We start from the raw sequence: 72,089 nt of genomic DNA on the forward strand, positions 1-72,089 counted from the left end.
GTGGTTGAACTGGCTCGGGTACGGACGGCTCGGCCTCGGCTTCAACTACTAGCCGTGCAGGGCGCTGCGGTTGAGGTTGCGGTGTACGACGACGTCGGGGTATCGGCTCCGGCGTGATGGAGGAGGGCGGCGGTTGATGGGTGGAATGGGGTGGCGGACGGAGGACGCCGGGGTTTCGCCGCTGGTGGAGAGGTAGTTTTTGCGCCCACGGAGTACGAATGGGGAATGGGACGGGTGGGCGGGGGGGAGAACCATGTTTCGGTCTAGGATGCGCTTGTTTTTGGCTTTTTTTAATAGAAGATGGGACGCGCTTGTTTGAAATTTGGGGAAAGTACAAACTTTGCCCCCCTCTTAAATTATGGACCTACTACGGGTCGGGGGTAGGATGGTAATCCCAGGTGTCCCAAATAGTGGGCGGGAGCAATTTCGGCCGCGCGCATGTGTGCTTAGGTGGCCATTGTATATGAATGTTTTTCGGAGGCGGTTGTGTGGCGTCTAGATGAAGCTACAAACCTACCCCGGTTTAGACCTTTGGACGTCGGGCCGGTAGGTTTCACGGGTCGGAGTTATTAGAAAAGTAATTTCCTTGTACTACCAAACATTCATCTCACGCGGTTTCGGGCGAGTAGATGCTCTTTTGGCGCTTCGTTCGAAATTTTGAAACACAAGCATTCACGTTTAGAGTATTCTTGAACTTTAAGGATTGACCTAAATAGACAACGTTAAATTTGACCTTGTATGTTTGAAAACCTCATTAAATTATCCGCTTCTTTTTGAAATTTTGACACTTGAAAATCCTATAACTACGATTATTTTGGAATGGAGGAGCTAAATTAGAATCTATTTTGTACACGACTACATATGCTATTATGTACAAAATGAGAGCAAAGATTGGTGTCCCCATAATTTAGGTATGATTTACAAATGCCATGATATCAAATTCAAATAATTGAATGGACTTCATGTTGAATTTGATTTTTTTAAACCACCTTAAGTTGAATTCAAATGTATGCTAGTTCATAGGTAGATATTTATAATGTTCATTGTGTAACTTTCGTATGTATAATGTGCTTTACACACACAACATGAACTATACTCACGTTAATATTCGATTGCTAAAGCGATGCATTGTATGGAGTTTAAAATACTAATTATGTGGATCAATTGTGTCGAATAATAATATAGACATGCTCAAATTTGATAGAATCTAGATGTATGATGGATCAATAACCGTTCCTTACGCGAATTGCAAATATCATGATCCCATCCTAATATTTGGATACAATTTATATCTTTAATCAATGTGTACATGCAAAACAGACTTTAAGTAACACAATCATGTAACAGATTAAAAAATGTGTGACAAGGAAAATTACTGCAACACAACATTTTGTGTCGAACGACAGGCAGTAACACATACTATATAAGGCCTCAAAATGTGTTACTGGGATATTGTAATAGTAACATATAATTATGTGTTGGTCGAGTGTGTTACATAAATCTTGACGTCGTAACATATGAATATGTGTTACCGAAATGTGTTACGTAGTTTAACAACGATAGTAACATATAATCATGGTTAATACATAGTGTTACAAGCTCTATTATAGGGGAACTAGAAAAACTAAAATCAATTGCATGCATAGATCACAAATACCTTGACACATAGGGCCCATGTGTCAACATGATAATACGTTTTGTTTTGGTAAATAGTGTTTTCATTCTTTAATAATATGGTATGAAAAACAATACAGTTTGGTTGGTAAATACTAAACTATTTTTGCTATGGTTGTAGTGAATATCATATTAACCATATTTTCACGCGAATTCTAGGATAACTCAACGACCATAAATGTGAAATGCACACTTTGAATGATCATATCAAACTAAGTATTTGACGTGAATACTCACAAAGGAGTGGAAGACCAACAGCAAACGAGAGCTTAAATTTGAAGATAGTTTTAAGAATCGGACCGGCAGTTCAACCGGAGAAAAGGGAACCAAGGCCTCGTCCAGGTTTTTAAGGTGTGCCGGTCTTTTAGCAAAAAAAACTAGTGAATTATCATAACAAAATCATGTGAAACTAGGAATCAGGAGCATTGACCATGAGCTGCCGCATGCCCAACGACCTAATACTAACTGGGCTTGCAATTTAAATACATTATAACTAAGCATTTTTCCTGCTCTCTCAGACCATTAGCATTTTTAACCGTTGGATCGTCCCTTTTAGGATTCCTTGACCGTCAGATTTGCTCTTAATCGCACGCAAATTGCGTCCACAGCTTCGTGACGAGGGCTAAACTTCACGGGCCGCTGCTCCGGTGGGTTTTTTAGGCATCCGAGATTCAATTGGGCCTACTGAGCCTGTCCGAGGATCCCGTCCAACACAAAACTGGAGAACCCTAAAACACTGTACGCTTGCGACCTGGTTTCTTTCGTTCGCAGCCTCGCGTGGCGGCGCCTCGCCATGGTTGGATTGGAACGGCGACTGCGCTGGGTTTGCACTGACGCGAGGGACAGCGCCTCCATGGTCTGTTCGGTTGCACGAACGCGATGGACAGCGCCCCCTCTTTCCATTCGGTTGCATGGACGCGAGCGGCGCGGCCGGATGAGGTGTGGCGGCGAACAACTCTGAAGTTCAGCCTGGCTTGCGAGGGGATCAAGCGCCAGCGAAGCCAGCCGTCGATCCAGCGCTAGGGGAGACCGGGAGAAGATACAGCAAGCGGGAAGCCGATCCAGCCGACGAGGAGATCTATCGGCCGTGCAGGATGCGGATGAATGGGCGGGCAACCAATCCACCCGATCGCGGTCGAACCGCCTGCATGGAAAGGGTGGGACGCTGACGATAATGGCCGGCGCATCATCACGACTTCTGATTTTTCTCATATTTTTACATGGGAACAGGGGAGCTTTGGACCTTGTGTCTAACTACAATCTAACCATCAAAATAGGCAGCAGCTTCATCCGCGTAACACGTAAGCTATCTCCTTCCCTGTACCTTCTTTGGATTTGCATTGTTTTTAGATGCTTTATGTTTCTTGTGGATGCCATCTTGCTGAACCACGTGACTAGCACTAAATCGCTGAATCAAAGGTGTGTAGCAAACAACGATTGCTACTGTATGGTGTATGCCATGGTTGCTGACCCCTTTGTCTGTAGTTTCCAATTTTGTGCACAGATAGTTCAGCAAAATCAAAAGTGTGTAGATGCTAATGTTATCTGTTTGCTCCACAAAAGATAGAAAGGGGAGATGGGAAGGGATGCTTAGTCATGGCCTCATGGATCATTGTTTCTTAGGGATCATGCATATATATAAGACTGATATGAATTCCTAAATTAATTGATGGCCATGGTTTTATGGGCAGCCAAGGTTTTATGTGTTCTTAATCTACTCTTTGATCAATCTCCATGGATCCTATTGTTATTTGTTTTCCAGTGTTGAAATTACCTGCTCTGTATAATAACTCATGTGTCTCGTTGCCTACACAAGCTAATGAGCAAGAATTAGTCTATCATTCATGTTGTTTCATCTGTACCGTGGTAATACCGAAAGATGGACATCTGACACTGCTTGTAGCTATAGTGAAGTACTCCTGGACCATGATCCATCCCTTGCGAAAATGTTTGGCCAATCAAAATGTGACTCCTCTGATAACTGCGGTGATTAGAGGCCACCTCAAGGTAGTGAACCTTCTGCTGGAGCAAGTTTCTGGGTTGATTGAACTACCAAAGGCGAACAGAACAACAATTGCACATACCCTTTATTTTCCTGGTACAGGGAGTCTCCAGACACGACAAAGTATGTATCTACATCTGAAAATTTTCTTAGCTTTTCCAGAAATATGATTTTGGTTTATCTATTAGCACTACCCCAATTTAAATTGGATTTGTGTGCACATTTCTAAAAGTAAGGTTGCATGGTCCATTTTTGTAAGGTCATATTTTCTGATCATAACTTATTGGCAATCACAGTTCTAATTTTATTGTTTAATTCAACAATTCTATTAGCGGTTAGTTTTGTTTATTTCACCTCACTGCATTAAACTCCATAGTTTGATTTTTTTAAAATCTACGGATCCTACTTATGCCATTTCGTGTTCCTCCTCTTCTGGCCTTCTCCATCCGTGACCAAGACTACTATCCGTATGCAAATAATGTAAGTTCACAAGCTCTAATCCAAATTATGTAGTCGCCATGGTGAGAACTAACAACTGTATTCCTTCTAATTTGGGAAAAATGTTGTTGGCCAATTTTCTTAAAATTTACAAGAACTGAGTAGCCGTCACTTGCTTGCATAAAATAGACAGTTTAATTTATGGTATGCTTCGGTTTTTTGTCATACATGTTAATTTGGTAAGAAAATTTGTGTGCAGTTTTAAATTAACTCAATCTGGGAGCTAGCCAATGGATATTTCCTTTGTTCATTGTCAGTTTTGATTTGAGCAATATATATAGAGAGAGACAGAGAGCTAATATGGTTTGAAGTTTCTTATTGTTTGACCCCCCATTCCGTTCAACTAGATCTTCTACAGACAATAGTATAATTATTTTTCTCTTCCTCTACATGCCCTATATAGGCATTTGTTATTTTGCGCTACAGAGTAAAGATAAATATTTAACTCTGATTCCATTACCCACTTCGCCATGCTTCTATGTTGGTAGTTTTGCTACACTATAGTAGTAATAATCCTTGTGTGACAATTATTCTACTGATTACATCATAGATTACATCGTAGCACAGGGATGACTTGAGGGGCTTTCAAACTGCAGTTCAAGAGACAATCTGTTTGTTCTATGGAGGTGTGCTCAATGGACTTCTTTTTTTGCTACACTATTCTTCAAAAAAAAAAAAAAATTATCTTCACATTTTCTTCCAAGCGATTTTTTCTTTTCTTATAACTTTGTACCATCTAATTTCACTTAGTAATATTTGTGTTAATTCTCTCTCCTTAGCTGGCCAAAGTTTAGGTAAGCCTAAATTCCAAAGTTGTTTGGTGGAACTTAGCATCAGAATGGCTTGGCTTTCTAAAACAGAAAAGACGGCAGTCTTTTTTTTGTCATACTGTGCATGTTCGGAAACAAGAAGTAAGTGCTTTGTAGTTTTTTTTTCAAAAAATAATATAACTAGAATGAATGAAATATGTGAGGGTTGAGCTCCTGAGTTGTGTTATTGTTTTAATATTATCTTTTTGTTCTTTTTGATGTTCTTGTTAAAAAGTTGGATAATGGAGACAAAGCTGTTGGTGAGAAGACCCGGATCATGTATGCTTCTGTATCAAAGGATTTTTCTCGTAGCCATCCCAAGTTGAGCAGTTCTACATACATACATACATACATACATACATACATACATACAATATTATCAAGAAACATTCTTGTGGCAGGAAGCTCAACAAAATTCGTACAAATTCTCAAGTCAATCATGCATGCTATGTATATTGTAGGTCGGGCTTTGTTCACATATATCCCCACAAACATGTTCTTAAGTTGAATGTTTGCCCTAAATAAGAAGCTTAGGATAATTCTTGTGTTACAAATTTATAATTTATGGCTTTCATGTTTTATGCCTAACAAGTAATAAGATTCTGCAAGTCATGCCACCTATTATTTCCATCATATTGTGTATTTATTATTTTGTTGCTATAGTTATGTGTTTGACAATGATCTTGTAATTTGTATGAACAAAACATAGAAGTCTACAATTAACAAGGCTATATATTTTTTGTTGCTTAGTTAAGAGCTAAAAGTTAGTTTTTTGGACTGAGTATGGAAGCAATCTATGTTAAGCGATTATAGTAGTACTCTTACTTTAAACCTTGTGGACAATACCTACCTTTCTATTACAAATATGGATGGGCGCGGCAACACGCCATCAATGATCTAGTTTGTTATCAGGAGGCAGCAAACTAGAAAGAGTCACACGATTTTTTTAAAAGAGTGACGAGACCCACCAAACACCTCAGCGATGGCATCTGGCCGTGCAAGGCCTTGCTCTCCTCGTGGTGTCACGTGTGATCGAGCCAGAGGACATCACCAGGTCGAGAGAAGGTTGCCTAAAAAACAGATTTGAACAAAGGGATCGAAGGGGAGAGGAGAGCATCAGATCAGGGGGAGCCACCTGTTCAGAGAAGGAAGGGAATGTCAAGCGCCCTCCACCAGACAAGGCAGCCATGCTGTATGGTGATCTGCGTGAGGCCCCGCTACCCTTCTGCCATCAATTCTGCTATAGTGCATCCCCAAGGTTACTTTGCTACTCCCTCCGTTACAAAATAGATGATTCAACTTTATACTAATGTTAGTACAAAGTTGAGTCATCTATTTTGGAACGGAGGGAGTACTATTTTTCTCGAGCACCTCAACCTCTGCTGCTCAATCTGCTGCTTTTCTTTGAGCGTCTCTGTTGTAGTGCGTCCCCATGGCTCCTCTGCTACTGGCCATTGCATCAACAGTTCAGATGCATGCATTTTTGTCATGCTCATGGTGACCATCAAAAACTTGATCAAACTAAGAAGGAATAAAAAAAACTACCAGTCACGGCGTTAAGGATTAACATAAATATTTCTTTTAGGTATCAACTGCAGGCAAGTGAACCAACATTCACTCAACAGGCAAATGGTACATCAGAGTACTAACAAAAAACCCAGTCAAAACAAAATCAAGAGGCATAATACCAGCTTAGGACTATACTAGGGGTCTAGCTAAATCTGCAGATCACCTTGCATATCATCAATAGTTAGGCACCCGATCAGAGCGGCAAGATGGCTAGCAACCAGCTGCAAGTGTAAGCAACAGGCACAACAGCTAGCAACTAGCTGCAAGTGCAAGCAACATTAGTAACACGTGCAATGGCTGGTTCACAACAACAAAGGAAATATTGAATCAGGTTTTGACAGCAAACCAGCATCCCACATAAATCAAAACGCCAATTTCAAACAGACATAAACTAAGTTTACAAGATGGTAAATCTAACATAATACTTCTTCGACAAAAGTGTATCTATTTCCAATGACAATCTGTCATACATGAAGCTTAACTTTAGTAACAATTTTCTGAATTTTTCCAAGCTTCATGTTTGAAGTGCAAAAACTATGCAAACATATAAAAGCCCGCTAAAAGAACACATTGCTTCATCCATCAGTTTAGAACAATCCTTCTAATCTTCACTTGCAAAATTTCCTGAAAAAGAAGATTTACTGAAGCGCACGAGAAAAAGTTCATAACAAATCAAAAAGAATCAAGTTAAAATCAATGCATATAGGGATACTTAGGCCTTGTACAATGCAGGTGCTTAGGCGGACGCTTCAACCAAAAAAACAGGTTGTTTTTCAAGATCGCTGAGCACAGGTGCATAAGAGGAGGGACGAAAGCAAAGTCTTGCTTCTGGTGCTAGCAGGTGCTTGACCTTCAGTAAAACCGTAGTAAGCCTTGCTCTGCGTTAATTAAAGTAGTTTAAGCACCTGTAGGAAGCACTCACCATTGCGGGGCAAAAATATTTTAAGATGCCACGCTACTCTCGCTCTTTGAGATTACTTCAGGACAGTAAGGGTGAAGTACTAACAGTTATCACAATCCACAATGGCAGCATCAACGGAAAATAGGACGAGAAACTGAAAAGCAATAAAGAAAAAAAATGGCTTTATATGTTGAGTGGAAGACCTCATTCCTTCGAATTTTCTGAAGGGTGTAAGCTCAGCCAACAATCTGCAAGAACATAAAATGGTTATTAATGTCCTGCAAACTCAGCTTTGACTTTAGCTAAAACTACAGTGTATATATAATCATGAAAATGTTGCTCGAACAGAGAAATACCTTTATATGATGTACCATCACTGTTCTTCATCGATCAAAGCATTATCATTAGCACCGACAATTGTTCCCTCAATATCGGATCTTACCCAATGTTGATATTTCCTTTTCTTTTTAAACATATCCGTGAGGTGAGAAACATGGAATGGCTCAGCTTCTACGTCTCGTGTGCATTCATCAGTTCCAGTGTCACATCTATCTCTAGGTAGTTTATTCTGCATCACCACTGACCAACCTGGGTTCAGTTCGTCTTCTAGGTAAAACACTTGATCGGCTCCTATTCCAAACCTCATGTTCCGGGAGTTTGATGCGATGTGTTTATACTTGGAATCAATGGCCTTCCAAGCCTCTGAATCAGCTAAATGATGCAATGCTCCATCCTTTGTGCGTTCTTGGTCATGCCATCTTAAAGCTGTAGCTGTATCTTTATGCATGAAAAGCCTCTTAAGCCTTGGCTTAATTGGAAAGTACCGTAACACCTTCCTTGGGATTGCCTTCCTTCTTTCCTTCTTATAGTCAAAGTAGTTTTATCTGGTATGTTCTTCCACCTTGAAGTTCCACACACTGAACAAAAATCATCACTCGCTTTCTCTTTTCGATAAAGCTGGCAGTTATTTTCACAAGAATGAATTCTCATATAACTAAGCCCAAGCTTTCCAACGATCTTCTTCGCGTCAGAAAATGTACTAGGTAAGTTCTTACCATTAGAATTGCTTTCTGCAGAACTGCTAGCAAATCATTTAAAGATTTATTGCTCCACTTGTTAGTGGCTTTTATGTGGAAGAGAATAACAACAAGAGAAAGTATGGATAGTTCACAGCCTGGCCATAAAGGTTGATCTGCATCTCTCAAAAGGTCATAGAAAGATTGGGATTCAGGGTCTGGTCCTGGTTTAGATGGATTTTGGGTTTCAGGTTCTATCATTGGAGGTCCACAGAAAACATCTTCCACTAACTGACGCATATTAGATTTTGTTCCTTCAAACTGTGATCGTGACCTTTTGTTACTTCTCATGTGTGTTGGAGTTTCACCTTGTTTGTTAGCAGAGATGAATGATGTTGTTTCCCCATGGCAACCCCAAACAGTATATCCAAGTGATCATACACGTCCTCCCGCTTCTGTAACGATCCATTGACACATATGACGCATGGGCCAAGGATCTTGGCATCAGAACTTTTCCCGATGTATGCAAAGTCAAGAAAACCGACTACACCAGCCAAGTATTCCTCACTTGGTCTAGGAGAAAGCAATAGCTCCTTTATAGATTATAAATCCATCGATACACTGTAACAAAAAGAAATGTAGTTACTGCACTGAGTGACAAGGAAAAAAGTAACATAAACATGTCTTCCTATAATTCCTTAAACAGACATGGTCTTTATTGCAACAACAGAAGATAGATGGGTCGGATGGTCTAGCAGTAGTAGTTTACTTCTACAAGGGTCCTATTTAGAACTTAAAAGAGAAGCACATCAGCAAGCCATGAAGCTGCCACTCTCAAACCTGTTCTGGCTCCAGTTACAAGGGTCTCAAGACGTTGAAGAAGCCGGTTCAATGTCCAGTTTTTTAAGCCATATTACTAATAAACACTCCAATCAATAGATAAACAAATTGTAATAAAATACTACAAAGTAACCAGCAACTACAAATATACTAGCAATTAGCAAGCACAGGATCCAGATGTATGCAACTAGCAAAGAGCAGCTCCAATCGGACAATCAAGACATTGTGAACAGCAGCAGCATTTATCATATACACTAATAATCTCTAGTTCCTTTCCCTAATATCTCTAATTCTAGTAGTTCACAAACTTCACAAGTTGACATATGACATAAAGATGCTTCTGTAGAATAGTAGGATTGGTAAATAGAGAGAAGAAGAGAGAGTTCATATTACCAGCGTCCTGGTCAGGACTAGAGGGAGGCGACCGCCGGTCGCCCTGTCTGGAGTGTGGAGAGGAGGGAGGCAACCAGAGGGACGGCTGGAGTAGCTGGATGCTGGAGACCAGGCGGCGGCGATGGCGTCCCCTGGACGGCTGGGGTTGCTGGACCAGCACGCAGTAGCGCTGGCGCGTTCGTACGGGGAGGCCCCAGCCCGCCGGTCCTGGGCTCCTGGTGGAGCGGGGCGGCGTCGCCGCACCGGGGAAGGGCGGCGGCGGAAGGGGCAGTTGCGCCCAATGTTGGAAGCGGCGGCAGCGGCGGAAGGGGGATAGTTGATGGATTTCAACCGATTCGGGACAAACCCTACCTTATTCACATGAAAAAAAATATGCGGCCACTTAAAATGATGGGCTTTTCTGAAGACACCGATTGAACGGCTTTTACAAGAACACCTGGTTCAACCGTCTTTTTTTTCGATTGCATGGATAGTCGATGGAGCTAACCAACTACCAAGATCATCCATTCTGATTTTTCTCAGTCCAACCGCCAGTTCGGGTCCTTAAAAAAACTATTATCTCTATTTCTAATGGACGAGTTGGTTGAATAGTCCCGGTTTATTTTCGTCCGGTTTATTTTCGTCTCACCTCTCACCACCCCTCCCATGCTAAAACTGAATCGCGTCTGATACTCCTTTCATTTATTCGTAATGTATTTATGTGAAAAAATCAATTATGATTAATCTCTAATCAATCTCTGAAAAATCAAATCTAAATTAATCAACTATACCATAAATTACTCAATCACATTAATTAATATTTCCATACGTCTCAAAAATTACTTTAATTAACGTTTCCATACCTTGCCCAAAATATTAATTAATGTGATTGAGGAACTTATGGTATAGTTGATTAATTTAGATTTGATTTTTCAGAGATTGATTAGAGATTCTTCGATACACACGTAAAAAGGGAAGAAAAAAAGGAAAACAAACCAGGAAAAGGAAATATATGCATGGACGTCAATCCCCTTCATCTCCCGCTCTCTTTCCTTTCCTAGGATGTAGCCGCCGATTTTCTCCCTTGCTCATGTTCTCCTTAAAGAGGTGGACATTGAGAGGCAACGAGCATGGTAGGCCTCAGATCACGGATCCTCCTGACCTTGCAGTCCTTCTCCGATGTCGTCCCTGCATAATCCAACGCCCTCCTCCTCCCAGTGCCGTACCTGCGTCATTGGAGGTTGTGTGCGAGCTGGCCGCCGTCCCCGAGTATCTTCAACAGGTTGTCTGCTGCTCCCAGATAACACAATTCGTGGAAGAGTTACAGAGAAGTGAGGGTTTGGGAGAACCGACGTCGCGCCGTCGCCGATCTACTGGATGACATGCACCATGGCCATGCCATCGAGCCACCATCGCCGCTCCTTCCAGTAGGCAATGAGGATTGGTTGAGGGCAGGAGTAACAGTTGTGCGTGCTTGCTTGTTGTTATTCTCGAGGTGGATAGGTCATGCCTGAGCCCTCCTCCACGCATGGCGCAGCTTCCTTCGATCTTGCCCGTCCTCGAATCCCTACTGGCAGGTGATGCTACTTCCTTACCTCAACGAGTCAAAACTGAAGGCATCCACTTCTTGTGGTAAGAACCGATCTCATGTACTGCCACTTTTTATAAGTTTCTTGATGCAAATCATAGCAAGAATATTGTGTTCTTCCTATTTGTTTGATTAGTTCCAAAACAGAAGCAATTCTATCGTGACGATTTCAAATGTTTCTTGTAGAAATTTAGCATAGTACTAAAGCAACTGAATTATCATTTTATCACAACCGCGGGCTAATTCTGAAATAAAAGCAATGGTGAATTTTTTCGTTAAACTGTAATCCATAAAACGCCATTTTGTATATTATTCAACTATTGGGTATGCTAATCTTTGGGTTCATTGGATGTGAATAATGGACCTGGTATGATTGGTGCTTGTACAATTACGTAATAGGAGTAGCAGCATTATACATCTTTTGAGTTACGGTATGTTTACCAGTGGGAATTGCGGCTATGGATGTTTCACAATTGTGTGTACTGCAGGTGTACGTGGATTAGGAGAACAGTGTGAGCCAATGGATTTTTCCATGTCTTCCTCTACGGCAAGCCCTTGAGTGTATTTTATCTATATCTCAAGAACATGACAGTTTCAAGAATATATATGAGTCAGCTATCTTGTGCCCTTTTGTCCATTTTTACTTAAATACTATGAGGCGACTACTTATTGTTATTCTTGCCATTGAAGATCTAGGTAAAAAGTGTTGGGGAACGTAGCATAAATTCAAAATTTTCCTACGTGTCACCAAGATCTATCTATGGAGTCATCTAGCAACGAGGAAGGAGTGGATCTACATACCCTTGTAGATCGCGCGCGGAAGCGTTCAAGAGAACGGGGTTGATGGAGTCGTACTCGTCGTGATCCAAATCACCGATGATCCTAGCGCCGAACGGACGGCACCTCCGCGTTCAACACACGTACGGAGCAGCGACGTCTCCTCCTTCTTGATCCAGCAAGGGGGAAGGAGAGGTTGATGGAGATCCAGCAGCACGACGGCATGGTGGTGGAAGCAGCGGGATTCCAACAGGGCTTCGTCAAGCGCTGCGGGAGGAGGGAGATGTGTCATGGGAGGGAGAGGGAGGCGCCAGGGCTTAGGTTTTGGTTGCCCTCCCTTCCCCCCACTATATATAGGGCCAAGGGAGAGGGGGAGGGCGCAGCCTTGCCCCTTCCTCCAAGGAAGGGTGCGGCCAAGGGGGGGAGGAGTCTATCCTCCCCAAGGCACCTCGGAGGTGCCTTCCCCCTTTAGGACTCTCCCCTCCTCTTGTCCCTTTGGCGCATGGGCCTCTAGGGGCTGGTGCCCTTGGCCCATGTAGGCCAAGGCGCACCCCCTACAGCCCATGTGGCCCCCGGGGCAGGTGGCCCCACCCGGTGGACCCCCGGGACCCTTCCGGTGGTCCCGGTACAATACCGGTGACCCCGAAACTTGTCCCGATGGCCGAAATAGCACTTCCTATATATAATTATTTACCTCCGGACCATTCCGGAACTCCTCGTGACGTCCGGGATCTCATCCGGGACTCCGAACAACTTTCGGGTTACTGCATACTAATATCTCTATAACCCTAGCGTCACCGAACCTTAAGTGTGTAGACCCTACGGGTTCGGGAGACATGCAGACATGACCGAGATGACTCTCCGGTCAATAACCAACAGCGGGATCTGGATACCCATGTTGGCTCCCACATGTTCCACGATGATCTCATCGGATGAACCACGATGTCAAGGACTTAATCAATCCCGTATACAATTCCCTTTGTCTAGCGGTACGATACTTACCCGAGACTCGATCGTCGGTATCCCAATACCTTGTTCAATCTCGTTACCGGCAAGTCTATTTACTCGTTCCGTAACACATCATCCCGTGATCAACTCCTTGATCACATTGTGCACATTATGATGATGTCCTACCGAGTGGGCCCAGAGATACCTCCCCGTTTACACGGAGTGACAAATCCCAGTCTCGATTCGTGCCAACCCAACAGACACTTTCGGAGATACCTGTAATGTACCTTTATAGCCACCCAGTTACGTTGTGACGTTTGGCACACCCAAAGCACTCCTACGGTATCCGGGAGTTGCACAATCTCATGGTCTAAGGAAATGATACTTGACATTAGAAAAGCTTTAGCATACGAACTACACGATCTAGTGCTATGCTTAGGATTGGGTCTTGTCCATCACATCATTCTACTAATGATGTGATCCCGTTATCAATGACATCCAATGTCCATGGTCAGGAAACCGTAACCATCTATTGATCAACGAGCTAGTCAACTAGAGGCTTACTAGGGACATGGTGTTGTCTATGTATCCACACATGTATCTGAGTTTCCTATCAATACAATTCTAGCATGGATAATAAACGATTATCATGAACAAGGAAATATAATAATAACTAATTTATTATTGCCTCTAGGGCATATTTCCAACAGTCTCCCACTTGCACTAGAGTCAATAATCTAGTTCACATCGCCATGTGATTAACACTCAAGGTCACATCCCCATGTGACTAACACCCAAAGAGTTCTGGGTTTGATCATGTTATGCTTGTGAGAGATGTTATAGTCAACGGGTCTGAACCTTTCAGATCCGTGTGTGGTTTACAAATCTCTATGTCATCTCCTAGATGCAGCTACCACGTTCTATTTGGAGCCATTCCAAATAACTGTTCTACTTGGAGCTATTCTAAATTGTTGCTCCATTATACGTATCCGGTATCTCTACTCAGAGCTATCCGGATAGGTGTTAAGCTTGCATCGACGTAACCCTTTACGACGAACTCTTTTGCCACCTCCATAATCGAGAAAATTCCTTAGTCCACTAGTTACTAAGGATAACTTTGACCGCTGTCCTGTGATCCATTCTTGGATCACTCTTGTACCCCTTGACTGACTCATGGCAAGGCACACTTCAGGTGCGTACACAGCATAGCATACTGTAGAGCCTACGTCTTAAGCATAGGGGACGACCTTCGTCCTTTCTCTCTATTCTGCCGTGGTCGAGCTTTAAGTCTTAACTTCATACCTTACAACTCAGTCAAGAACTCCTTCTTTGACTGATCCATCTTGAACACCTTCAAGATCATGTCAAGGTATGTGCTCATTTGAAAGTACCATTAAGCATTTTGATCTATCCTTATACATCTTGATGCTCAATGTTCAAGTAGCTTAATCCAGGCTTTCCATTGAAAAACACTTTCCAAATAACCATATATGCTTTCCAGAAATTCTACGTCATTTCTGATCAACAACATGTCAACAACATATACTTATCAGGAATTCTATAGTGCTCCCACTCACTTCTTTGGAAATACAAGTTTCTCATAAACTTTGTATACACCCAAAACTTTGATCATCTCATCAAAGCATACATTCCAACTCCGAGATGCTTACTCCAGTCCTTAGAAGGATTGCTGGAGCTTTGCATACTTATTAGCATCTTTCAGGATTGACAAAACCTTCCGGTTTGTATCACATACAACCTTTCCTCAAGAAAATCGTCGAGGAAACAATGTTTTGACATCCTATCTGCAAGATTTCATAAATAATGCAGTAATCGCTAATATAATTCCAACAGACTCTTAGCATCGCTACGAGTGAGAAAGTCTCACCGTAGTCAACTCCTTGAACTTGTCGGGAAACATCTTAACGACAAGTCGAGCTTTCTTAATGGTGACATTTACCATCATTGTCCGTCTTCCTTTTAAAATCCATCTGCACTCAATAGCCTTACGACCATCGAGCCGTTCTGCCAAAGTCTACACTTTGTTTTCATATATGGATCCTCTCTCGGATTATATGGCCTCGAGCCATTTATCGGAATCCAGGCCCACCACCGCTTCTCCATAGCTCGTAGGTTCATTGTTGTCTAGCAACATGACTTCCAAGACAGGATTACGTACCACTCTGAAGTAGTATGCATCCTTGTCATCCCACGAGGTTTGGTAGTGACTTGATCTGAAGTTTCATGATCACTATCATAAGCTTCCACTTCAATTGGTGTAGGTGCCACAGGAACAACTCCCTGTGCTCTGCCACACACTAGTTGAAGAGACGGTTCAATAACCTCATCAAGTCTCCACCATCCTCCCACTCAATTCTTTCGAGAGAAACTTTTCCTCGTGAAAGGACCCGATTCTAGAAACAATCCCTTATTGCTTTCGGATCTGAGACAGGAGGTATACCCAACTGTTTTGGGTGTCCTATGAAGATGCATTTATCCGCTTTGGGTTCGAGCTTATCAGCCTGAAACTTTTTCACATAAGCGTCGCAGCCCCAAACTTTTAAGAAATGACAGCTTAGGTTTCTCTAAACCATAGTTCATACAGTGTCATCTCATCGGAATTACGTGGTGCCCTATTTAAAGTGAATGTGGTTGTCTCTAATGCCTAACCCATAAACTATTGTGGTAATTCGATAAGAGACATCATGGTATGCATCATATCCAATAGGGTGCAGTTATGATGTTCGGACACACCATCACACTATGGTGTTCCAGGCTATATTAGTTGTGAAACAATTTCCACAATGTCTTAATTCTGTGCCAAACTCGTAATTCAGATATTCATCTCTATGATCATATCATAGATCTTTTATCCTCTTGTCACGACGATCTTTCAACTTCACCCTGAAATTACTTGAACCTTTCAATAATTCAGACTCGTGATTCATCAAGTGAATATACTCAACATCTACTCAAATCATCTGTGAAGTAAGAACATAACGATATCCACTACACGCCTCAGCACTCATTGGACTGCACACATCAAAATGTATTACTTCCAACAAGTTGCTTTCTAGTTCCATTTTACTGAAAACGAGGCTTTCAGTCATCTTGCCCATGTGGTATGATTTGCATGTCTCAAGTGATTCAAAATCAAGTGAGTCCAAACGGTCCATTTGCATGGAGTTTCTTCATGCATATACACCAATAGACATGGTTCGCATGTCTCAAACCTTTCAAAAACGAGTGAGCCCAAAGATCCATCAACATGGAGCTTCTTCATGCGTTTTATACCGATATGACTTACGTGGCAGTGCCACAAGTAGGTGGTACTATCATTACTATCTTATATCTTTTGACATGAACATGTGTATCACTACGATCGAGATTCAATAAACCATTCATTTTAGGTGTAAGACCATTGAAGGTATTATTCAAATAAACAGAGTAACCATTATTCTCCTTAAATGAATAACCGTATTACGATAAACATAATCCAATCATGTCTATGCTCAATGCAAACACCAATCTCGATGGTAGAGGGAGCGTGCGATGCTTGATCATATCAACATTGGAAACACCTCCAACACATATCGTCAGCTCACCTTTAGCTAGTCCCCGTTTATTCCATAGCTTTTATTTCGAGTTACTAACACTTAGCAACCGAACCGGTATCTAATACCCTGGTGCTACTAGGAGTACTAGTAAAGTACACATTAACATAATACATCCAATATACTTCTATTGACCTTGCCAGCCTTCTTATCTACCAAGTATCTAGGGTAATTCTGCTCCAGTGGCTGTTCCCCTTATTACAGAAGCACTTAGTCTCGGGTTTGGGTTCAACCTTGGGTTTCTTCACTAGAGCAGCAGCTGAATTGTCGTTTCATGAAGTATCCCTTCGTGCCCTTGCCCTCCTTGAAACTAGTGGTTTCACAAACCATCAACAATTGATGCTCCTTTTTGATTTCTACTTTTGTGGTGTCAAACATCGCGAATATCTCAAGGATCATCATATATGTCCCCGATACATTATAGTTCATCACGAAGCTCTAGCAACTTGGTGGTAATGACTTCGGAGAAACATCACTATCTCATTTGGAAGATCAACTCCCACTTGATTCAAATGATTGTTGTACTCAGACAATCTGAGCACAAGCTCAACAATTGAGCTTTTCTCCTTAGTTTGCAGGCTAAGAAAATCGTCGGAGATCTCATACCTCTTGACGTGGGCACGAGCCTGAAATCCCAATTTCAGCCCTTGAAACATCTCATATGTTTCGCGATGTTTCAAAAACGTCTTTGGTGCCTCAATTCTAAACCATTCAACTGAACTATCATGTAGTTAGCAAAATGTGTATGTCAGATGTTCGCAACATCCACAGACGACGTTCGAGGTTCAGCACACTGAGCGGTGCATTAAGGACATAAGCCTTCTATGAAGCAATGAGGACAATCCTCGGTTTACGGACCTTGTCCGCATAATTGCTACTATCAACTTTCAACTAAATTTTCTCTAGGAACATAACTAAACAGTAGAACTGAAGCGCGAGCTACGACATAATTTGCAAAGATCTTTTGACTATGTTCAGGATAATTAAGTTCATCTTATGAACTCCCACTCAGATAGACATCCCTCTAGTCATCTAAGTGATTACATGATCCGAGTCAACTAGGCCGTGTCCGATCATCACGTGAGACGGACTAGTCATCATCGGTGAACATCTTCATGTTGATCGTATCTACCATACGACTCATGCTCGACCTTTCAGTCTCTTGTGTTCCGAGGCCATGTCTGTACATGCTAGGCTCGTCAAGTTAACCCTAAGTGTTTTGCATGTGTAAAACTGTCTTACACCCGTTGTATGTGAACGTAAGGATCTATCACACCCGATCATCACGTGGTGCTTCGAAACGACGAACTTTAGCAACGGTGCACAGTTAGGGGAGAACACATTCTTGAAATTGTAATGAGGGATCATCTTATTTACTACCGTCGTTCTAAGCAAATAAGATGTATAAACATGATAAACATCACATGCAATCAAATAATAGTGACATGATATGGCCATCATCACTTTGCTCCTCTTGATCTCCATCTTCGGGGCTCCATGATCATCATCGTCACCGGCATGACACCATGATCTCCATCATCATGATCTCCATCATCATGTCTTCATGAAGTTGTCTCGCCAACTATTACTTCTACTACTACAGCTAACGGTTAGCAATAAAGTAAAGTAATTACATGACGTTTATGTTGACACGCAGGTCATAAATAAATAAAGACAACTCCTATGGCTCCTGCCGGTTGTCATACTCATCGACATGCAAGTCATGATTCCTATTACAAGAACATGATCAATCTCATATATCACATATATCATTCATCACATCCTTTTGGCCATATCACATCACATAGCACACCCTGCAAAAACAAGTTAGACATCCTCTAATTGTTGTTTGCATGTTTTACGTGGCTGCTATGGGTTTCTAGCAAGAACGTTTCTTACCTACGCAAAACCACAACGTGATATGCCAATTGCTATTTACCCTTCATAAGGACCCTTTTCATCGAATCCGATCCGACTAAAGTGGGAGAGACAGACACCCGCTAGCCACCTTATGCAACTAGTGCATGTCAGTCGGTGGAACCAGTCTCACGTAAGAGTACGTGTAAGGTTGGTCCGGGCCGCTTCATCCCACGATGCCGCCGAATCAAGATAAGACTAGTAACGGCAAGTAAATTGACAAAATCAACGCCCACAACTACTTTGTGTTCTACTCGTGCATAGAAACTACGCATAGACCTAGCTCATGATGCCATTGTTGGGGAACATAGCATAAATTCAAAATTTTCCTACGTGTCACCAAGATCTATCTATGGAGTCATCTAGCAACGAGGGAGGAGTGGATCTACATACCCTTGTAGATCGCGCGCGGAAGCGTTCAAGAGAACGGGGTTGATGGAGTCGTACTCGTCGTGATCCAAATCACCGATGATCCTAGCGCCGAACGGACGGCACCTCCGCGTTCAACACACGTACGGAGCAGCGACGTCTCCTCCTTCTTGATCCAGCAAGGGGGAAGGAGAGGTTGATGGAGATCCAGCAGCACGACGGCATGGTGGTGGAAGCAGCGGGATTCCAACAGGGCTTCGCCAAGCGCTGCGGGAGGAGGGAGATGTGTCATGGGAGGGAGAGGGAGGCGCCAGGGCTTAGGTTTTGGTTGCCCTCCCTTCCCCCCACTATATATAGGGCCAAGGGAGAGGGGGAGGGCGCAGCCTTGCCCCTTCCTCTAAGGAAGGGTGCGGCCAAGGGGGGAGGAGTCTATCCTCCCCAAGGCACCTCGGAGGTGCCTTCCCCCTTTAGGACTCTCCCCTCCTCTTGTCCCTTTGGCGCATGGGCCTCTAGGGGCTGGTGCCCTTGGCCCATGTAGGCCAAGGCGCACCCCCTACAGCCCATGTGGCCCCCGGGGCAGGTGGCCCCACCCGGTGGACCCCCGGGACCCTTCCGGTGGTCCCGGTACAATACCGGTGACCCCGAAACTTGTCCCGATGGCCGAAATAGCACTTCCTATATATAATTCTTTACCTCCGGACCATTCCGGAACTCCTCGTGACGTCCGGGATCTCATCCGGGACTCCGAACAACTTTCGGGTTACCGCATACTAATATCTCTATAACCCTAGCGTCACCGAACCTTAAGTGTGTAGACCCTACGGGTTCGGGAGACATGCAGACATGACCGAGATGACTCTCCGGTCAATAACCAACAGCGGGATCTGGATACCCATGTTGGCTCCCACATGTTCCACGATGATCTCATCGGATGAACCACGATGTCAAGAACTTAATCAATCCCGTATACAATTCCCTTTGTCTAGCGGTACGATACTTACCCGAGACTCGATCGTCGGTATCCCAATACCTTGTTCAATCTCGTTACCGGCAAGTCTCTTTACTCGTTCCGTAACACATCATCCCGTGATCAACTCCTTGATCACATTGTGCACATTATGATGATTTCCTACCGAGTGGGCCCAGAGATACCTCCACGTTTACACGGAGTGACAAATCCCAATCTCGATTCGTGCCAACCCAACAGACACTTTCGGAGATACCTGTAATGTACCTTTATAGCCACCCAGTTACGTTGTGACGTTTGGCACACCCAAAGCACTCCTACGGTATCCGGGAGTTGCACAATCTCATGGTCTAAGGAAATGATACTTGACATTAGAAAAGCTTTAGCATACGAACTACACGATCTAGTGCTATGCTTAGGATTGGGTCTTGTCCATCACATCATTCTCCTAATGATGTGATCCCGTTATCAATGACATCCAATGTCCATGGTCAGGAAACCGTAACCATCTATTGATCAACGAGCTAGTCAACTAGAGGCTTACTAGGGACATGGTGTTGTCTATGTATCCACACATGTATCTGAGTTTCCTATCAATACAATTCTAGCATCGATAATAAACGATTATCATGAACAAGGAAATATAATAATAACTAATTTATTATTGCCTCTAGGGCATATTTCCAACAAAAAGAAAATTAATGAACCTGAAATATCGGCAAAACAACAAGTATTGTTAACCAAGGAAAATAAGTCATGATAAAGACAAGATACGTTTTGACCAGAAAAGCCCGTGCTCGATTATTTCGAGCACAGGCTTCTTCGGTAAAGACTCGATTTTTTTAATCGATGTATATCTAATTCTAAGTCTTCTTTGACATGTACATGATGAAAGAAAAGTACTATTTAGACAGAAATTGGTGTGTCTAATGCCTGTGCCAAGTGTTGTCGAGGAAGATAGTAAACTCATTGAGGATGATCATTGGGGTTATTGCGAAGCTGACTGTTTGGTGGAGCAGTCTCGCGACATGGAGGACAAGCCATGAGACATGAAATAACTGGTAAACTAAAGGATTCCCCGCGCATTGCAGCGGGAAATTTAACAATGACTTGGAAAGATATGATTCTTTTGGGAAATTGTATTGTCTGATAGTTGCTCCGAGTGACACATTTCAAAGCACAAGAGTCAAATTGTGGCATCTTCTCAATTCAGTCTCATGAAAGTGAAACTGCAGCGTACATTTATATCTCATTTAGGGGATTTAAGAATTACATTGTGACTTCCACTAAGGAGGGCAGTTGTTTCCAAGTAGGCTACAATGCGACTTAGAATAGAACAACACAATAATTAACCGAGGATAATGAAAGGAAGTTACCTGGTAATTTCCCCAATCAATTCATACAAAAAGAATAGTCTAAATCATGCAAAACAAAATAAACGCCAGTTTTCAGAAAATCAAGGCATATAAAAATTATAAGTCCCATGATAAAGGCCATAATAAAATAGTAGAATCTGAATGTGTAACACACCACTTCGAGAGATAAATGCACATGAAAAGGAGATTTATATCTCATGAGCCCAAAAAAAAAGACTAAATTTGACACCCTTGTCTCCGAATATCACATACCTGCACGAAATAGGTCAGACAGAGAAAGGTTAGAGGAAACAATCGAATTATGAGCCAACAAATACAGTAAACTGCATTGCTATAATACCACTTGACTTGTTGTACATCCAAAAATTGGAAAATTGAGAAATAGAAATGGGTCAGTACATTTGGAGAGATATCTTGGTCTATCTTATTTCTTTGTTTGACACTGATAGCAATATTCCTACAATCAGAAAATGGAGAAATAAACATAGGTTAATGCTGATAAATTTTGCTTTCTTAGTGGGCATGACGATGAGCTTAACAAGTAAGTACATAATAAAGATAATAGGTGCAGGATAAGCATAATATAACATGAGAGGACTGAACTAAAAGTAATTGCTTAAAACTCAAAAGCAGAAACGAGTAAGCCAAAAATTAATTAAGAAGAGAACGATAAAAAAACATTTGGAGTTGTTGAATTGGTACTATAAGCCATGATATTTTTTAGCGCTCATCCTTGTAAGGAATGAAGTGAACGATCATCCATGATTGGGAGCGGATCTGCTGGAGAAAATGAAGTGGGGAAGGAAGTGAATCGCTGTGAGATGGTTGCGCCTCGCGAGGTAGATTTTTCCCACGGGAGAAAGATTGGTCGTTATGTTTTTTAGGGTTGGAAAGGAAATGGTCCATTGCAAACGGGAGTGGTGATGTGGCAACTATGCTGAGGTGGACATGGTGCATGTTATGATAAATAGAGAGTGGGGATGAGTCTCATAGGTATACTAGATTTGTACAATCACTTCCATTTTTTCGTCCCATCAAGTCAAACAAAGAAACAAGATAGACCAAGATCAAATTCACTACTTACATTGAATGAAGGAACAATACGTCGTGCACACGCATTAGACAGAGTGAACTAGAAGGGATAACTGGATCTGTACAATCACTTTCGTTTTTTCTAGGAACATTGGATGTAATTGATTTGGTAAAGAAAATGACAAGGGACTATTCTATGATTGATGTATGGTAAATTTGTGATGAAGTATGTGTCTGAATCAAGTATAATCCGCTTAATCTTTGATTTATCGGTTTTGCTAAATCTCATGGGCATGAATTATTTTGTTGCGTGAGCAACTTTCTGCTTTGCACGAGGCCGAAGATGTGGACGACATGAGGAGCGCCGACCACGGCAAGGGCGAGCCGGTGATAGTTGGCGGGAGTGGTTGGATGCAGACGGTTAGGCCTGGGTAGGCACGACAGAGGAGAAATCGTCGCAGATAAGGAGTAAGAAGATGAACATGTGGGGGCGTGCTCCTAACCATTGGATATTTGATGACAAAAAATAGTGATTGACACGAAGATTTTTTCAGGCATCTAACGTTAGGTGCCCCTTTAATTTATTGATAATCATTTGCCCGTAGCAACGCACGGGCATTTAACTAGTCCAATGTAATGGTGGGGTGGTTGCGATGTCCCATACTCGCGACGGCTACGTATCTTTCTGTTCCTGGACTCGGTTGACTGCTGTAAAGTCCATCGATTAACGTCCTAGCCAGAATTACAATGTTATTCTTTAACCAACATCGAGATCATATATTTCCTTTTACTGGTGTGTCTACAAGTACAGTCGGTTTTTATAAACCATAAGTTTAGCAGGTATCCCCTCCTTTATTCTCTATCTCTATGGAGGTGAAAGGAACGAGGAGACTAGATTGATGTGACAACCTCTCGGATATGTCCTTACAATACAACACATTCGACGGTCAGTTGTAGCTGACACATATCGTTGTCGCCACTTTGTAGCACCACCGCATGCACTACCATCATCGATCAAAAGTCGTCAGCCTCACTGGTCACAACATGCTCCCTGTCTAGTTGTAACTGCCTAGTATTATCGGTCGTAGCTTTCTCCCACACAAACATATAGCTTCCATGTGCAGTTGTGTGGGATGACGCGATTTTGGTCGAGACAGCCAATCAAGAGTGAGACCGGTCAGTCGAATTGCATGATTTTTCTTCAAAGAACCATTGAGGTTGCGGGTGTCCTTTTCCGATACGACTGCAAGTACGCTCGGTTTTTTAAACTATGCATACAGCTGGTATCCCCTTCCTTATTCTTTATCGCCATGGAGGTGGAAGGAAGGAGGAGACTAGATTGATGTGCCAGCCTCTCGCCACTTTTGTAGTACCACCCCATGCACTCTCAGCACCGATTAGAAGTCGTTGGCCTCGCTGATCACAACATGCTCCCAGGCTGGTCGTAGCTTCTAGCATTGTCGGTCGTCACTTTCTCCCACACTGGTCGTCGCTTCCATTGGCAGTCGTGTGGGAATGGCGCAATCTTGGTTGAGGCGACTGATCATGAGTGATATAGGTCGGTCGAGTTACAATGTTTTTCTTTAACCAACCATTGAGGTCGCAAGTTTCCTTTTTCTGGTACCACTGAAAGTACGATCGTTTTTTTGAACCGTGGGAATAGCTGAGATACCCTCCCCATATGCTCCGTCACCATGGAGGTGGAACAAAGAAGGAGACTAGATTGATGTGTCAGCCTCTCAGATATATCGTTACAACACCGTCGACGGTCGGTCACAGCTAACGCATATCATCATTGCTGTTGTTCATAACAACACCATCACATTCATCGTCCAAGGTTGGTTGCAGCTTCAAGCTCCATATTTTTCTTATATCAACTAGTTAGTAGAGAGAAACCATATTATAGGTTATTTAGCACATGTTACGTAAATCAATTTTATAAAGCCATCACTATTTAGATATATTTAATTTCCCTTTCAATCAATAAAAAAAACTATTTTTCCATTCCAAAAACACTTTTTGGAAAATTTCCATGCCAAACAAATTAATATATGTAACAATGTCCTGGTAACTTGCTTGTTTACTCCGGGCCAAATATTACCCTAATGGTAACTTGCTTGATACCGTCTTTTCTTCAAATTCGTCGGCTATGTGGAAAGGCATCATGCATGGACTTGATCTATTGAAAAAGGGGCTGATATGGCGTGTGGGTGATGGCTCGTTAATTAAGACTTGGCGGGATCCCTGGATCCCAAGGAAGTATGACTTCAAACCGATCACCCCAAAGAGGAATTGTAGACACAATTGGGTTGCGGACTTCTTGGATGAATCTGGTGCATGGAATATGCAAATGCTGAGGCAATATTTTTGGGATATGGACATACGTGAAATTGTGAAGATCCGAACGTCACCAAATCGGGGGCAGGATTTTTTGGCATGGTTCCCATAAAAGAGTGGTTTGTTTACTGTTAAGAGCGCTTATCACCTCGCAAGAGAATACCAATTGTCAGACTCGATGAGCGCGTCTAGCTCTAACCCAAGCGGACACAGGTCGATATGGAGTCAGGTGTGGGATGCGCGGGTACCTCTCAAGATGAAGATCATGGCGTGGAAAGTGGTGTCAGGAGCACTCGCAACAAACTCTTGCAAGAAATATAGACACATATGTACGCATGATACTTGCCCTCTTTGTGGCTCAGATAAGGAGACCAGCTTCCATGCGTTGGTTACTTGTGAGTATGCTCGGGCAGTGTGGATACAAATGCGTGCAGTTTGGAACCTCCCTGATCCCCAACTGCTCCGAGACACAGGAAAGGAGTGGCTGTTGAATGTACTGATGAACTGCAATGATGAGATGCGGGACTGCACTATAATGTTAATATGGAGGATTTGGACACTGAGGTCTGATATGGCGCATGGTAAAGATGTTCCAAGTCCGGCGGCTACAGCAGATTATTTGCAAAGTTATACGCACTCGATACATTTGGTCAGGAGATACTCTACGGAGGATATCATAAAGGGGAAGATGTCACTATTGGGAGAGGAGCCGGTCAGGTCGCCCGGTACGGCAGTGCGGTTACCTTGGCCTCGTCCTGAGGATGGCCAAGCGGCCTTGTCGGTTGATGGATCTTTCTCACCAGTGGATGGATCAGCGGCTGCAGGTATGATACTTAGAAGAGTGGATGGGTCGGTCATATTTGCAGCTTACCGGTGTATCTTCAACTGCAACGATGCTTTGGAGGCGGAACTACATGCAATAATGCAAGGGATGGCACTAGCAATCCAGCATTGCAACTTGCCGATCGTTGTTCAATCCGATTCTGCCCAAGCTCTTTCGTCTCTGACCGGTAAGAGTCTGTCCAGGTCGGCTTATGGTCATTTAGTAGCTGAGATTCGTCATCTGATGGGTGGTAGAGAGTTTATTGCAGTGAAACTTAAGCGAGAACAGAATAGGGTAGCAGATCGTTTGGCTACGTATAGTCGTACAGAGAGCACTACTGCTATATGGCTTGGGCAGGGCCCTCCGTGTATAGAGGAGCTTTTGCCATTTGATTGTAACCCTATGAATATAGAATAAAACTTTTTTACCCGCGCAAAAAAAAAACAATGTCCTGGTTCTTCCAAAACAATTTTCCTCCAGTTCTCCTCGATAAAAAATATATATACAAATTTCCCTCCAGTTCTCAACCATGCCGCTTACCTTTCCCTCCACTCCAATTACTTTGGCGCTTACTTTTCCCTCCAATTAGCTAGAAAACGCTAGATAAATTTGGTCTCAAATCAGCCCAGTCGCCCACCGTTCGGCGGCTACCTCGCCGCACTCCAACGCCCAGCACGCCGCCCCTTCAGCGGCCAGCGCGGCCGCCACCTGCACCCCCCCCCCCCCCCCCCCTCTCCCACCCCCACCTCAACTCCCGTATGATCTGCCGCTTCCTCGATCTGCCTCGGCGCCGCTTCATCGATCTGCCTCGGTGCCGTTTGGATCGTTGCGGCGACGGCTTCATCGGTCTTCAGCTCCGGCACCTGCATCCTGAAGGAGTGCGATCTCGTGGCTGGTATGGATCTGAACGCCGACCCCTTTCCTGATCTGACGACTACGAATCACTGTACCGATGCCAATCGCTCGCCCCCCTCAACAATTCGTATCAGAGTGTGTACTGTAGATGCCTAATGGCCGCAGCTAATTGCATAATTAGCCCATACGTAGACAAATAATTAAACGATCACTGATGTACAGAAGCCCATAAACCATGTACGGTTGTGTCTGACTATAGTTTTGCGATGTGCCAATGCCTAATCCACCAATCAGGTCGATCCATTGATATATGTGCGTGTTATACAATTCTGCTAGATCGATCCATCGACTATTGTTTAAAATCGATCAGACTTCTTGAGAAATATGACAGAGCTTAAACTTCAAGCTTTTTAGAGTTGTCATTTTTTTCTATGCCAATTATTTCTCCCTGTACCAATATAACAGACCAATTGCTTCAACTTCAAGCTGCAACATTCTTGTGGAGAATTATCATTTTTTTCCGTACCAATTATTTCTCCCTGTACCGATGCAAGATTTTTAGAGTTCCCTTGATTGAAGGATTACTTTTCTTAATCTCAAACTGAGATGGATGATGCTTGGCTGGCTCTATCCATTGACTATTGTTTAAATTTGATCAGATTTCTTGAGAAATATGACAGACCATAAACTTCAAGCTTTTTAGAGTTGTCATTTTTTCTGTACCAATTATTTCTTTCTGTACCAATATGACAGACCAATTGCTTAAACTTCAAGCTGCAACATTCTTGTGGAGAATTGTCATTTTTTTTTCTGTACCAATTATTTCTCCCTCTACCGATGCAAGCTTTTTAGAGTTCCCTTGATTGAAGGATTGCTTTTCTTAATCTCAAACTGAGATGGATGATGCTTGGTTGGCTCATTCGGTTCCTTCGTCATTTTGGGATGGCACATGAGGCAACATGCTGCTGCTCTCCTATCACTTAGTGCTTAACAGAATCTTGGCCGTCGGTCGAATAATGCCCAGTTTGCATAATCTGTACACTTTTCAACTTAAACCTGTCCTGAATCCATATGTCGACAATGTTATATCCGAGTGTGGGTGTGGCTGGACCCATGGTCTTGTACCTCCTCTCTCTGGTTTGAGTTATGATAAGCTGATAGTGCATTGACGTGCTACTGTACTTCTCTACCCTCTCGATTCACATGTTTCTTTTGGTAGGTTTCATCGGTTCTGGGAACCAAATTGCCGAGGGGACTTCCACAACTTGTACTGCTTAATTTCCCTATCCGAGACTACAATCTTGTCCTAGGTGGATTCTCCTTTCGCCTTCCCTCATTTATCTGCTACAATTCATGTCTATTGGAAAATTAAATTGTCCCTGTTATGTCATTAGTTAATTTGTCTTTACTTGTAATGGTTTAATTGATATTTATATATATATATCTAGGATGGCGACGGACATGTTGACCATATACCTGCACTATGAAGTTACAAATCAGGAAGCCAAAATGTTACAAAGATCCATGATGAGGCGTGATGTCTCGTATTATGACTTAATCTTGATGATCGAGGAAGTTGGCTTTCAGGCAATTGACTTTCTGTACTATGCAAAAAAAACTCGTCTAGGCAGCTCCTACTTAGTTCACATTTATGATCAAGGTCTTGTGTTGAAAATGTTGTCCGACCCTGAGATTGTGAAAGCTGTCCATCTGTATGTGTCTAAGGAGAAGGTTGACGATCATATTGCGCCGCCTAGTAAGCAAATTCATATTGCTCCATCTAACCATCCGAATGAGAGTGTTCTCTTACAACACGGTGGTGTCTCTGCTGAAGGGGCAGGGCAACTTACTATGGGAATGCCGCAAAGTATCCCTCTTGAACCATGCTTATTACATATCTGTATCTACTGTTGTAATTATTGGAATAAAAGATGTATGGTCGTTCTGCAGGACCATGATGTCAACCAATTACAAATTCAACAGAATTCATCATCATCACAAGACCATGTTATTGATTCTGTGCCAGAGGTAATTTTTGTGTGCTTTTGAGTTTTGAAGTTGTAGCTTTCTGTAGCGTCAAGGTATGAATATCATTCCATCTAATATTATTGTATCCTGGTAGGTGAGGGAAACCAGGGATCTTACGGGTGAATCTGTTTCAAGAACGAACCAGCAGGGGACTAGAAGTGAACACCCACACCCAGCTCGCTCAAAAAGAAAGCGTACTTCTTCCATCAAGGTAAAGATTCACCAAGGAGCATGGTTTACTGCACCCAAATTCCCAACCCAAACCACATTATCATGTCTGCTTGAAAAATGGATTTTGTTACAAATTTTGCTCAATCTACTGTATGCAAGTACAGGATAAATTTAACCAAGCATGAGCAAGCGAGGTGATCTTGGGCATTAGACTTCATTGCCGGGTCCAGTTTATTTAGGTTTCTAGGGCACCTTACTGGGCTGACATTAAAAATATCTCATATTGTTCATGCAAGTTATATTATCATGTCGTTGAATGCTAATATTGATCATAATATAGGCTGCTTCCAAAGTAGTTTTAAAGACTTCAACATATCCCAACAAGCGGAATGTTGCATATGGTACTATTCGGAGTACTAATCCAAGAACTAAGGTTGGTGGTATTGAGTTAGGTGCTGAATTTGCCGTTGTGCGCATAGATCAACCTATTCTTGATAATGAGGAGTTGGTAAGGGAAGTTTCTAATTGCAAGACAATTGGTGAGGCTTTCACTTCAGGATACTTAATTGCCTGGCCTTCAGCTTTTGTAAGTTAAAATCATCTCTTCCACATTCTGAAATCATATTTGTGTACATTTAATCACACATATCTAATGTGCAATTTTCTTTTATAGATTCGAGAGAAGGATAGTTGAGTTGCAGCTGAATTCTTGGATCAAGATGCAAATAAAATTGGAAGATTTTAGCTACCAATAGTTGTAGTTTACATTGATAGATTTAAAAATGTAATATCATCAACATGATATTTTTCTTCGTCGAATTGATGTAAATGTAATATTCTCCATAGTTGTGTTTTCTATGCTCAAAATGATATGATTGATATCTTTATTGTAATGCATATGTATCATACACTTGTATATTCATAATAAATATCTTCATATGAGTTTCTATATGTGTTGTGCTTCAGTTTCAATATCATTTTGATGCTGACAAGCATAATAATGAAATGATTTAACTATTTATGCAATTGCATCGATTTTATTAAATAATTTATATTCCACAAAATGGGTATTGAATTTTGTGGTTACTAATAGAAAAACAAATACATTAATTATGTTACCATATTGATATAGCAGTGTTACTAATGGTGTTACTATAGCTACAAAATTTGTTACTAAAGTAGTTGACTACTATAATTATACTGTTACAATATTTGGATATTATGTTACTAGTTGTGTTCCGGCTAAAGAAATGTGTTACATGTTGTGTTACTATAGTTACAAAAACATGTTACCACCGATGTTCTACGTCTATGAAAATATGTTACTATCCGTGTTACTATAATTACAAATATGTGTTACCGGGATGTTCGGTAACACATAACACACATGTTACTGTAATGTAATTGTAACACATTTTTAACATATGGTAACAATTATTATGTGTGACAATTAACACCACCTAGTAACACGGCCTAATGGAACACATTTCAAACTGTGTTACTACATGGCCCAGTAACACACTTTTGGGTCTGTAGTAACACAAGACGGTGTCACGAAAGGTCCGTCCTCTTGTAGTGACAACAGTCTTGTATGTGTAGTTTCACTCTCCATCGGTGGTTTCTCACACATGCTCACACACTCTCTCTCGAGGTGTCTTTCTCGCACACATGCTCCCGATATAACCCTCCCTCCCTCTCGTAACCATTTACGACTGTTTTCACTAACCTTTATCACAAGCACTCTTCCTCTCGCAAGCATACACACGCACAATCCCCATCGATCCTTTCTATATACATAGACCTGCCTACGTGTCTCCTGTGCGCACATTATCTTTAGGCCCGTCTCTCACGCATTTTCTCACACCTCTCTTCCTAATCGACGAGTATGATTCTAGCAGAGCATTCTGTAGGATGCCCCTTAAAGTTAGGTTGGATGAATAGTAATATCAGAGATAAAGGGGTTACCTTAGTCCGAGAACCTAGGGTTACAAATCCTAGCCGGCTTCGCTAGTGGACATAGTCCTTCACAATTATGCTATCTTTATCTTGTACGACTAGTCATCCATGGGTCTCCCTAAATGCGTCACGGGCCGACCAATGTGGCGTAGGACGGAACCGAACGAAGGGCCTCACCTCGACCCACCGGACCTCACGCGGTGGCACACCCTCTGCCCCCACGTCTTGTTATCTTCTCACACCCACACATACCAACACAGACACCACACGCAAAAAAATATTCTCCCGGTGCCTCTATCCACTCCCCCTTGCATATACACACTCAAGGAAATCTCTCGCCATGACGTCATATTCGTCTCTCTCTCTATAGACCACTCTCATTTCTCGTGCTATCTCTCTCACGCCCCCTTGTCGGCCCCTCTATCCATGCCTCTCTCGAATACGTAATACACACACATACCTCTCTAGGCCCTGCCAAATGTATCAACTACACATTCACACATGTTACATCACGTACCCCATTGATCTAAAAAGCCCTCTCTTCACGTTTATTTTGCATACAACATTCCTTTTGAATAAAGTGTGGCCAAAAAAATATTTTAGAATTTCTACATATATACAACATTAGAAAGTTATATGGAGGAGTATGAACGCTTGCATTGCATGGTGCCCACAATGATATTTATTCCGCACTGTGAATTTGTATATTTTTATACTATATATAAAGTTAGTCATAATAAAGAGAAACAAAGAGCATCTCTTTCTCCATCGCATACCCCCCTCTACGCCCCTTTCACGTACGCACACAAACTATATCCAGGTCCTCTAAAGTAAGCCCCCAGCACATTCACGCATGTTTCATCTTTTTCTCGATATATACACAGTGACGGTCATTGTATTTGAAGCGAAAGCACGATACGTACATTGGACTTCAGAATCCACTCATTACGGTCACCATTTACGTTTTGTGGTTATTATAAAGTCACGGGCTCACCGTACAACTTTGTATTTGCTCAAGACACGACTAGTTGACCAGTTAAACACTCCACGTGGCACCTCTAGTGTTGCATCACATTATCTCACTACCATCGGGCCCACCTGTCGGCTTGTATCTACTCTACATCTACACTCCTATAAAATGCTAGCAAGATGCCCATGCGTTGCACGGAACATCAAGATGCATTTGTATGAGTAGTTTATCTTGTGGGAGAAAATGATGAACAAGGGAAGGCCTTATTTGCAAGTGTGGAGAGGGGTGTGGGTATCTTTTTGCAAAATTGCCATAGTTTCCTTCCTATCCGTCAGATATAGATCGGACGGCTTATATTGCAGGATGGCAGGCACACGATCATCACCGACTATGCTTTTCATAAGAGTAGGGATAAAATACGCTCTTATAAAAAAATAGAGTTGGTGATGATGGTGTGCCTGCCATCCTGCAATATAGGCCGTCCGATTTATATCTGACGGATAGGAAAGAAACTATGACAATTTTGCAAAAACGGTACCCACACACCTCTCCGTATTTGCAAATAAGGCTTTCTCTTGTTCATCCTTTTCTCTCACAAGATAAACTAGTCATACAAATGCATCTTGATGTTACGTGCAACGCACAGGCATCTTGCTAGTAAGAATGAAAACAAACGACAAAAAAATATTGGACGGTGGTTCGAAGTCATGACCACGGGCACAGCGGACAAGATGGCCTTGTATTGGTATGCTGAGCCATCTGTTTTAACACACAAGAGTTGGTGTGGTGATTATACACACACGCACGCATGCACACGAACTGCATGCACGCAACACTCACACGAACACATGCACCCACGCACGTACGCAACACTCACACGTACACACGCAGCCACGCACGCAGGCAACACTCACACGCACACACGCACGCATGCATGCACACACCAGTACACCACACGACCAACACACGCTCTCACGCTCAAGTGCTCAACCTACACGTGCATGCGCACACATCAGGCCCTGACAGACACATACACAACCAGGTGATTCCCGCGGACGGGGTGGAGCCTTGTCGCGCCTGCGTAAATTTGTGTTTATCTGACCTTTTCCCTATGCGAACTAACAGGTGGGACCCACAAGGAACGTGGTCAATTTAACTAGTCAACATGGTGCCACGCAGACTATTTGGCCGGTCAACAGATTGCAATCCGATGCTGAACCATGAGCAAGTGACCGTATAATCACCGCAAAACGTATATAGTGACCGTAATCAGCTTATTCTGAAGTTCGGTGAACATATTACGCTTTTCTCTCTGTAGGCCCTCCAAAACTACATCTCTACATGTTCTCGCATGTTACATCTAACAACTATGCAATACAACACTACTACTACACTCTAACACAATAAATCATAGTATGTGTTTTTAGTTTTACTAGATATCATATTGTTACTTAATTATTCAGTTTGCATACATTAAAATTGCCTTTGAAATGTATGGCCAATACATATACCACGCGGGAAAAATCACGCCCTTTCCTGTTTAATCGGGTTTGTATCGATGGATCATGCGAAACAGCAAAACTATAGTACTACATACAGTACATGTGATAGTTCACTGGGCTGTCGTGTCGTGTACTCCTCCATCGTAAGAGTGGAGCGCTCGCTTTCATAAATCTTCTAGTCCCTTTCGCCGACATGTGGGGCATCAAGCTACCGGGTCCACGTGCCATACCAGAATACAATGCAGAGCAACCAGGGTGAAGCACCCAGTCATGGCGCCGGCGTAGTAATGAGCAACGAGGCATCAAATTACAAAGCTGCACCTTTCCCGCAGTTAAGTTGGAGGGACGAAGTAATAATGCTAAAAAATAAGTTGGAGGGACGAAGCAACCATCATTTCACTCGTTGTTGAATCCGCTTCTCCCTCATCTTCTTCAAGTTAACCACGTGTTGCTTCTGCCGTTGTTTTGCCTCATGTGGGAAGCAGATCGGCTTGGTAAAGCACTGACACATGGGACTACATGTTAGCAAACCTCCAGGACAATGTCCTCTAAAAATAAGAAACCTCCCCCGCCATCCGCGCGGCAAAATCACCTCTTTTTTACTAATCTTGATTCTATAATTTTTTAGATCTATATAATTGAGATTTGTATAGATAGCACACAGGAGCAAAACCAAGTGGTACGGTTAAGGGCATCCACAATGTGTAGCCAAATGTGAAAATAGCTTTTGGCAACGTGGGAACCATTATGGACGGTGTTGCCAAAGCCAAAAGGATGGAACCGAAGCTCCCTGATTGATTGATTGAAGGAATAGAAAAATGCAACGTCTCTCCTCTTTCTCTCGTGCTTGGATGCATGTACAGTATAGAGGACAGAGTCTACTCCCCTATCCCTTCTATCACAAATCACAAAGTAGTGAGGTGTCAAATCACAAAGCACGGACGAAGCAACCACCATTTCACTCTTCGCTGACTTTGCTTCTCCATCGTCTTCTTTGAGAAACCATCTCACCGCACTAAGCTGGATGGACGACGCTATTGTGTACGAGTAGTACCAGTACATTTACGCGTCCTTTGGTTCAACGGACTTCCTGGATGCAAATAAGGCGGTTGTCTCGGCTTGTAGGCGGCACTTGCGAATGACTTACCGTGGTCTCCCTCAATGGTGTTCTCCGTCGAACACACTTCGCCAAACCACAACGTTCGAGATATCGTCCATGTCATCGTAATGGGGAAGGAAGTCAAATATAGTTACTACCTCCATTTTTTTGTACACAGGGCCAGTATATCAAAATTACAATTTGCAAAATGCCACTAACACTAATTGAGGCAAAATTGATGGGGTTTGCCTCGTACTAGCAACCAAGGACATTAATATCCCCTGCATGCATGCGGAAGTGAGAAGGTTGGTTTGCATGGCGCTGCATTAATCAAGCGATGAGGAGTGAGATGGTTAGCTCTTTGGGATTTGGAGAAAAAAATACGCATTAATTGACACGTGAAACAAGGATTTGTATCGATTAATCCCGCGAAGGAAAACCCCGCCTTTCTTTTTAACACTAATACTCCTAGTACGTAGTACTACATACTTATCCTGTTTTGGGTCTAGGCCTTGCATTGCCATACTTCGCCACACATTTTGCCAAGCTTGCCTAAAGTTTTCAAAATGAAAAGGAGGTACACTTGCGCACGGCTCTCGCGGTCGCACCGCACCCTCACATGGTCGCTCCTGCACGCCACGGTCGCACCGCACCCTCACATGCACAGTCGCTCCTGCACGCCGCAAACCCAACCAAGGGAACGCATCCTCACTGACACGTGTTGTCGCATGTGAACAAACCAAACTCAGCCATCCTACCGCTGACACATAATTTTTGTTCATAGAGTATGTTTATCCAACTGCATGTTGGGGAGTATCCGTACGGCCCGTGTGGTGGTTTGTTGGGGAAGAAGAAGAGGTGAGGAAGAAGGGTTAGGAGACGTAGGATATTCATCCAACCGCCTGAAATGGTAGACTGACCCAAATCAGGCGACTTGCATAACAATATATGTTTTTACACAGCAAAAGATCCATAAAAACAACAACATAAAGAAAAACTATCACTGCTCGCGGAACAAGACGGCCTCATCGTCTTTGGCTGCCGGCGCGAACCAGCCGTAGCTGCTGACGTGTGTCTCCGCACCGTGGTTGTCCTCGGCCTCCAGCTACTTGTTCACGCGGAGCGTGCGGGCGCTCTGCACGGACGAGAGCACCGCCCGGTTCAAGTCGAGGACGTCCGGTTCCGCCTGCAGGAGGGCCCCGATGGCAGCGACATCCACACGCTCCACGTCGAGTCGAGCCTCCGCCGCCCGGTTCAAGTCTAGGACATTCGGTTCCGCCTGTAGGAGGGCCTCGATGAGAGCGGCATCCGCGCGCTCCGCGTCGAGTTGAGCCTTTGCCGCCTGGTTCAAGTCCAGGACATCCGATACCGCCTGCAGGAGGGCCTCGATGGCAGCGGTATCCGTGCGCTCCGCCTCAAGTTGAGCCTCCGCCGCCCGGTTCACATCCACGACATCCGGTTCCGCCTGCAGGAGAGCCTCAATGGCAGCGGCATGCGCGCGCTCCGCGTCGAGTTGAGCCTCTGGCTCCCGGTCCTCCTTTAGTATCGCCAGGTTGAACCGCTGGTCCGCCTGCACCATGGGGGACTCGGACGCCGGCACGAAGTCGAGGTCCATCGCGTCTCATACCCATCGGGGGCCTTCTGCGTCGCGACCTCCGCCATGAACATTGGATCGACTTCCTCCTCCTCATAGATTGGCTCTAGAGAACTCAGGGATTGGCCCGCCACAAAGCGAGCTTGGGAACAGAGGTCTCTGGCGCCGACCGCCACCGCGATTTCTGCGTGGCGCTCCAGCGTCAGCATCTTGTAGTACGTGATCTTGCGGCGCACCATGGCTTTCTGGCGAACTAGGGGATGCTTGATGCGGGATAGGGGACCGAAAGGTGGGGGAAGGGGCTGGAGATTAGGTGTGGTAGGGCAGTGGCTGGCATAGGCCGAGTAGCGAAGGTTCTGGTGTGAATAGTGGTTCCGGTGACGACCGGTCAATCAGTTTTGACTGTACATCGCTCTTGTCGCATTCGCGTTGCAACCCAGCACGCTGGACCCTCCATGTCGCTCACCGAATGGAACGCGCTTCGTCTTGCATTTTCGCTCGCTTGTGGGACCGCAGTTGAGAGCAAATCGACGTCCCTCCCCCTCCCCCGCCCGCGTAATTTTATGCGGAGTAAATAAAAACAGAGGGAATATACTACGGATAAGGATCCCCTGACGTGGACGAACCCATTGAGTAACTGACATGCGGGGCCTAGAAAGCATGGGGTCTGCCAGTAAGTGACCGAAAGGGAGGGTAAGGCAGGGATACGTATGTGAAAGGAGCTTCCAATGATATAATTTTCACATTATACATCTCATGTACTATTAATCTTGTCAATAGTCAAATGCGGTTTTGAAAAACGCATTAGAGCATGGTTAATAATATAGCCAGTCGATGGCTATAAGGAACTGCCATGTCATCTATAGCCATCATCTATTAGATGCACTCATACAGTAGTGTGGGCTATAAGGTTGGCTATTTCCTGCAAAAAATTTTATAAGGTTGGTTGTATTAGTACTTGTTCCATATCCTCTCCATCTCTTTCTTCATATTTATTGTACGTATTTAACTAGGAATGCGTATATAGCTAGGCTCTTGCATGAGAGCTCACTCCCCTTACTTTTTCACATATCTCTCCTCCAAATAGGCCCTATATAAATGGAAGGAGGGAGTACAACTATGAGCACTGCATACTCTAGTACATATGTTGTCAGTACTCCACTAGTACTATTGGATAGGGAGCTTAAAAAAGTTACTATTGGACTGGCTATACCTGGCGAAATCCTAGTAGGAAGAGCATGCGCGAGAACAAGCACATTCACGTGGTTGAAAACAAATTGGAAACCATCTCGAGTACAAATCTAGGAGTACGTACAAATCTAACAATATTTATTGGGAGTTGTTGAATGTTGATACTTTTTTTATCAAAGTAGAGATACTTTGACTACACATAAAAGTTACATGTAAACTAGAAAGGATAGGAGGGAGTATATTGTACGTTCAAAAACGAAACGAACATTGAATACCCTTTATATATGATTTGCGGATGCTATGATCACTGGTTCAAAATTTTGAATCCGCCTTAGGTATCACACATGCCCCCACTCGTTCTCTCTCGATTTCATCTCGGGGTCCGGAGATTGATTGGAAGAGGACTAGGGTGGGTACAATATGTTCGTTTCGCTTATGAATGTACAATATACTCCCTCTGATCCCCATAGACCCCCCTCCCCCGCGGGTCATTTCTATCATAGAAACAGACCAAACCTTTATCTACTTGCATGACACGCAATTGATCTCTGAACATCAACTGATCTCGTCAACATGTGTCGGGGCATGAACCGAATGGGATGTCAAAACTAAGACGCGAAGCGACACGTAGTGGAGGCAAAGTGAAACTTCAAACGAACCGTTTGTTTGTATGCATGTCGGACAAATTACAAATAAACATTGGAAATACAAGCATGGTCTAGGCCCACATGTGAATGATACTCGGCGGAATGTTCAAATGAGGCATGCGGGAGGATGGACTCGACCGGAGGGCAACAAGATCGATGGGGAAGAGGGTTGGAGAGGAATGAGAAATAAGCAAACACCACATGATTATACTTGAACGACTCAAATAAACAATAAGTTGTCTCGCTTGGCCTACATAGTGAAAGGCCTAATGCGCAACGCGGAGCACTGACGCTCGAATATGGCCGGGAAAACAGGGAAACCGATATGTGGGGCACACCTGTCGGGACGACGTAGCGCAAACTAGTCCAATGGAGGAGCTGGCCCACGACCTCCTCGCCACCGGCAACCGTTCATGTGGGTCGTGGGGGCCAACAATGTGGCGCAGCTCCAGCACCGCCTCTAGACACGGCGACCACGGTGAGCGACACGCTCATCGTCGCTAGACACGGTCGTCTTGCTTTTTCAATGACATGCATCGATCGCATGTGAGCAAAGGGCATCTCCAACGTTGCCACAACCGCAGTTGACTACCCTGGCACACCAAAAACCCTCGTCCCTCGCGCCGTCGCGCGGTGCGTTCCCAGCCGGCGCCAGCTGCCCTCATTCATGTCGTCCGTCCGTATGCCGTCGTTAAGAGGCTCGGTGCCCAAGGAACCAACTCCGACAACTAAATGATGCACCAAGACGCTTGGCCTCACCAGAATGCGCTACTTAAAGCGGCAACGCCAGCTAACCTCCACAACATAGCGCATCGTCCTCCTACCTGGCACCACATCCGGCATGACCGCAAGCGCGAACGCTCTGCGGGAGAGCTTGTCTTCGGGGATGGAGCTCAAGGTCACCACCCTCGCTCAAGTCGCCGCACAAGCGGTGGCCACGCTGGCGGCCTACGACAGGAGCACCGTCAGCCACGCGTCCTACTTGCCGCCGTCCATCGTCCGGCACTGCCGAGGTCGGGGAATCCTCCAAGGATGAGTAGGGCATGGGAGGCGACAGGGCATGGTGTGCCAACTGGTCGGTCCGTCTCCTGTGTTCTACTTTTCCTCGCCGGAGACCGCACCTTCACTTCACGGGTCTTGAACCCCGCCCCCGTACATGGAGATTGCAGATGGAGGACGTCGGTCGCCGCCGTAGAATAGGTTTACGGTCGGGTTTCTTTTATTTTTCTGTCCTATAAAAGTTCGAAATGTAATGAGAATCTGCTGTGTTTGCATTAATCTCGGCCGATGTATATGAACTTTCACAATAATATAGTATATTGTAGGAGTACTAGCAAGATGCCCGTGCGTTGCATGGAAGATCAAGATCTTGTGGGAGAAAAGGATGAACGAGGGAAGGCCTTATCTGCAAATGCACATTCACGCATTTCACATCTTTCTACATCTACGGGAACCTACGAAAGGGTTAACGTAAATTGTCTCTCTCTCCTCCCCTGATTTTCATGGTGGTGGGCCCCTCCCTCCCCCAATCTACAATCAACAGCTCACACGTTTCACATTATGTTAATTACGTGACTGGGACTACGTAGGTGTAGCATTACTCGTCCTAAAAGACCCAACTAAGCCAACCTCCCAGCATACCGCGCGGGAAAAGACCCGGCCACGCTGTTTTAGTCAGGATTACCGAATTACTAGTAGCAGTATCGATGGATCGCGTGAAGCAACAAGTTTTTTTGAGGGGGCGAAGCACCTAGTTTAAAAGGAAAAAAGGCGGCACACTCGCAGCACCCCTGTCGTGGTCGCATTGCACCCCACACACATTCGGTCCTGCATACGGCTCATGCAAACGGAACGCGCTTCGGCTTGCCTCTTCACTAACACGTGGGACTGCACTTGGAGAAACCGACCATGCGCCAAACTCCCCCCGCCCACCGCGCGAAAATACTCCCCCCACCCAAAAATTCCCCCCAAATCCTAGATTCAACGCCCTTCGGTCAACGAGCCAATAATATTTCCCAAACCTCCCTCCCCCCCGTCTCCCTCCACTCCATTCGCTCCGCCAAAGCCGCCCTCCCCGCCACGTCGGCACCGCGGTTCGTCGAGGGGACGCACGGCGATCCTCTCGCTCCCATAGTACACTCTTGTAGACTGCCCTCCTCTAGCCGCGCCACCACCGCTGGCGACGTTCTTGTGGAGGCGCACGGCTGTCAGCGCCACCACCGCTGGTGACGTTTGTATGGAGACGCACGGCGGTCAGCTTCTCCCACGGTACGCGCATTTTAGACTGAGGCCCCGTGCATGTCGGTGTAGCACTGAATGTTAGCTGATAGACGTTGTTAATCTCACTGTTTGCCAAAGTAGTTTACAGTCAATATGCTCTGCTTAAGAAGCTTCCTTGCCCTATTCTGCAATCAATGTGCTTAGCTGAGATGGCATGCCAAGGCCGATTAGTTTCTAAAATATCCTGCCATATATTTATTGTGATGTAGATTGCCATGGTCTAGTAGCCAATCTGTTAGGTAAAATAGCTCTACACCGTTTTATACTCGATCTTTGTTGCTGCGATGGCCTTCAATAGTTTGATGGCTGTGTGCTCGGCCTCATTGACTACTGAAACAGCCTGGCATAATTTAGGACTAAAATATGTTTGCTAAATTAGCTTTACATATATTTCGTTACTTAGATCTGCTCATCCAAATATCTTGCCATAGCTTTAGACATCGAACTAGGTATTTTCTTCTGGACTTCCTAAAAAAGCATATATGTTTTTCCTGTAATATCTAGTAGAAGAACTAATTTGTATGTATAACAGATGGACGGGACTTGGATAACTTCTGCTTGAAGATTCTCCGCTGCATATGTCGAGGGGGTTGAAAACTTCATGAACTTTATCAGAGCTGAGTACGGTGGTCCGAAATCTAATGTGTTCTGCCCGTGTAGCAGTTGTATGAATTCAGTTACAAGACCCCAGTCAACTGTGCAAAATCATCTACACTTGTATGGGATGTCGGTCACATATACTAGGTGAGTTCATCTTGGTGAAGCTGTGAACGTCAATGTTATTGACTACGTGGAAGGAGAAGATCACCATCTTGATCTGCCTGATGCTCAGGTGGAAGAGGAGGAGGAGGTGGTGGTGGCGGAGCCAGTGAGTTTGACCAATATTGAAACAATGCTATGAAATGCTCGTGCATTCCGTGAACTTTCACCCGCAGGAGAAAAACGATGGGCCCGCATGTTGGAACAATGCAACGTTGTTGTCACCCCAGGAAATAAGCTGTCAGTATTCTCAGCTATGGTCACCTTTCTTCGGGTGAAGACATCTGAGCGGATGACCAACAAATCATTCGATGCGATGTTGGCTGCTTTCCGCGAATCTTTCCCAGATGCGTCTGAGCTGCCACACACCTGCAGTAAAATGAAGAATTTCCTTCGTGCAGTTGGAATTGAATATTATATGATCCATGTTTGTAAGAATAATTGTGTTCTATTCCGGAAGGATTATGCCAACTTAAGTGAATGTCCGAAATGCAAATCATCAAGATGGAAAGATGGCGATGTTGTGAAGAGGATTCCTCATAATGTTCTGAAACATTTTCCAATTACACCAAGATTGCAGAGGTTGTTTCATGATGCTAAAACAAGAGAGGATGTACTGTGGCATTCTAGGAACCAGGAGTACAGAGATCAGAATGTAATGAGCCATCCATCACATGGTAGTTAGTGGAAAAGCTTCAATCAGAAGCACGAAAAGTTTGCTGCTGATCCGAGAAACATTAGACTTGGCTTAGCTTCAGATGGATTTAACCCATTTGGCCACAAGAGCGCCACATATAGCATGTGGCCAGTGCTTGTTATCCCTTACAACATGCCTCCAAATGTTTGCACCAAAGAATCAAACTACATGATGGCCTTGCTCATCCCAGGTCCAAAAAGTCCTAGAAAGGATTTTGATTTGTTAATGGAGCCTCTTGTGGAGGAACTTCAATAGCTATGGAGGGGTGTTCTCACTCGAGACCTATATAGCAGCCCACCAGCTGATTTCTTTCTGCGTGTTGTTATAATTTGGTGCATCCATGATTGTCCGGCGTTGGGCACTATGTCAGGGCGAACGACACATGGTTACAATGCATGTGTTCGCTGTGACAGGAATCCGCTGTCATACGCAATACTTAGCAAGATCTGTTACATTGGACACCGCTGTTTCCTTGCCAAGGACAAGCCGCATCCTAGAAAATACTGAAGACATGTGTTCAATGCAAAGCATGAAAACCGTGATGCACCAAAGAGGCTCACCGCCGATGAGTTGCAAGTGGAATTAGAGAAGGTCAGACATATTACACCAGGAAACCATCCTGATAATGGTAGCGAGAAAAGGAAGTGTGGCAGGGCAGAAAAGAGATTACTGTTTACCCACAGGTCCACTTTGCGGGACTTGGAGTATTGGAAATATTTGGATCTGCGGCATAATCTTGATGTGATGCACATCGAGAAAAATATATGTGACAACATTATCGGCACACTTCTTAATATTGAAGGCAAGATGAAAGATACCTTAAAATCTAGGATTGATTTGACACACCTGGGTATCAGATAGGATTTGCAGGTGCAAGATGAAGGTAAACCACGGGATATGGCACTAGCTGTGTACATCTTGGACAAGGTAAAAAGAAAAGAATTCTGCGAGCTCCTGTCACGTGTGAGATTCCCACATGGATTTGATTCCAACCCTGAAAGGAGAGTTAGTGCAGATGGAAACAAGGTACAAGGGTTGAAAACTCATGAACGACACGTCCTACTTCAAAGGGTTTTACCTATTATCCTTAGAGGATTGGGCCGCCCTGACTTATACAGAGTAGTTGCAGAGTTGGGACAATTCTTCAGGGAACTCGGCAGTAGAAATATCAGGATAGATGCTTTGGAGCGTCTTAGAGACAAGATACCAACTATCCTATGCGACCTTGAGAAGACATATCCTCCAGCCTTCTTTGATGTGATGGTGCATCACTACAAAAAAAGACACATCCGTGACATTTTGGCCGAACGAAATTTTTTCTGTCATACATATGACACTTCTATGACGATAATTGTGACAAAACCCGGTATCATCATAGATGTGGTGGGCTCCTACTTCTATGACAAAAAATGATGACAGAAAATGGGTTTTTCGTCCTGGGCGGGCCGGAGGCGCAGCTGCATGACATTCTTTGGGCCGTCCATGACGGAAAAAACCATGGTAGAAGCGAGGGCGAGGAAAATTTCAGGGAGTTCCTGGTTACGGTGGGAGGTCGGGGGCCGAGCGATGCGCGCTTCTCTCGTACACGTATGCGCGTGTGTGCGAGGCATTGGCTCTAACTGAACCTGAGCGAGGCATTGGGCTCTAACTGAACCCGAGCGATTGCACTGCAGGCTACGCGTTACTGAACCTGAGCGATCGATCGATGGCTGTTAACTGAACCCGATCGAGCGATTCCTTCGCTACAGCTGCTAACTGAAGCCGATCGATGCTGCCTCTGTATGAACAGTGAGTGTTGCGGGGGGGGGGGGTTGGATGAACAGTTCCCGGTGGGGGTGGATGAACAGGACCCCGTGGTGTTGCCTCTGGATGAACAGGACCCCGATCGATCGAGCCGGTTGGGGCTGGATGAACAGGACCCCATGGAGGGCTGGATGAACAGGACCACCCCGTGGAGGGCAGGATGAACAGTAGACGGTGGAGGGCAGGATGAACAGTAGCCCGTGGAGGGGTGGTTGAACAGGAGCCCGTGGAGAGGGCTAGTTGAATAGTAGCCGGTGGAGTAGCGCGCGGTGGAGGCTGGATGAACAGGAGCCCGTGGATGAACAGTCGCAGGTGGAGGCTGGAGGAGGTCGACGGTGGATGAACAGTAGCTCGTGGAGGCTGGAGGGGGTCGACGATGGAGATGAACAGTATCCCATGGAGTCCCGTTTTGCGGTACGCCACACCCCTCCCGATGAACAGGACCCCCGTTTTGACCGTAGCGCTCCAACACAAGTCCGTTTCCTCTGTTTTGCGGTACGCCACACCCCTCCTGATCAACAGGACCCCTGTTTCGACCGTAGGAGGTCCGTTTCCTCCGTTTTGCAGTACGCCAGACCCATCCCGATGAACAGGATCCCGTCTCGAACATGGTCGGTCGAACACAAGGCCGTTTCCTCCGTTCTGCGGTACGCCAGGCCTCGTTTCCATCGCCTGTTCCGTCCAAGCCCTCCTGATGAACACGACACATTCCGTTGCCTCCCCATGAACACGACGCATTCTGTTTCCTCCCCATGAACACGACGACGATGCTGTTTCTCCTTTCCGACCCAGCCATGTACACGAGCCCTGGCCGTACGTATGCGCGAGTAGGCGTTCGAGACCCCGCCCGTATGTACACATACATGGCCGTATTTTCTTTCTTGCACCCTGGCCTCCTCTACTACGACACGTGCGCGCCTCTACATCCACCAGTATATATGTAAGTACACGTTCACGACCAGAATGACAACGCTACGTACGCTTCAACCAGGTGGGTCCCGACTGTCAGGCACTTCCTTGCGTGCGAAGATGTAGCTAGACCGCAGTCAGGGGGGCAAAATACGGTGGCCCGTCCGGTGGGTCCCCGCTGTCAGGTGGAGGAATAATTATTTTGCACGTAATAAGGAGGCACTTCCTTGCTGCGGCCATGGACCCAGCTGTCAGCCTCTCCATGTACAGTCCATGTCTGATGGAAGCCGTTCCTTGACCATGTTGATCACGCCACGTCGAGAGCACCAGGGCGGTGGACGACGGCGAGGCCTAGGAAGGGGACGACGCGGAGCCGGGGAAGACGCGGCGGTGGATGCCCACGCGTAGAGGAGTACGAGGGTTCACTGGTTCGCTGCGGTGTGAGGCTGCCGTCGCCGCAGAATAATAGGGGGTGTGGGTGAGTAGAGGGATGGCCTGGCCAGCGGTAGGAGTAGTAGGGGGCGGTGAGGCCTCCGCCGCATCGCAGCCGGCCACGGGAGGCAGGAGCACGAGGCACGACCGGCGCTGGTTTGGGCGGCTGGAGCAAGAAGACCAGAGGTTGAAGAAGCACTACGTCCGTTGGATGGACATCGTACGATCACTGGAGCTAGAATCGTGCATATTAACTAAGTTGACAAAGCCCTCCGTCCCCGTCAACTTAGTAGGCCCACAAGTCAGCCTGCCACTATACTGGGTCCCAGCTAACAGGGGGAGTATTCATTTTTTTGTGCGTAATAAGGAGGCACTTCCTTGCGTGCGAAGATATAGCTGGTGGGTCCGAGCTGTCACCGGCGGTAACGTTTTTTTCATGAAATACAGAGGCCCTTTCGGTGGGTCCCTGATGTCAGGTGGAGGAATCATTATTTTGCGCGTAATAAGGAGGCATTTCCTTGCGTGCGGCCGTGGACCCACCTGTCGGCCTCTCCACATAAACTCCACTTCAGATGCATGTCAGTCGTTGACCATGTTGACCAGGCCGCGCCGAGAGCACCAGGGCGATGGACGACGGCGAGGCCTAGGAAGGGAACGACATGGAGGCAGGGAAGACTCGGCAGTTGTTTCCCACACGGAGGGGAGTACGACTGTACGAGGGTTTACTGGTTCGTCTGCCGTCGCCGGAGAATAACAACAAGTGTGGGTGAGTAGAGGGATGGCTAGGCTAGCGATGGGAGTATGGTGGGGCGGTGAGGCCTGCGCGGCAGCAGAGCCGGCCGCGGGGAGGAGGGAGCAGGCAGTCCCGCCGGCGCCTGTTTGAGCGGCTGGAGCAGGAAGAGCAGAGATTGAAGAAGCACGACGGCCATCGGATGGCCATCCAACAGTCACTGCTTGTGTGTCAACCTTTTTTTAGGAAAGCCTCAAATCTGTGGAAAACAGCATACAACCCATCTGCCATTATTTCTAATAATTTACAACCCATCTGCTAATTATTAAGGTTTTTTTGGAGCCCATATTCTTTTTGTTAGCATTACAACCCATATTGTGGCCACGGTTAAAAAATTATACGAATTTTGCATATTTCGGTGTGGTCCGAACTATTTTTAATCCCGAAATTTTGACTCACATTCAAAGTGATTTTAAAAATAAATGTATATCAATATAAAATCCAACAAATTCTCCACGCATAAAAATTAATGTAATTTCAAATCTCAAAATGAAAAAAGATATTTGAAACTAATTGCCAGTTTGATGTGTTTTAAAAATATACAGCCCATTTCTCATTACTGATGGGCCATTTTCTCGGCCAGCCGAATGAAAGCTCTCCTCATCTTGAAAGATTTGCAGCCCAACAGGCCTGACAAAGCGACTTACTTGGCAAATCACAAAAAAACTGGGCTGTGGCCGTGGACCTAGCTGTCAGCCTCTCCACGTACAGTACTCTTCCGATGGAATGTCGTTGACCACGTTGACCACGCCGCGCCGAGAGCACCAAGGCGGTGGACGACGGCGAGGCCTAGGAAGGGGACGACGCGGAGCCAGGGAAGACGCGGCAGTGGATGCCCATGCGGAGAGGAGTACGAGGGTTCACTGGTTCGGCTGCGGTGTGAGGCTGCCGTCGCCGCAGGGCCTGGCTAGCGGTGGGAGTAGTAGGGGCAATGAGGCCTCATCGGCAGCACAGCCGACCACTGGAGGCAGGAGCAGGCGGTCTCCCCGGTGCTGGTTTGGGCGGCTGGTGCAAGAAGAGCAGCGATTGAAGAAGCAGTAGGACCGTTCAATTCAAATCCAACGGTTACTGCTGCTAGAATCGTTTGTTGACTAAGTTGACAAGCCCTGCGTACGCATCAACTTAGTAGGCCCACAGGTCAGCCTCCCAACTGGTGCGCCCCAAATGTCAGTGGGAGGAATCATTTTTTTCGCGTAATAAGGAGGCAGTTGATTGCGTGCGGCCAGCCAACGGAGGGAGTAGGGTGGGCCGGGGAAGCCTGCGCGGCATCACAGCGGGACACAAGAGGAGGGAGCAGGCAGTCCCGTTGGTGCTATTTTAGGCGGCTGGAGCAGGAAGATCAGAGATTGAAGAAGCATGTCGGCCGTTGGATGGACATCCAACACTAACTGCTGCTAGAATCATGTGTTCACTAACAAAGCCTTGCGTAAACAAGTCAGCCTCAAAATCTGTGGCGTGTACATCCCATTTGCTATTATTTTTTATAATTTTTACTCATTTTCTAATTCATATGGAATTTATTGCAGCCCATTTTCTATTTTTAGAATTGCTGGCCATTTTCTGGTCAGTACATGGGTCAAAAAATTAACTAAATATGTGGGAAATTTTGAAAATTTGCAAATTTTTGCTGGGGAATGAAATATTCTTAATCAAAAAATTAATAGCCATACTAAAACAAATTTAAAAATAAATTAGTACTATGTCATGTTAAATCCAATGAAATACGTATAAGATATCAGTGAAGAACGTAAACAAAAAAAGAAACTTATATCCCATTTGCTATAATTTTTTTGGAATTTTCAACCCCTTTTGATATTACTTTTAACAGACATTGACCATACTCTTAAGCCAGGCCGGAATGCATCCCTCCTCGTCTTGAAAGATTTGCAGCCCAGTAATTTGGAGAAAACAAATAGGCCTAGCTTGGGTATTCTTCAAAAAGAAATACTGGGCTACCTATTTTCCCAAAGAACTGGTGCATGAGCATTTAGCTTTATTTATTTATTTATTTACTTATTTATGTTTAGGGGACCATGAGCATGTACCTGGGCCGGATTCATGTGAGAGTCTCCCTTCCAGTTAATTATGGGCTTCTCTATTGGGCCTTCATCAGTGGGCTGCATGTTATCAACAAGTGGAAAGTGTGTTCCGAATTTCAAAAAAAATGTGTTCTGTATGATAAATAGTATGCGCTACGTATGGTACGGGGCACTAAAGGATCAAACCATGCAACGACTTCCAAAACATTGTGTTTGTCGTTCTAACAACACATTTATTCAACCAACAGACGAAATATACTACTGATTGTACATTGAAAACAGCAGCAGCAGCAACCAGGGCTGGGGGTGCAACAGAAGCAGTAAGCAGGCCAGAAGAGTGAAGACGCAACTCTCTCTTCCAAAGCAAACATCAGCCATCACTACAAAAGGGCTACCATAAAAGAACATGTGTATGCATCAAACTAAATAAAGATCCTACTACACCAAGTGTACGCATCTAACTAACTGGCTCAGTTAGACATTACTATTTTTTTTTGAAACGGAGGCAAAAGAATTGCCTTGTCGATTAATTAAGAAGAAGAGAATTACCTGGTTAATCTACGGAAAACCGGGCTAAAACCGAAGACGTTACTATTTATTAAGCTGGAGTGGAGTCGTAGATGGAGAGGAGTGGGAAACTTCACTGGTTCGGGTGCGCGGTAGCACAACCGCGGTGCCGCCCACGGGAGACAGGAGCAAGAACAGAGGTTGAAGAAGGAGCACGGCTGTTGGATTAACATCCAACGGTCCAGCTGCTAGAATCATTTGTTGATTAAGTTGACAAAGCCGTGCGTACACGTCCGCTTAGTAGGCCCACAAGTCAGTCACCAAATCTGACGGGTCCCAGCTGTCAATGGTGAATATTTTTTTTCACAAAACAAGGAGGCACTTCCTTCCGTGTGAAGATACAGCCGGTGGGTCCCAGCTGTCTGGTGGAGGAAACATTTTTTTAGCTTAATAAGGAGGAACTTTCCTTGCGTGCGACCATGGACCTCGTGGGTCCCATCCGTCAGGCTCTCCACATAAAGTCCTCTTCCGATGACTCTCGTTTGTTGACCACGCCGCACCGAACGCAATGAGGCGGTGGACGACGGCGAGGCCCCGGACAGGAATGACTCGGAGATGGGAAAACGTGGCAGTGGAGTCGCAGATTGAGAGGAGGAGAAGGGTTATAACTGGTTCTGTTGCGGCGTGGGGCTGTAGTCTATGGAGAATAACAGGAGGTGTCGAGGGGTGGAGGGATAGCCTGGCCGGCGTTGGGGTAGCGCTTCACAGTGATGCGTGCAAAGCAGAGCCGCTAGCCGCCGGAGGCCGGACCAGGCGGTCCCGGCAATGCTGGAGGAAGAAGACGAGAGATTGAAGGTGCATGCCGGCCGTTGGATATAAATCCAATGGCTGTGGATGACACGATCATTTGTTGACCAAGTTGACAACGCCCTGCGTAGGCTTCGACCTATTGGCCCACATGTCAGCCTGCAAAAATGTGGCATGTATTTAACCCATGTTTTCTAGAATGTACAGTCCATTTGCTAGGCTGGGTGAACAAATAATTTCGCGTCAATCAGGCCCATTTATATTTTCTAAGAAATCCCAGCCCATTTGCACTTCCTTGAAATACACGTATTAGGTGGGCTCGTTATATATACTCCCTCCGTCCGGAAATACTTGTCATCAGAATGGATAAAAGGGATGTATCTAGATGTATTTTAGTTTTAGATACATCCCTTTTTGTCCATTTTGATGACAAGTATTTTCGGACGGAGGGAGTATAATGTTATGTTAGAAGGAGCAATTAATATCAAAGAATAAACCCGAGAGGCACATTATATATATATATAATTAAGAAATTAGCGAGTTATTGCTCAAAATAAAAATGAGCGTGTTATTATTAAATTGGTCCTTAAAATCTTCGCAAGCTTTTGTATGCAATCACCAGGATTTTCCTTGCCTGTGAGTCAAAAACAACCAGGATTTTCCTTGCCAACTTCCGTTAAACATTTACTTTTATAAGTTGGGATGTTTTTATAACGTATATATAAGTCTCTATAAAATATACGATAATAGTAATAATATAAATATATATAATGTGGTTAGAAGGGAAAACATAAATTGGACACAACATTACTTTTATAAGAGACCTGCGTTTTATACCCCACAATAGGCATACTAATAAGTTCACACACAAATACAACAGAAAAGGTAAACATTCATATCAAACTCAGGTTCACAGGACACGTTCATATCCATAGCCAACGTTCACAATCAACAACTCAAAAGATTCATATATACACAAGCTCAGCATATCTATGAATCCAAATGATTGATAGATCACACGACAATATTCATACATAATTTACAAAAAGATTCAGATATACACATGTTCAGTATGTCTATGCATCCAAATGATTGAGATCACAGCCAATATGATCCATGGATGAACTTTAATTACCTAGGGTACAGACTTGTAAATGGTGTTCAATCGGAGGTACTTCTTGCTAAAATTAGTTCTTGTACGAGTAAACTTTCGAGTACATAAGAGGAAGCACAGACAATCTGAAATTTGCTTGTAGGTTTATCCTCAAATAGTAGCCTCATGCCGAGGGAGGTTTGAGCAACTTGGCCACTACTTTCATCCAACCAGTTTACTGGGTCATCTTGGTCCTGTATCTCACCAAAATTCTACATTGAAGACGAGAAAGGAGGCGGTTGAGAAAATGAACCACCCATATTTTTTGTGCGGTTCAACTGAAATGGAGCATCCTTGGCGTGCAGACTGATTAAGTGCCAGATGAATATACGCGTCAACCAACTTGTCTGGAATCTTTAGACTCCATGCCATATAGTTCGCTACCGTATGTGCCGATAACCAAAAGGCACAAGTTGGGACCAAAGACTGGACTGCGTTTTTCTGGGCTATGCACCAAGCAATATTTTTGGCGTTCACTCTCCTAACACTTGGAGTTTGACAATTGGTTGACGCTGGTTGATACTCGAATGAATTAGGCACTTCTTGTCAACATCGATGCTTGTCTGAGTGAACTTTGGAGTACATAGCAGTAGCATAAGTACCTGTCCATCTAATCATTTTGTGCAGTTCTACTGAAATCACCCGATGTAATGATTTGCCTACGAGTTCAGGCTCCAAATTACTCCTTTATGAAATCGGCAAACAGTATCACAATACCAAATTACCAATACATATGACAGGCACAATAATCAGGATAAAGACCAGTACCAACCTGTGTGAGGTAGCATATCAATTACTATTTCCTTTGACTGGAAGCCGAGATAAGCCAAGCGACTGACAGCAAAGGAAGAAAGCATGCGGAGTGTAGCGACTGACAGGAAAGGACGGAAGCTGTCGGGGCAATGAAGCACCCAAAGAAATCGAGCATCCCTGTTGGCACATATATTGAGAGAGTGAGATTACTGTAATAGTGGGACTAGTTTATGAAACATACACTAACAAATAGAAGCACCCTCATTATCTGAATGGGTAAAGTTAGCAACATAGTAGTCTTGCTTAAAGAGAGGTATTAGTTTATTTAATCAGTGCCAATTAGCTCAACTCAACACTCAAAGCATTGCCATTTATCATAGGTTGCAAAACTTTAACGTGCAAAGATAAAGGAGTTTCTCATGACAGTAGCACGATACAAATAGAGATGACAGCAAACTAATATGGATGAAGGCCTTAGGCCCGTACCAACCTGAGAAAAAAAGCTTATTCATGTAGTCCCATAAGAGATGATAAAGCACTCACTGGAATCACACAATAGTATATATTTTTGTGCACTTCAAATGTATGGTTGAAATCACTCTTGTTTACCAGTGCTGAGATTATATCGAAAGATTATCAAGAACTTCCAGCAGAGTTAAAGCACTGGCTGGGATACAGTTCATTGTATTGTCTTGTGTAGTTCCATTTAATGTATGATTGGCACAACATGATCACTGTTTGCACAAGTAGGAACAAGGTGAAACCTTCATTAGCTTAGTGAGAAAGGATAGGAAGACATTAGCAAATTACTCAACCAGTAGCATCAAATTCATGATGGACAATACGCAAAACATTGCCTCATTGAACCAATGGCAATAAATTGACATGCAAAACAATAGCACTATTATGTCATGACACTAATAATATTCCCTCCCTGCTCCACCACATGATTCACCTCCATAGACAAACACACACATGTACTCCCTTCGTTCCGAATTACTTGTCTTAGATTTGTCTAGATACGGAGGTATCTAGCACTAAAATGAGTCTAGATACATCCGTATCTAGACAAATCCAAGACAAGTAATTCGGAACGGAGGGAGTACACGATTCAGCATAGGGTCCTACTAAAGATTTGTTTAACTCCAACAGGAAAATTAGGAAGTAATAAATTAGTGATACTTAAGTACTCCTAATTAATTAAGTGAGACAGCAGAAGTGGAAGGGATCCCTGGAGGATTGTCTCACATGTAAGGTAGTCATTGCCGGAGCCCTTGAATGGCCTCGACTGAGGCCTCTGGCTTCAGCAAGATCGCCTTGGCACTGTTTATTCTTCTTCTTCTTCCTTTTCATGCTCTGTTTCTCTTTCTCCTCACCAGTTGGTGAAACCAAGTACATGATTGGCCTTCTAATTCAGAATTGGTTTTGTCAGTGAGGGAGTACAAGTGTACTAGTAAAAGACAGCATTATTTTCTCATGGCAGTCGGAAAATAGAGATGAACACATGCATTAAATATCATTCTTACCTAAAGGAAGGTTATGGCGCCAATATGGATGATGAGGATTGGAACACAGATCTCCCTTTGTGCAGTTCCACCAAAATGAACCAATTGTTCCATTCTGGCATTCCAGTTAAACAACACAAAAGTCACTTATTTTAAGAAGAGTTTTGTGCAGTGCACCAAAAGGTCACAACAGCACCCAGGTGAATTGGATATCCCTGTTTGCACAAAAAGGCACAGAGGAAACAGTCAGAGTCTCAAACAATTACTGGCAAAAACATTTGGCTAAACTTGTCATGGCTTATAACAGTGGCATGGCTTCATTTTTACTAGGGACATTAGATTAAGAACAGCTAAGGCTGCGTTCGGTTCACAGGTTTGGTGCAGGATTTTCGTAGGAACACAATTCCTACGGTATTCTTTCCCTTCCAACCGTTCAGAACACGGGAAAGGTGAATAGTGTTTCATAGGAAAGCTGGTCTGGTAGTGCTGATTCCATAGGATTAGAAACATCCACGCGCTGCTCATTTTTTGGGCGGAAGCCCGAGGCAGGCGCTCGCTGCCATGCGTTAGACAAGTTGTTGTGCTGTGTTGCTGGAATAAAAAAATCAACCTATGTGTGGTACGTGAGGTGAGGACAAGAGTAGTCACTGTGCAGCTGAATAAACAAATAGCATCTCATACTGCCAAGCATGCTACTCTAAAAAAACAAATCTGTACATTTCGTAGTCCATCCGAACACATTCTCTTGAGAGTTTCCCCCGGTTCGCTGTTCCATAGATTTATACCTACATTCCTTTCCAATTCCTCTATTTTCATCAAGAACTATGTTTTCTGCCCCTTTATTCCGAACGGAGCCTAAATATTTGGTATAAGGGCATGGGACAGTGGGTGCACCAGCAGTCCAGCACCATGTACGTAAACAGGGGCATAAAGTGGTGATTCATAGTTTGTTGCCCCGAGAAACAAACATCCAAGAAACATATCTGGGTTGGTCCCATTTTTGTTCACTCTAGCCACCTACTCCTATGTGTGGATAGCAAATCTAGTCCTGGTCATACCACTATGTAGAGCGTTACCCCTATATTTCCCTTTTCGACCAAGAGATTGGTTGGATGACCAGTCTGTACTACTTTCACCCCCTTTCCTTCCTGTTTGTACCAAGTCTGATGTACATACTAAATGCCCCCACCCCCACTTTATTTCTTGTTTGAACCAAGTACTCCCTCCGTCCGGAATTACTTGTCATCAAAATGGATGTGTCTAGAACTAAAATACATCTAGATACATCCATTTCAATGACAAGTATTTTTGGACGGAGGGAGTACAAGATTCGACTCCATGAAGTAGCTTTACCTCTAACAATAGAAAAAATGTGACGTTGGACCATCCGATCGAGAGGGGCTGAGAGGTAGAAAATGATGCACATGCAGCGACGTAGCGAGCTGGGGAAGTAGAGCTAAGGCGGTTTCGATCGAAGATATACCTGAAGGTCGTCGGGATGTGGATAGGTGGGCGGCGGGAGGCCGGATCCGCCCACAGGCAATGACGAAGGGATCGGAGGACCTCCCGCGCCGGCGCTCGGCCAGAGATAACGGTGCGGCCGGCAGTGGGTCTCCTCCCTCGCTGTTGACGACGGCCTAAACGCTGCCCCTCCTCCCCTTCACCGGTGGAGGGTGATACGTCCGGATCTGTAACCAGCGGTGAGGATAGAAAGCCAGTGTTTTTTGAAGGGAGAAAGACAGTGTTACTAACCCTATCTTGTTTAAGTCTGGAGAGGATGAGAGTGTGTGAATAGAGCAACCCTAGCAAGTAAGCGCGGAGGCTCCGGCCTATATATACGTAGTGAGAAACCCTAGCAAGCAACCCTAGCAAGCAAGCAACCCCTATCTTCGTCAACTCGTACAAGACCGAGAAATTTGATTACTACAACGCCCTCTCCCTCGCGGACTGAGCTCCGGTGCCTTAACTGCACCTGCCTTTGGCTGGATGATAGGAGGGCCAACCACCTGTTGGGCCCACCTGTCATAGACGCAAAGGTAGGAGCAGTAAGTTGAAGCTTTCGCTATCCCTCCCGCATGAGGTGGACGAACATGCAGCAGTGGATTCGATACTGTAGAAGTAGGAGTAACATCATTATTGTTCATCTTCTCGAAGAGGCGAAGAGCCAAGCGCAACCCGAACATGGCAGTTGCGAACGCTCGCGTGGTGCGGTTCCTTGGAGTACTAGCCAGGCTCTTGCATGAGACAAAATTGCTATTGTTTAACAATTAAACTCCATTATCCATTGGTTGATACTCATTCTGCATAGGTCCACGTGCTTAGCACCGTTTCCTCCTGGGGTCACCAATGTTTATTTGCTAATTAATAGCATTGCACGCAATGAACTAGCCATTGCAAGTCATTAAAAGCATGCACACCTCTCATCTCTTATTGGTTGATATGTCAAGAAACAAGAAACAAGGTAGAAGTTAATGCACCGCGCCTAAGTGTTTTGGGACTATTTGGTTTTCTTAAGATGACTTACACACCTAGATGGAGGGAGTAGTATAGCCCTGTAAACCGGAAAGGAGTATTTGCCTTTCTAGAGATTTCAACAAGTGACTAGACTACACCGTGTGCAGTACTCCCTCCCTTCCGATTTATAGGGCTCAAATCTCAAATCTCATGTACCAAGGCATTTTGCGATTGGAGGAATGTATCTCGTACTTTACAAAACTACCCTAATTAAACTCATGCATTAATTACGTAGTTCTCTCGTTTTCCTCTCCGCCTTGGTCACGGTGCACAATATTGAGCACTCCTATATGACTAGCCGCTCTATCTACATGCAGGACATTTCAAAGCATCCGGGCCCGCGTGCCATCCACCAAATCACAGCGAGGTGCTATAGTCGAGACTCACCTATAACCCCGGTGTGGCTGTCATGACCCGTCATATCACAAAACCCACACCTTTACCAGCAGTGGTAAGGTGGCCTCCAAGTTGGACTGGACGAAGCAACCATCATTTCACTGGAACGCTCTTTCAAGCCCTTTCTTCCCTTTCTTGAAGAAAACCTCACTCCAGGCTACTCACTTCTGCCATTTTTCTTCTGTACCGACGAAGGAAAGGTGGGCGAATCAGTTATGCTGCTATATTTTCATTCCAAGAATCTTCTTTTTGCGAAGCACCGACCGATTCTCACATCCTATTCTTTTCCCGTTTTCATTGCGATTGTGGTTTCCTTTCGATTGCTTTTTTTGTCAGTTCATTGATGGATCCTGGAGCACTAGGCAAAGAGTTGCTAGCGGACAACCCACTGGAGACAGCGATCTCCAGGAAGCGAGCACCGATCAACGAGTTGACCATGTTGGCGGGCCAACCCATGGAGACGAAGAACTCCAAGAAACAAGCATTGGCCAAAGAGTTGAGGACGTTGGCGGACGAACTCCTCAAACGAAGTTGGAAGAACAGCAAGGGCCCCACCGTGCCTACCCCAGGAACTCTGATTGCCACCTATGTGAGGCTCAAGACCTGTAACACCCCGGATGTAATTTACCTTATTTGTACTCCAACTCTTGCCGTTTCCGGCACTAAGTTATTTTATTTCATTGTTGTCAGGTTTTTGTCTCTGTGTGTTTTGTATTTGTCATGCATCTCATATCATGTCATCATGTGCATTGCATTTGCATACGTGTTCATCTCATGCATCCGAGCATTTTCCCCGGCGCTCCTATGTCCTCCAGTGGTCCTTTCTACCTCTTTTCGTGTGTGGGGGTTAAACGTTTTCGGATTGGACCGAGATTTGTCATGCGGCCTTGGTTTACTACCGATAGACCGCCTGTCAAGTTTCATGCCATTTGGACTTCGTTTGTAACTCCAACGGTTAACCGAGGAACCGAGAAGGCCTCGTGTGTGTTGCATCCCAACACCCCTCCAAAGTGGCCCAAAACCCACCAAAACCTCTCCCATCACCTAGAGCGTTCGATCACGATCACATGGCCGAAAACCGCACTCCATTTGGAGCTTCCTAGCTCCCTCTACCTCTATAAATAGATCCCCTCACAAAAATCCCGGGTCTCCACTCCCCCTAACCCTAGAATCCTCCTCGCACCGCGCCGAACATGTCCATTCCGGCCGGACAGTTCGCCGCCGCCGCCCTTGTCCAGTGAGAACGTGCCACGTGGACCTCCGCCGCCCGTCGCCGCGAGGCCCGGGGGAGCCCGCAGCCGGCCCTCCCCGGCCCATCTCCATCCCGCGCGCCCCACGCCTGTGCCCGATCCTCTGCCGCCGTCCTCTCCGTCGACGGCGCCCAACCCCGTCGCCGGTGACCTCCGCCGTGGCCGCCCCTCGCCGGTGACCGCCACCCTTCGCCGCCCGGTGACGCCCGCCGTCACGCCGCCCCTCCGCCGCGGCCACCTCCGCCAGATCCATCCCCTCCCCGCTCCGGTGGCTTCAAGTCTGGCGACATCCGACTCCGGTGAACAGGAACTCCAGCGCCGACCAACCTCGGTTTCCGCGCCATCGATCCGGATCTGGATCTGGGATTTTCTCAGACGGTTGACTTTTCCCCCTCTAACCCTAGCTTTTATGCAATCTTTCACATGCCATAACTCTGCATCCGTAGCTCCGATTCGTGCGTGTAGCATATCAAAATGTTCGTCTCGACGAGTACATCCTTTCATCTCATTGCATCATTTTCATTTGAGCTCATCTTGATGCCCTAAATGCTGTTGGAAGAGGGCTATGTGAGGAGTTTGTCAGATCTGTTTCAGCAAATAGCCTTTTGTCATTTTTGCCATGATTAATGGGTGCATGCTATGATCCTGAGCTCTACATGTGTTTTGTAGAATGCCATGTTATCTTACAGAGGTGCTTACCATGTATTTTTTGTGATATTTGTGGTGACTAGCACAAGCATGCAAAGTAGCGTAATCGTTGATGCTGATTTCAGGGACTTAGAATTTCTTGTTCTGTTTTTGTTTTTATGCCATATGTTCATGTTGTTTCCTAGTGACCCGTGCCACTTTGAGGTTGATCAGGATGTTTTGTTAATATTGTTGTGCTCTATCCATCCATGTCTTTTTTTGCAATTATGAAGCACCCTATCTTGAGTCAATCGAGCTCTACTTTTGCTATAAAATGATCCTGGCAGATTGTTGACATGTTTAGCAATTTTGCCGAGGATGTTGCTATTGATCCATGCATGCTATGTTATTGTTCTTGCCATATCTAGCTTCTATGCCATGTCTTCTTGATGGGTGTATGCTTAGCGTGTCATGCCATGCTCTGTAGTGAGTGCATCGAGCTCGTAAACATGCCTACTTGTTAATCTATTTTGCATGCTCCAGTTTTTCACTAAGTCTGAATCTGTTTATGTTTTTGCTACGTTCACATGCTTGCAATTGTATTTTCTGATCCCTTTTGGCTCATGGTCACTAATGGACTTTTGTTATATGCTTTGAGTAGCTTCATTGCATGCCTTTCTTTGCCATGATATGTTCCTATAGCATGTAGTTTTCATGCTCTAAAGTATGCTTCCTGATGATAAATTCCTGTTTTGTTGTTATTCCACTAAGTCTGAAACCTGTTATCTTTTGCACTTTTGCCATGCTTGTTTGAACCTGTTAATGAGTGAATTAGCCATAGCTCAGTGTTCATCTTTTGTCAAGCATCATGAGTGGATCCATGCCATGTATTTTGTTGCCGTGTTTGGGTGTTGTAGCATATTTAACTTGATGCATTTAGTTGGTCACTTGCTGATTATCGCAAACCGGTGTCATATTTGTTTCGCTTGCCATTTCCAAACCGTGCATCCGATTCCGGTGATCTTTATATCGATTTCGACGAAAATCAACTCAACTTTCCAGTGGCACTCTTGGTTTTCCAAGTTGAGGCCAGGTTCAATCATTCCTTTGCAAATCTTGCATATGAATCACATACCGCATCCCGCATATCATACCATGTTTGCATCATGTTGCTTGAGCATTGCACGTGGTTGATTGTGTTCCCCTTTTGCTTGTTGTTCTTGTTTGGGTAGATCCGGGAGACGAGTACGTGTACGAGGATCCCGTTGAGTACGCTTCCGAGGATCAAGTCAACTCTGAGAACTTTGCAGGCAAGATGACCATACCCTCGAAATCACTTCTATCTTTGCTTGCTAGATGCTCGCTCTTTTGCTATGCCTATGCTACGATACCTACCACTTGCTTATCATGCCTCCCATATTGCCATGTCAAACCTCTAACCCACCATGTCCTAGCAAACCGTTGTTTGGCTATGTTACCGCTTTGCTGAGCCCCTCTTATAGCGTTGCTAGTTGCAGGTGAAGATTGGAGATCGTTCCTTGTTGGAACATGTTTATTGTTGGGATATCACAATATTATCTTGTTTATCTTAATGCACCTATATACTTGGTAAAGGGTGGAAGGCTCGGCCTTATGCCTAGTGTTTTGTTCCACTCTTGCCGCCCTAGTTTCCGTCATATCGGTGTTATGTTCCCGGATTTTGCGTTCCTTACGCGATTGGGTTATAATGGGAACCCCTTGACAGTTCGCGTTGAATAAAACTCCTCCAGCAATGCCCAACCTTGGTTTTACCATTTTCCACCTAGCCTCTTTTTCCCTTGGGTTTCCGGAGCCCAAGGGTCATCTTTATTTAAACCCCCCGGGCCAGTGCTCCTCTGAGTGTTGGTCCACCTTGTCAGCCGCCGGTGGCCACCAGGGGCAACTTTGGGCTGGCCTACCAGAAGTTTGGACAATCTGAGTGTGCCCTGAGAACGAGATATGTGCAGCTCCTATCGGGATTTGCCGGCACATTCGGGCGGTGTTTCTGGACTTGTTTTACCATTGTCGAGATGTCTTGTAACCTGGATGCCGAGTCTGATCGGATTGTCTTGGGAGAAGGAATATCCTTCGTTGACCGTGAGAGCTTGTGATGGGCTAAGTTGGGACTCCCCTGCAGGGATTTGAACTTTCGAAAGCCGTGCCCATGGTTATGGGCAGATGGGAATTTGTTAATGTCCGGTTGAAGATAACATGAAACTTAACTTAACTAAAGTACATCAACCGCGTGTGTTACCATGATGGTCTCTTCTCGGCGGAGTCTGGGAAGTGAACACGGTGTTGGAGTAATGCTTGCCGTAGGTTGATCTAGGATCACTTCTTGATCATATTTGTTCGATCGTGCTTTTGCCTTCTCTTCTCGCTCTCTTTTGCGTATGTTAGCCACCATATATGCTAGTCGCTTGCTGTAGCTCCACATCATACCTTTGCCTTACCCATAAGCTTAAATAGTCTTGATCGCGAGGGTGTGAGATTGCTGAATCCCCGTGACTCACAGATTCCTTCCAAAACTAGATGCAGGGACCGATGATGCCGTTCCAGATGTTATGACCAAGCTTAAGTGGGAGTTCGATGAAGACTCTCGTCGTTACTATGTGTCTTTTCCAGATGATCAGTAGTGGTGCCCAGTTGGGGCGATCGGGGACTTTGTCGCATTTGGGGGTTGATCTTTATTTTGGTACCATAGTCGGACCATGAGTGTATTGGATGAATGTAATGCTTATTTATGTATTTGTGTGACGTGGCGAGTGTAAGCCAACTATGTACCTTTCCCCTTTATTTGTTTACATGGGTTGTTGTGAAGATTACCTCACTTGTGACATTGCTTTCAATGCAGTTATGCCTCTAAGTCGTGCTTCGACACGTAGGAGATATAGCCGCATCGAGGGCGTTACAAGTTGGTAATCAGAGCCTTCCCCGACCTTAGGAGCCCCCTGCTTGATCGAATCGCTGGCGTTGTTGAGTCTAGAAAAATGTTTTGAGTCCTTTAGGATTATATATATCGGAGAGTTAGGAATTCTTTTTACTCCTCGGTCCCTTCGTCGCTCTGGTGAGGCATCTTGACGTAGAGTTTTGACTCTTCTCTTCTCAAATTTCACTAAAAATATATTAGGATCACGCGGGTATCTTGGAATCATTCCGATGGTTTTGTGACGAGAACATTGTTCTTGGTGCCTCCTGACATTTAGGGGTTGTGGCAGTGTCCCAGGGAGTAGAGCTCTGAGGTGTTGTCGTCACAATTTTATCGTTGAGATTCTGGAATACCTGAGTTTCGCCGACATCAAAAATCTCTTTTATGCAGTTGTTGGTGAGATAAACTCGACGCCACCCAGTACTGAGGTGGGAGTTCAGGAGTATTGCCATAACTCATATAACGGATGCTTTTCGAAGGTTGAGGTAAATGGTTTCCGAAGGTTTCTTGGTTATGTGTTGAAGGATGGATACAGCTGGATGTAGGATTTGCTAGCTTTGGGTGAGATATTATGCTTCCCCTGTATCCCCAACACCTGATTGCATAACCGGAAAGGTTCAGGAGTTTCATAGGTGGGAATTCTTGTAGCTCTAGTTCTTCTTCCACGGATATTTGGTTTGGGATTGGGTAATCCTCACCAAGTATTTGCTCTCGTCCGTACCTTGTTCTTTTATTCTTCTTCCTATGTCTAAGTGGTTCTCAATTTATGGAAATGTGACCATTTCAATTGGAATGCATTCGTTCATTTTGTTCGGATGTTAAGACTATATGTTGCAATTTCAATCCGTTCGATTCAGCTTGATTATCTATCTGTCAAGATGCTAATGGATGTCACCTCTTCAAGATGGCTCCTCCAACGCGCACGACTCCGAATCCTGATCCGCCGCCACCACCTCCACCTCCGGAGGCATGGCAAGCTGTGATGGCCGCTACCAATGCAAACACGCAACTGATCATGCAGCTCTTGCAAGAGCGCAACCAAGGGAATCATGGCCATGGCAACAATCAGAATCAATTTGCTACACTCAACCAGTTCCTCACTAACCAGCCAAAGACGTTCAACAACTGTGTTGAGGCAATAGACGCTGATGATTGGCTCGTGGATATCTGCAAGCATTTCGAGTGCAGCAACGTCAGGCCAGCGGATTTTGTCAAGTTCGCTTCGTTCCAACTCAAAGACCAAGCTGCAGAATGGTTTCAGCAATACAAAGATTCCAGAGGAGGCCGTGTGATTACCTGGGATGAATTCCGTCAAGACTTCAAAGCTCATCATATTCCTCAGAGTGTGGTTGAGAGCAAGCGTGAGGAGTTTCGCAACTTGAAGCAAGGCTCTTTGTCTGTTTACCAGTACAACATCATGTTTCAGAAGCTCGCCCATTTCGCTAAGCAGGACGTCCCTGACAAGAAGAGCATGATATATCAGTTCAGGGATGGTCTCAGAGAAGAACTCCAGCTAGCTCTCGTGCTTTTTGAGCCCAAGAAGTACGATGAGTTTTACAACATGGCACTGAAACAAGAGGTTGCTCAACTGAAGTGTGATGCTTCCAAGAAGCGAGTCAGAGATGCTACTCCTTCTTCCTCTACTCAAGTGGCTAAGCAGCAAAAGTATTGGCTGCCTCCTCCTCCTCCGTTCCGCCAGCCTTATCAGCAGAAGAGCAAAGGTGGTAGTGGATCTTCCCACCCACCCAACCCAGGCTTTCAGAACAAGACTTCGTCTCAAGCTCCAAGATCAAGTGCTTCGTATCACCGTCCGCTCTCGGAGGTCACGTGCAACAAGTGCCAACAGAAGGGTCACTATGCCAACAAATGCTTCAATCAGAGGCATCTTCCTCCTCCTCCTCCTGTGAGATCTGCAAGTACAGCTGTGGTCAAGCATAACCCCAAGCATGCCAAGGTCAACTTGATGAATGCAGCTCAGGCAGAGGACTCGTCAGATGTCATTATGGGTAACCTTCCTGTTAACGATGTTCCTGCAAAAGTACTTTTTGACACTGGTGCATCACATTGTTTCATCTCGAGACCTTTTGCATCTAAGCATGAGTTGTCTTCTCAAGTTTTGCATAAATCGTTAGCAGTTGTATCATCGGGTAAATGTTTGCTCGCAAACTACGAGGTTCCGGATATTTCTATTATGATGGTTGATTTCAAGTTTCTGGCTTCTCCAATGGTCCTTGGTAACTCGGATATTGATCTTATTCTTGGAATGGACTGGCTTTCTAAGCACAAGGCTCAGCTTGATTTTGCTGCCAGGCAGATTCAATTGACTCATTCGCCTGAGGATGTAATTGTCTTTGCCGCAAGGGATAATACCATCCGTCTGTTTTCGCTCAATGAGAAGGATGAGCTGGATGCCATCTCTCAAATTCCAGTTGTTTGCGAATATCAAGACGTCTTTCCAGAAGAGCTTCCAGGAATGCCTCCGCACCGGCAAGTTGAATTTGTCATCGAACTTGAGCCTGGCACGGAACCTGTTTGCAAACGTCCTTACAAGCTGGGACCAAAAGAGTTGAAGGAATTGAAGAAACAACTCGATCATCAAGAGAGTTTGGGTCTCATTCGACCTAGTTCTTCTCCATGGGGTTATGGAGTTCTTTTTGTGAAGAAGAAGGATGGAACAGACCATCTTTGTGTCGACTACCGTCTGTTGAACAAGAAGGCTATAAAGAACAAGTACCCACTTCCCAACATCAATGAGCTTTTCGAACAACTCAAAGGTGCTAAAGTATTCTCCAAGCTTGATCTCCGTATGGACTATCACCAGATTCACATTCGTGAAGAGGATATCCCCAAGACAGCATTCAGAACAAGCTATGGTTCATATGAATACACTATCGTGTCTTTCGGCCTCGTCAACGCTCCTCCAACTTTCTCTCGCATGATGAACTTCATCTTCAACCCCTACACAAATGAGTTCGTCTTGGTCTACCTTGATGACATTTTGGTTTTTTCCAAGAACAAGGAGGATCATGCCAAGCACTTGCGTTTGGTGCTGGATAAGCTCAGAGAACATTAGTTCTATGCCAAGTTTTCAAAGTGCAAGTTTTGGCTCGATGAGGTTCTCTACCTTGGGAATATCATTTCTGCCAAGGGCATAGCGGTTAATCCTGAGAAGGTGTCTGCAATTGTGAATTGGGAACCACCTCAGAATGTGAAGCAACTCCGCAGCTTCCTTGGGCTCGCAAGCTATTGCAGAAGGTTCGTTGAGAACTTTTCACAGATCGCGAAGCCTCTTTCCAACCTCTTGCAGAAGCATGTGAAGTACGTCTGGTCTCCTGATTATGACATCGCTTTCAACACCCTGAAAGAGAAATTAGTCACTGCTCCAGTTCTGACTCCTGATGAATCCAAACCGTTTGAGGTCTTCTGTGATGCTTCTCTTCAAGGTCTTGGTGCAGTGTTGCGAGAGAAGAAAGTTGTGGCTTATACCTCTCGCCAGTTGAAGCCCAACAAAAAGAACTACCCCACTCATGGCCTCGAGTTGGCGGCAGTTGTGCATGCTCTTTTGACTTGGAGACATCTCTTATTGGGAAGAAAAGTGGACATCTTCACTGATCATAAGAGTCTCAAGTACATCTTCACTCAGCCTAATCTCAACCTCAGGCCGACTCGTTGGGTTGAGATGATTCAAGAGTATAATCCGAGTATCGAATATACTCCAGGCAAGGCCAATGTAATTGCTGACGCATTGAGCAGGAAGGCTTACTGCAACAGTTTGATTCTCAAGCCTTACCAACCCGAGCTTTGTGAATCTTTCCGCAAACTCAATCTGCAAGTTGTTCCTCAAGGATTTCTGGCCAAACTCCAAGTCTCTCCTACTTTGGAAGATCAGATTCGTGAAGCTCAACTTCTTGACGGTATGGTGAAGAAGGTCAAGATTGGGATTGCCAAGAGTCAACCCAAGTACAAGTGCTATCGCCTTGATGACAAGGATACTCTATTCTTCGAGGATCGCATTGTTGTGCCTAAAGGTGACCTTCGCAAAGTCATTATGAACGAGGCACACAATTCACTCCTCTCTATTCACCCTGGAAGTACAAAGATGTACCATGACCTCAAGCAGTTGTATTGGTGGACTCGAATGAAGCGTGAGATTGCTCAGTTCGTGAATGAACGTGATGTCTGCAGAAGAGTGAAGGCAGAACACCAACGACCAGCTGGTCTCCTCCAACCTCTTGCCATTCTAGAATGGAAGTTTGACCATATTGAGATGGACTTTGTGACGGGTTTTCCAAAGTCCAAACGTGGCAATGATGCCATCTTCGTTGTCATCGACAAACTCACTAAAGTGGCTCATTTCCTTCCTATCAAAGAATCCATCATAACAGCTCAATTGGAAGAGCTTTATACCTCTCGGATTGTCTATCTGCACGGCATTCCGCAGTTGATCTCTTCAGATCGTGCCAGCATCTTTACCTCCAAGTTTTGGGATTCTTTTCAGAAGGCCATGGGCACCAACATCCGTTTCAGCACAGCTTTTCATCCTCAAACTAGTGGCCAAGTCGAGCGAGTTAATCAGATTCTTGAGGATATGATCAGGGCTTGCATCATCTCTTTCGGCATGAAGTGGGAAGATTGTCTTCCATATGCCGAGTTCTCCTACAACAACAGCTTTCAAGCGAGTTCGGGCAAGGCCCCATTTGAAATCCTCTATGGCAGAAAGTGCCGTACTCCTCTTAACTGGTCAGACACGGGTGAACATCAACTTCTCGGCAATGACTTGATCACAGAGGCAGAAGAGATGTGCAAAGTCATTCGCGAGAATCTCAAAGCCGCGCAATCGCACCAGAAGAGCTACTATGATAGTAAGCATCGTGATTTGGCTTTCAAGATCGGAGACCATGTCTACCTCCGCGTCTCCCCAATGAAAGGTACTCGTTGCTTCGGTATCAAAGGGAAGCTTGCCCCTAGATACGTGGGTCCTTTCAAGATCGTCAGCAAGAGAGGCGATCTCGCCTATCAACTCGAGCTTCCCTCCAACTTTGCAAACGTGCACGACGTGTTTCACGTGTCTCAATTCCGCAAGTGCTTCAAGACCCCTGACCGCACCATCAACTTCGAAGACATTGATCTCCAAGAAGACCTTTCTTATCATGAGCATCCCATTGCTATTCTTGAGGAAACTGAGCGCAAGACTCGCAACAAGTCAATCAAATTCCTCAAAGTCAAGTGGTCACACCATTCCGACCGTGAAGCCACCTGGGAACGTGAGGATCACCTCCGTTCTGAGTACCCGGCGTTTTTCCAGTCCTAGATCTCGGGACGAGATCCTTTCATAGTGGTGGAGTGTTGTAACACCCCAGATGTAATTTACCTTATTTGTACTCCAACTCTTGCCGTTTCTGGCACTAAGTTATGTTATTTCATCGTTGTCGGGTTTTTGTCTCTGTTTGTTTTGTATTTGTCATGCATCTCATATCATGTCATCATGTGCATTGCATTTGCATACGTGTTCGTCTCATGCATCCGAGCATTTTCCCCGTTGTCCGTTTTGCATTCCGGCGCTCCTATGTCCTCCGGTGGTCCTTTCTACCTCTTTTCGTGTGTGGGGCTTAAAAGTTTTCAGATTGGACCGAGATTTTTCATGCGGCCTTGGTTTACTACCGATAGACCGCCTGCCAAGTTTCATGCCATTTGGACTTCGTTTGTAACTCCAACGGTTAACCGAGGAACCGAGAAGGCCTCGTGTGTGTTGCAGCCCAACACCCCTCCAAAGTGGCCCAAAACCCACCTAAACCTCTCCCATCACCTAGAGCGTTCGATCACGATCGCGTGGCCGAAAACCGCACTCCATTTGGAGCTTCCTAGCTCCCTCTACCTCTATAAATAGATCCCCTCACAAAAATCCCGGGCCTCCTCTCCCCCTAACCCTAGAATCCTCCTCGCGCCGTGCTGGACATGTCCATTCCAGCCGAACAGTTTGCCGCCGCCGCCCTCGTCCAGTGAGAACGCACCATGTGGACCTCCGCTGCCCGCCGCCGCGAGGCCCGGGGGAGCCTGCAGCCGGCCCTCCCCGGCCCATCTCCATCCCGCGCGCCCCGCGCCTGCGCCCGATCCTCCGCTGCCGTCCTCTCCATCGACGGCGCCCGACCCCGTCGCTGGCGACCTCCGCCGCGGCCACCCCTCGCCAGCGACCACCGCACTTCGCCGCCCGGCCGACGCCCGCCGTCTCGCCGCCCCTCCGCCGCGGCCACCTCCGCTGGATCCATCCCCTCCCCGCTCCGGTGGCTTCAAGTCCGGCGACGTCCGACTCCGGTGAACAGGAACTCCGGCGCCTACCAACCTCTGTTTCCGCGCCATCGATCTGAATCTGGATCTGGGATTTTCTCAGACGGTTGACTTTTCCCCCTCTAACCCTAGCTTTTATGCAATCTTTCACATGCCATAACTCTGCATCCGTAGCTCCGATTCGTGCGTGTAGCATATCAAAATGTTCGCCTCGACGAGTACATCATTTCATATCATTGCATAATTTTAATTTGAGCTCATCTTGATGCCCTAAATGCTGTTGGAAGAGGGCTATGTGAGGAGTTTCTCAGATCTGTTTCAGCAAATAGCCTTTTGTCATTTTTGCCATGATTAATGGGTGCATGCTATGATCCTGAGCTCTACATGTGTTTTGTAGAATGCCATGTTATCTTTACAGAGGTGCTTGCCATGTATTTTTTGGGATATTTGTGGTGACTAGCACAAGCATGCAAAGTAGCGTAATCGTTGATGCTGATTTCAGGGACTTAGAATTTCACTAAGTCCTTGTTCTGTTTTTGTTTTTAGGCCATATGTTCATGTTGTTTCCTAGTGATCCGTGCCTCTTTTCAGGTTGATCAATAAGGATGTTTTGTTAATATTGTTGTGCTCTATCCATCCATATCTTTGTTTGCAATTATGAAGCACCCTAGCTTGAGTCAATCGAGCTCTACTTTTGCTATAAAATGATCCTGGCAGATTGTTGACATGTTTAGCGATTTTGCCGAGGATGTTGCTATTGATCCATGCATGCTATGTTATTGTTCTTGCCATATCTAGCTTCTATGCCATGTCTTCTTGATGGGTGTATGCTTAGCGTGTCATGCCATGCTCTGTAGTGAGTGCATCGAGCTCGTAAACATGCCTACTTGTTAATCTGTTTTGCATGCTCCAGTTTTTCACTAAGTCTGAATCTGTTTATGTTTTTGCTATGTTCACATGCTTGCAATTGTATTTTCTGATCCCTTTTGGCTCATGGTCACTAAGGGACTTTTGTTATATGCTTTGAGTAGCTTCATTCCATGCCTTTCTTTTCCATGATATGTTCCTGTAGCATGAAGTTGTCATGCTCTAAAGTATGCTTCCTGATGATAAATTCCTGTTTTGTTGTTATTCCACTAAGTCTGAAACCTGTTATCTTTTGCACTTTTGCCATGCTTGTTTGAACCTGTTAATGAGTGAATTAGCCATAGCTCAGTGTTCATCTTTTGTCAAGCATCATGAGTGGATCCATGCCATGTATTTTTTTGCCGTGTTTGGGTGTTGTAGCATATTTAACTTGATGCATTTAGTTGGTCACTTGCTGATTATCGCAGACCGGTGTCATATTTGTTTCGCTTGCCATTTCCAAACCGTGCATCCGATTCCGGTGATCTTTATATCGATTTCGACGAAAATCAACTCAACTTTCCAGTGGCACTCTTGGTTTTCCAAGTTGAGGCCAGGTTCAATCATTCCTTTGCAAATCTTGCATATGAATCACATACCGCATCCCGCATATCATACCATGTTTGCATCATGTTGCTTGAGCATTGCACGTGGTTGATTGTGTTCCCCTTTTGCTTGTTGTTCTTGTTTGGGTAGATCCGGGAGACGAGTACGTGTACGAGGATCCCGTTGAGTACGCTTCCGAGGATCAAGTCAACTCTGAGAACTTTGCAGGCAAGATGACCATACCCTCGAAATCACTTCTATCTTTGCTTGCTAGATGCTCGCTCTTTTGCTATGCCTATGCTACGATACCTACCACTTTCTTATCATGCCTCCCATATTGCCATGTCAAACCTCTAACCCACCATGTCCTAGCAAACCGTTGTTTGGCTATGTTACCGCTTTGCTGAGCCCCTCTTATAGCGTTGCTAGTTGCAGGTGAAGATTGGAGATCGTTCCTTGTTGGAACATGTTTATTGTTGGGATATCACAATATTATCTTGTTTATCTTAATGCACCTATATACTTGGTAAAGGGTGGAAGGCTCGGCCTTATGCCTAGTGTTTTGTTCCACTCTTGCCGCCCTAGTTTCCGTCATATCGGTGTTATGTTCCCGGATTTTGCGTTCCTTACGCGATTGGGTTATAATGGGAACCCCTTGACAGTTCGCGTTGAATAAAACTCCTCCAGCAATGCCCAACCTTGGTTTTACCATTTTCCACCTAGCCTCTTTTTCCCTTGGGTTTCCGGAGCCCAAGGGTCATCTTTATTTAAACCCCCCGGGCCAGTGCTCCTCTGAGTGTTGGTCCACCTTGTCAGCCGCCGGTGGCCACCAGGGGCAACTTTGGGCTGGCCTACCAGAAGTTTGGACAATCTGAGTGTGCCCTGAGAACGAGATATGTGCAGCTCCTATCGGGATTTGCCGGCACATTCGGGCGGTGTTGCTGGACTTGTTTTACCATTGTCGAGATGTCTTGTAACCTGGATGCCGAGTCTGATCGGATTTTCTTGGGAGAAGGAATATCCTTCGTTGACCGTGAGAGCTTGTGATGGGATAAGTTGGGACTCCCCTGCAGGGATTTGAACTTTCGAAAGCCGTGCCCATGGTTATGGGCAGATGGGAATTTGTTAATGTCCGGTTGAAGATAACATGAAACTTAACTTAACTAAAATACATCAACCGCGTGTGTTACCGTGATGGTCTCTTCTCGGCGGAGCCCGGGAAGTGAACACGGTGTTGGAGTAATGCTTGCCGTAGGTTGATCTAGGATCACTTCTTGATCATAGTTGTTTGACCATGCTTTTGCCTTCTCTTCTCGCTCTCTTTTGCGTATGTTATCCACCATATATGCTAGTCGCTTGCTGTAGCTCCACATCATACCTTTGCCTTACCCATAAGCTTAAATAGTCTTGATCACGAGGGTGTGAGATTGCTGAGTCCCCGTGACTCATAGATTCCTTCCAAAACCAGATGCAGGGACCGATGATGCCGTTCCAGATGTTATGACCGAGCTCAAGTGGGAGTTCGATGAAGACTCTCATCGTTACTATGTGTCTTTTCCAAATGATCAGTAGTGGTGTCTAGTTGGGGCGATCGGGGACTTTGTCGCATTTGGGGGTTGATCTTTATTTTGGTACTGTACTCGGACCATGAGTGTATTGGATGAATGTAATGCTTATTTATGTATTTGTATGACGTGGCGAGTGTAATCCAACTATGTACCTTTCCCCTTTATTTGTTTACATGGGTTGTTGTGAAGATTACCTCACTTGCGACATTGCTTTCAATGCGGTTATGCCTCTAAGTCGTGCTTCGACACGTAGGAGATATAGCCGCATCGAGGGCGTTACAAGACCGAGTTTGAGGAGATAGTCGCCGTTGAGAAGCAGTATTCCCCTGGCAAGGTGATGGCCCCCATCGAGGACGAGGAGATGGCCCCTGGAGGGATGAGATCCCCCGGTGAGCTGCACAAGGTAAAAAATAATGGCTTATTACCATAGTTGTGGTTTTTGATTATTTGCAATGTGCTTGCTAATATGTTAGGGTTGTGCAGGTGCCGGTGGACGTCCTTGATGATTCCGATGTCGTGGCCCGTCCTGTTGGCATCGCCCCAGAGATCGATTCCGATGCCGTTGTCCATCCTGTGGACATCGCCCTAGAGATCGATTCCAATGTCATGGTCAGTCCTGCGGACATCGCCCCAGAAATCGATTCCCATGCTGCTGTCCGTGCTGTGGTCATTGCCCGAGAGATCGATGACAAGAAATAGTTGGTTGCGCTAATCCTTCAGGGTAGTTTGCATTGCCCCATGTTTAATTACCAAAACGATGCGTGTTATCAAACCATCTTAGGGCTAGTGCACTGTCTTGTGTGGGCGGATCTTGCTACTTTTGTTTGATAGTGAATCATGTGATGAATCATGCGAACCCTCTCCGAGTTATGGAAACAAATGTATCCTCACCAGCTTTTGATGTAATATATGGCATGATTAGATGTAAGTTTGAACAGTTTATCATATCAGCAAAGCTTGTTTGATGATCCTTGGTGTTAGTAGGCTAGCTACTGTGCGAGCTATAGTACTTGCAAAACACTCAATGAAGAGAAACGTTGGGGCTGATGAGCTCGTGGTACGCTTATACTTATCCCTCGTCGATCGACCAATAGCCCTAGCTCCTAAAATTGTAGGCTTAGCGATCGATGACCTAGGCGGGCTAGTTTGGCCTAGTGGGTTTCAGTGATATGACGTGCAACACAAAATCATAGCAGTGCAGAGACGTACTCCCTCCGTTCCAAAATAGATGACCTAGGTGGGCTAGTTTGGCCTAGTGGGTTTCAGTGATATGACGTGGTACAGTGCCGTCCAGTCTTCGCGTGTGGTAGCAGTATTGCGGGTACAGTAAGTCTTCTTGAAGAAGCGGAATTCAACGAAGTCATGATGGTTCCTTCGTCTGAACAACTTATAGTGGGAAAGGTTGGGCCTGCGATACGACTGGGGTAGACGAGGATAATTTTGTGCATGGCAGGTGGACCAGGATGGTCGACGTCCCACATGTCGGCGAATGAAAGTATTCTTTCCGATATAGAGGACGAGCAACGAGTATTCATTGTTTATTTTTGATGAAAGCTATTGTCTCCACTGTTACGATGGAGGAGTGTGAAACACGGCAGCCCAGTGAACTTGGAATGTGCACCACTCCCTCCTTCCTCATGTAATGCCCAGGTTATAGCTTTTTCTCACTTTCTCTCTATCTATTTCCTCTCAAATGTTTTTACCTTTCTTTTTTAAGACACAATTGTTTTTTATGCCTTTTTTTAGAATTATTTTTTTATACCTAGGAGCACGTGTAGAGACGGGCTCTTGCAGAGCCCACTCCTTGACTTTGTCAATGCCTCTCTCTCCTCCACATAAGGAGTACTACTTGCTATGCATGCATGCGGCGGGCAGCTGGCGTCTTGAGGGGCCATGGCAGTGAGAGCGGGCTCTGGAAGCGGTCCGGACTCTAGCATAATTTTGGTTTTTACAGTATTTCTTTCTCCATTGACAGGTAGGCCCGCGTAGATAGATAAAGAACACGAGCTGATGAGGCGCATGCAGACTGTTTGACTGGTCAACCAGACAAATACGGAGCTATACGCTGAGCCAGTGACCGTATAATCACCATATCTCGTATACAATGATCAAAGTGAGCTATCAAGACAAGTTCGATGACCGCCAATGCATTTTACTCGGTAATAAATGACCAGGATTGAAGGGGAATCCAAATTTGCTTCGTCTTCTGTCCTTGAGCTCTTGACAAACCAATGCACTATACGGTTGTCCGGCCACTCCACCCCAGAGCTCTCACCAAGCGTCGTTCATGCCACCGCGCCGCATACTAACCAGTAAGGCAGCGATGGCATCCCGCCGCGCCGAGTTCCTCGCCGCCCACGATCGCACACAAAATGGTAGGGAAGCGATGGCATCCCGCCATGCCGAGTTCATCGCCGCTCGCGACCTCACAACTATGTGGGAGGAATTTGAAGATGCCAAGGCCGAATGGGCGGTAGAGCAAGAGGCGGCCAAAGCCGCACAGAGGGAGCGGAAAAGTCAGAAAGCACTCAAGAAAAGAGAGGTCCGCCGCTGCAAGAAAGAAAAGGACGGACGCGCTGCTGCGGAGAGGTCGGCGGAGATCCAAGCACGGTGGGGTGTCGCCGACAAAGCCGGGAAGGAGAACGACGGTGTCTGGCCAGCATGTGAGAAGTAGTAGTACTAGTAGTTAGTGTGTGTGTGTGTGTGTCTGAGTACGAGCATGTACCAGTACTACTAGTTACTACTGTAGTTTTTAGAGCAAATTACCAGTACATTAGCCTAGACTAAATGGAAAAATTCCTATCCTAAGCATCAAATGGAATCTCTTTCTCTATTGGAATTGAGATGCATGTCATCTCACTTCCTATGATTTTCATATTCCTATCCTATGAACGAAAGGAGGCCTCTGTTGGAGTAACTACTGTAGCTAGTAGTACTGTTGGTACAGTAGTTTTCTTCAAGAAGTGGAATTCAACGAAGTCATGATGGTTCCTTCGTCCAAGCAACTTCAAAGTGGGAAGTGGGACTGTGATTTGACGGCTCATTAGTCATTGTTACTGCGGCGCGACGACCTGGGTGACTCCCTTGGAGTTCTGCGTGCATGGCAAGTGGACCAGGATGGTCGACGTCCCACATGTTGGCGAACGGAAGTATTCTTTCCGATATCGAGGAGCA

At 45.1% G+C, this 72,089-nt stretch overlaps 1 protein-coding gene and 1 pseudogene across 3 annotated transcripts; one reads left to right on the forward strand and one right to left on the reverse strand.

The window, feature by feature from the left end:
* Positions 1 to 6,910: 6,910 nt before the first annotated feature.
* Positions 6,911 to 9,083, reverse strand: LOC125543527 (uncharacterized; annotated as a pseudogene). The gene is made up of 2 exons (XR_007298552.2): positions 7,810 to 9,083; positions 6,911 to 7,701 (listed from the first exon to the last, which is right to left on the reverse strand). The product of XR_007298552.2 is annotated as an uncharacterized LOC125543527 (transcript).
* A 16,948-nt stretch (positions 9,084 to 26,031) lies between these two features.
* On the forward strand, positions 26,032 to 29,434 carry LOC125543526 (uncharacterized). 2 transcript variants are annotated; one of them, XM_048706898.2, is made up of 6 exons: positions 26,032 to 26,324; positions 27,504 to 27,594; positions 27,733 to 28,312; positions 28,407 to 28,523; positions 28,824 to 29,069; positions 29,157 to 29,434. In XM_048706898.2, the coding sequence occupies exons 3-6, from the start codon at positions 27,734 to 27,736 to the stop codon at positions 29,175 to 29,177; spliced, it is 963 nt and encodes a 320-aa protein (XP_048562855.1). In that variant the 5' UTR covers positions 26,032 to 26,324; positions 27,504 to 27,594; position 27,733; the 3' UTR covers positions 29,178 to 29,434. The 2 variants fall into 2 exon arrangements, with proteins under 2 accessions (XP_048562855.1, XP_087402911.1); XM_087546785.1 differs by lacking the exons at positions 26,032 to 26,324; positions 27,504 to 27,594 and having other exon boundaries at positions 27,905 to 28,151; positions 28,235 to 28,312.
* The last annotated feature ends 42,655 nt before the right edge of the window (positions 29,435 to 72,089 follow it).

Source organism: Triticum urartu, chromosome 3A, assembly GCF_056163025.1.
Source record: "Triticum urartu cultivar PI428250 chromosome 3A, HENAU_Tu73, whole genome shotgun sequence".
NCBI lineage: Eukaryota > Viridiplantae > Streptophyta > Magnoliopsida > Poales > Poaceae > Triticum > Triticum urartu.

Coding starts and splice junctions, on each gene's coding strand:
- LOC125543526 (XM_048706898.2), top strand. CDS start 27,734: ATGGCGACGGACATGTTGACCATATACCTGCACTATGAAGTTACAAAT. Junction 28,313..28,406: donor TTATTGATTCTGTGCCAGAG/GTAATTTTTGTG, acceptor GTATCCTGGTAG/GTGAGGGAAACCAGGGATCT. Junction 28,524..28,823: donor AGCGTACTTCTTCCATCAAG/GTAAAGATTCAC, acceptor ATCATAATATAG/GCTGCTTCCAAAGTAGTTTT.